General features: G+C 43.5%; 8 protein-coding genes across 8 annotated transcripts in view; 4 read left to right on the forward strand and 4 right to left on the reverse strand.

The window, feature by feature from the left end:
• Nucleotides 1-4,122, reverse strand: part of MELLADRAFT_46768 (uncharacterized protein) — a gene marked incomplete at both ends in the record, with an annotated part of 5,090 nt that extends 968 nt beyond the window's left edge. Inside the window, 5 exons of the mRNA XM_007405313.1 lie at nucleotides 31-147; nucleotides 258-1,186; nucleotides 1,274-2,089; nucleotides 2,178-2,476; nucleotides 3,206-4,122. Of these exons, the coding sequence (XP_007405375.1) occupies nucleotides 31-147; nucleotides 258-1,186; nucleotides 1,274-2,089; nucleotides 2,178-2,476; nucleotides 3,206-4,103 (3,059 nt within the window). The remainder of the gene's footprint in view (nucleotides 1-30; nucleotides 148-257; nucleotides 1,187-1,273; nucleotides 2,090-2,177; nucleotides 2,477-3,205) is intronic.
• Nucleotides 4,123-4,835: 713 nt separating this feature from the next.
• MELLADRAFT_70773 (uncharacterized protein) lies at nucleotides 4,836-6,182 on the reverse strand (the record flags this gene model as incomplete). Its single annotated transcript, XM_007405312.1, has 4 exons — nucleotides 4,836-5,275; nucleotides 5,363-5,510; nucleotides 5,584-5,721; nucleotides 5,820-6,182. The coding sequence occupies 4 exons, from the start codon at nucleotides 6,093-6,095 to the stop codon at nucleotides 5,226-5,228; spliced, it is 612 nt and encodes a 203-aa protein (XP_007405374.1).
• Nucleotides 6,183-33,315: 27,133 nt separating this feature from the next.
• MELLADRAFT_59505 (uncharacterized protein) lies at nucleotides 33,316-35,738 on the forward strand (the record flags this gene model as incomplete). Its single annotated transcript, XM_007404928.1, has 9 exons — nucleotides 33,316-33,843; nucleotides 33,920-33,975; nucleotides 34,056-34,067; nucleotides 34,109-34,164; nucleotides 34,441-34,710; nucleotides 34,890-35,003; nucleotides 35,051-35,165; nucleotides 35,240-35,318; nucleotides 35,400-35,738. The coding sequence occupies 9 exons, from the start codon at nucleotides 33,316-33,318 to the stop codon at nucleotides 35,736-35,738; spliced, it is 1,569 nt and encodes a 522-aa protein (XP_007404990.1).
• A 305-nt stretch (nucleotides 35,739-36,043) lies between these two features.
• Nucleotides 36,044-37,584, reverse strand: MELLADRAFT_90851 (uncharacterized protein; the record flags this gene model as incomplete). Its single annotated transcript, XM_007405311.1, has 6 exons — nucleotides 36,044-36,289; nucleotides 36,364-36,449; nucleotides 36,525-36,788; nucleotides 36,899-37,027; nucleotides 37,099-37,279; nucleotides 37,579-37,584. The coding sequence occupies 6 exons, from the start codon at nucleotides 37,582-37,584 to the stop codon at nucleotides 36,044-36,046; spliced, it is 912 nt and encodes a 303-aa protein (XP_007405373.1).
• Nucleotides 37,585-40,761: 3,177 nt separating this feature from the next.
• On the forward strand, nucleotides 40,762-41,506 carry MELLADRAFT_70774 (uncharacterized protein; the record flags this gene model as incomplete). The annotated part of the gene is made up of 1 exon (XM_007404929.1): nucleotides 40,762-41,506. The coding sequence occupies one exon, from the start codon at nucleotides 40,812-40,814 to the stop codon at nucleotides 41,268-41,270; it is 459 nt and encodes a 152-aa protein (XP_007404991.1).
• Nucleotides 41,507-45,090: 3,584 nt separating this feature from the next.
• Nucleotides 45,091-49,304, forward strand: MELLADRAFT_90853 (uncharacterized protein; the record flags this gene model as incomplete). Its single annotated transcript, XM_007404930.1, has 13 exons — nucleotides 45,091-45,285; nucleotides 45,368-45,694; nucleotides 45,741-46,136; nucleotides 46,241-46,366; nucleotides 46,431-46,787; nucleotides 46,870-47,318; nucleotides 47,497-47,582; nucleotides 47,628-47,658; nucleotides 47,780-47,824; nucleotides 47,962-47,979; nucleotides 48,119-48,396; nucleotides 48,465-48,901; nucleotides 48,984-49,304. 13 exons carry the CDS (start codon nucleotides 45,091-45,093, stop codon nucleotides 49,302-49,304), a joined length of 3,066 nt encoding a protein of 1,021 aa, XP_007404992.1.
• Nucleotides 49,305-50,383: 1,079 nt separating this feature from the next.
• Nucleotides 50,384-52,425, reverse strand: MELLADRAFT_90854 (uncharacterized protein; the record flags this gene model as incomplete). Its single annotated transcript, XM_007405310.1, has 5 exons — nucleotides 50,384-50,617; nucleotides 50,691-51,271; nucleotides 51,353-51,690; nucleotides 51,768-52,184; nucleotides 52,232-52,425. The coding sequence occupies 5 exons, from the start codon at nucleotides 52,423-52,425 to the stop codon at nucleotides 50,384-50,386; spliced, it is 1,764 nt and encodes a 587-aa protein (XP_007405372.1).
• Nucleotides 52,426-53,782: 1,357 nt separating this feature from the next.
• MELLADRAFT_102272 (uncharacterized protein) lies at nucleotides 53,783-54,637 on the forward strand (the record flags this gene model as incomplete). The annotated part of the gene is made up of 3 exons (XM_007404931.1): nucleotides 53,783-54,146; nucleotides 54,515-54,546; nucleotides 54,575-54,637. 3 exons carry the CDS (start codon nucleotides 53,783-53,785, stop codon nucleotides 54,635-54,637), a joined length of 459 nt encoding a protein of 152 aa, XP_007404993.1.
• Nucleotides 54,638-71,217: the final 16,580 nt, after the last annotated feature.

A 71,217-nucleotide genomic window follows, 5' to 3' on the forward strand; every position in this document is an offset into this window, starting at 1 on the left:
ACTAAACTGAATGGGTTTGAGAAAACTTACATGGCTCCAACTAATACACAATAAACTTTACCAAAGCCTTTGGATTGGAACCTAATGATCACTCTCACATTTTCTCCATACACATCTATTGTTGACCGAATGGCCATTGGGTTCACTCTACATATTCAAAAAAAGTAAAGATCAGTCTTCATGATTACATCATCTATTCCTGTTTGGTTCGATTTGGTTTTAATAAATCAAACTTGTAACCCTTCGTGACGACTTACGTATAATACTGTCCATCAATCTTTTCGATCTGTTCCACAACCCCATCCAAAGGTGAATGAAACCGATGATAATCCTGAGGGGCCAATCTAAAGATCCCAATCGTCCATTTCTCTTCTTCTTCTTCTGTCTCATTACTTGACAATTCAATCGATTCACCCAACACTTTTTTCAAACTAAAACTTTTTCCTTTAATCCAAATCGATTTACTTATTCCAAGGTTTTCAAACACCATCATTCTACAATCAGCACAACTCACTAAAACTTCTTCATTCTTTCCTCCTTCAATCTTTCGACACCCCGGTTTCAATTCTCGATAAAAAAACTCATTAAACGTTTCAAAACTTTCAATCGGTCTTAAAATCTCATCCAACTTTAATTCATGAAACTCAATAAACCCTAAAATCTCTTTTCGAGATTCAATCGAATTATACTTCATTCCTTGTTTAATCGTTAAAGACTTTAACATTTTCTTCACCTTTTCTTTTTCCATTCTTGATTTCGATCCTGAACTTCTATACATCAATCGGATCCCAACTCTCACAATCACTTGCATCTTTTCTTCTACTAATCTACCAGTGATTCGATCTTTCACAATTATATTGGCCGAATTCGCTCCTAATGAATACTTTCCATTCTGTACTTTTCCAATCACTTTTGTAAACCATTTTCGATTAGCTTGATTTGATGTGACAAAGTTTCCAGGTGATAAGATATGTCTTAAACTTGACCAATCCGTTGATGCACAAACTGCTAAATGTGTCACTATATCAATCTCCATTCTTGAATTGATTCGTTCTTTATGACAGATCGGACATCTTGAAATATTGATCACTTTTTCCACTTTTCCTTCCTCTTCCTCTTCTTCCTCTTCTTCTTCCTCTACTTCTTTGGGTGATGGGTCTTCAACTTCGATGTCTTCTATTCCTTTCTTTTCTTCACCAATGATCACTTCATTCAATTCTTCTTTTTCAACCACCGTATGAACCGGATTATGTCCAACAAATCCAAGTGGCACATCCACCTCACAAGGTAAATCCCCTTCTTCTTCTTCTTCTGTTTCCCCACCATCACTCTTCATTCCTAAATCCCTTTCTTCATCATACACCTTTCGTTTCTTAACTTTCCTTTTCTCTTCTGGTTTCTTAATCAATTCATCTTCTAAACAACAAATCACTTGATCAAAACTCAACACTTTCGATTCGATCTCAACTTCACTTAATCCCTTGGGTTTCCCATCTTCAAACCTACGAAAAAAACTTTCAATCGTTTCTGAACTCAACGTAGATCCCAACGAATCTAACATCGAGACTAATTCGATCTTCGAAATCGTACCCGATTCATCCGTATCAAACGATTCCAAATACTTTCTCCAAAACACTTGTCGTAATGCACTATAAGGAACATATTTAGCTTTGATAAACAATTTACTTGGAGTTGTGGTTGATGAAACAGTAGCGGAAGCAGGAGGACTAGGATTACTAAGATCTGATGAATTACTACTCTTCGAATTCGAATTCAAAGGACTCGTACTCGGACTCGGACTCTCGATCAAGAACTCATAATTGATCATCGAATCTCCCCACAACTTTCCATTTTCATCTACTTGATACAATCCAGTTTTCGAATCGATGTTCATCTTCTTTTGATTAGCTTCAATCAACTCGATCATCGGTAATTTCACTTCTCCAATATAATCATTTGATGACATCTTATCCCAATCAAATAAACTAAACAGAATCGTATAATTCAATTCTTCTCGTTTCACATGAAAAAATAATCTTTCATCCCAAACCGGTTCGAGTGAATGTCTGATCACTTTAGTACGAAAAATCTAAACCGTTTCAATCAATCCGATCAAGTCAGAAATTCATGAAAACATAAACCAAGATCAACTTTTAAAGGAATTCTCAAACACTCACCTTTTCACCAAAACTAATAATCACAAATGGATCCATATCAAATCCGATCCTAGTGACTGATTTCCAATAAGGTAATCCGATCGCTTTATCCAGTTCGATGAAACAAATCCCCATCACATCATCTTTGGTAAGATGTCCATCTTTAAAACTATGTTCTGATTTTTGTTTTCTCAATCTCTGATGAAACTTTCGATTAGGTTTCTTAATGATAGTAGGACTGGTAGGTTCGGTTAATCTGACCGATTTACTTGGATGAGGAGGTTCGGATGAGGAGGATAGGTTGGGTTTAGGTGCAAAGGCTTTGATTCCAGTTGGGATTTTTTTCGTTAATGCACTTGGGATCGAAAGTAACTTTTTACTTGATGAACTTGATGAACGACTCATTGCAGGAGGTACTACCAATGTAGAATTCATAGAAGAACTTGGTGGATTGTTGGCTTCAAAAGCTGGACCTAGTTCAGATTCGATTCCTGAGGTCGGATTCGGTTCATCTAGATTAAGGTTTCGAATCGATTGAGTTTCTAAATCTTCACTACTTTCATCATCAGTTGAAATGATTGAGTATAATGAATCTTCATCTGAATTCGGACTGTCTTCTCCAATCGCTTCACTCAATTCTTGTCCACTTACAATCCTACCCTTAGCTCTTGTTCCAACCCCGAGCGTCGGATTGGCACTTAGAACTGTTTGACCTCTTTCAAGTCCTTCTTCATTCATTTCTACTTCTTCTGTTTCTCCTGCTGAATTGTGATTCATAGCAGTAGTTGATTTCCGTCTGATCTTCTTGGATACAATCGATCGGAGTTTCTTGTTAGAGTTCAAGATCCGACGGATTCTCTTTTGTTTATCTTGTTCATCTGTTTCGGTTTCGATTGATCCTGAAACTAGAGCCGTTGCAGAAGCAGGAGATTGACGAGCTTGAGTGGTGGATCGAGATGGAGATTCATGATTGGTGATGATCGATTGTAATGTACCAGCGATCTCTTTCATGAATTGATCGTCATCTTGTTCTTGTGAGGATGGACTACTCTTTTCAAGATTTGAAGTTTCCAAGATGGGTGAAGATGAAAATGGTAAAGAACTTAAGACAGTAGTAGGTAAAGAACTTGTAGCAGTTTGAAAATCTAATCCAGATAGAAATCCAATCTTGACAAGTAATTGACCTGTGACTTTAGTACGAGATTTGGAACTGACCAAGGAATACCATCTGGGTGGATTTGACAAAGAATTGAAACTTAGATTCGAAAAAGTGGAGGTTGAAGTTGAATTGATTCCGATCGAATCGATCCAATCTAACAAATTAATTTCTAATTCACCTAAATAATCATTCTTTAATCTATCTTTATCTAATACGATCACTTTGACTAAATTGTTTAAAATCGATCTAGGAAAGATAATACATTCTATAGAAGCTGAACCGATATCGAGAGATAGATCAGATTGATACCAAATTGGATTTAAAGTATTGTATCTAATGTCTGAAACTAATTTTGATTGTTCTTGTAAGATGATAGGATTTACTTGATTTTGATTTGATGGATTGATTAAAGATAATTTACAAAACGGATCTGATTTACCATTTCGATCTTTTGCTAATAAATCTTGACCAGCTTCGATTCTGATTTTCAAGATGGCAGGAATCGGATGATTGACAGTGTTGTTGTTGATTGTCGAAAGATGTTTAGATTGGATTGGACTGATTGAATGAGTAGAAGAAGATGAAGATGATTTGGATCTAGATGAAGTACTTAGTGATAATCGTTTGGGTACATGGTTTTTGAGTTTGGTGACTAGGTTGGTGGTGGTGGTTGTTGGTGAAGGAGGTGTTAGGAAGGTTGAATTTGATCGGATAGGTTGAGATGGTGTGATTGATTGAGTGTTGTTGTTGTTGTTGTTATCTGGTGATGATGATGATGATGATGACATTCTTTCTGAAGAGTTGAAGTTGAGAATTGATCAGTTGCTGTGATCAGTCAGTTTCTAATTCGATTGAGACTGCTTACATGATCATTCAATTTTTCATTTCCAATCTAGATTCACCCGATCCCGCAGTCACTCTCACTCTCACTCTCACTCTCACTCTCACTCTCACTCTCACACTGTCACTGATTAGATTCCAGATTCTTATCGAGGGAAGAGGTTCGAGGTGCGGGAGTCACTTTGAACCAAAATCCTTTTGCTGCTACATAAAACGCCGGACGACCCCGGAGGGCCTGAGCGAATTGCAGTGAGAGAGAGAAACCAGAGACCCGAGGGGCGGCCTAACACTGAAAATGTAAGAATAACCGTGAGCACAATCAAAAAAATGGGAGGAACGGTGGGAAACAAATAGCAAGGTGATAATTTTCGATAGGAAAAGAGAAAAAGCTTGGTGATAATGATTTGGACGACTACAATGAATGATAGGTAATAAGATGGTAAGAGGAAAAGGAAGCAAGCACTAAAGCTGAAAACCAATCCAGTGATCCTTGAAAACCGTACAGAGTGCTCTTTACCAAACGTCATCAGAAGCTTATAGAACGAAAGCAACCTAAATCCTATAAGCCATTTTCCTTATTTCACGACTCAACCTTGCATGAGGGACTTTGTTAAGTTAAGACTCAACCTCACTCAACACCTATTATTCCCCTATGTTAAAACTCGTTCCATGGTAAACTTGAACGCTACAAATCGATTTGATAATACAAAACCAACTATCTTCTCAAACTAATCCATCCACTCTATAAACAATCAACTACTTATTTAAATCCAATCAGACCTCTCTCTTCAAAATCCCAATCAAATCAAAGAAACCCAAAAAGAAACACCATTCATGAGGATCTCTTCTACATGTATGTGGCTATAACTATAAGAGCGAGGTGGTATGTTACTTCTCATATATAAAGAGGAAAGAGAGACAAACCTAAAGAGCTTGCAAAAACAAAGATAAAGATACTTGTACAAAAAAACAAAACCATGAGATGGGAAACAAGAAATGATGCTTTGATGTGGTTTCAAAAAACGAATCACATTGATTCTCTTTTACCAGAAAAAGAAACTAGAGATTGATCAAACCATAAAACTTTCACCACATCCACATTGTTCTTTAACATTTGGATCTAACCCCCAAACCCACCAAAAAAAATTGAAACATCAATATCAAAAGTTTCAATGATTTTCAAAAAGAGAAAGAGGGTAAAGCTGACTTTGAAAGACGAATCTAGAACCAAGTGAACTTTCTTCATAATCCATTATAGAACCAATGATCGTTAATAAAGCTCTAGAATCGATAATCACTTTGACTTGTTGACCATTTTCAGTTTCACCCGTTACGATCTCATCAAACTTTCCTGGCTATCTCATCCAAATCAAGAAAAATCAGTAGAAAGCTTTGGGAATTCGATTCGCACAGCACAGATTAACTTACACTTGAAACATATGATAAATCATACGCCATGCCTGCACACCCTTTTTGTCTCACACCTACTCTTACTAGTCTTCCAGGTAATTGATTTGATTTGGTCGGATTTAAAAGTTCTTCTAGTTGTTTGATAGCTTTAGGTGTCTAACCAAACCAAAAATTATAAAAAAAGTCAACTTGGTTGTTTTTATGCTTCGATGAGTCTTTTTTGGAAGGGTATAGAGTGAATTGGGTTGATTTACGAGTGTTAGGACTTGTTTAGTTTTGGTTGATCGATGGGATAAGTTTGGTGTTGGTGTTGGTTTAGAATTTGAGGATGTTGAAGATGAAGATGAAGGGATAGGTAAACGATTGTGTTCATTTTTCGGTTCTCTTTCAGTTTCAGTATCGATTTGAAATGATCTGGTTTGTAAAAATGATGTTGAATTTGATCGTTGAAGAAAAGTAGTGCTTGGGAATGCTTTACATCTAAGAAGACATAGTTGACGATGAGTTGATGTGAGGAATCTTGATCGCATTTCGATGTGGTGAGGTAGTTGATTGGAAGTACTGATCGTTGGTTTCTTGAAAAGCAAAAGGATTGTGGTGAGGTTGATTTGATAATGAATTGCTCAGTTGAGTTGGTAAACAGTGTCAGGAGTGTATGCGCTCAAACTTTTCGACCAATCAGATCAGATCAGATCGGTTTACCAGGGGATCCATTTGCAAAATTTACTCGGGGACGGCTAGGAAACCCCCATTAACCCATGGAGTATGGGTTTATACCGCGCACCGGCTACATATGTGAATTTTAATCACATTGTTCCCTTCACAAGTTTCAATGTGCTGTTCATATCACACCAACATGCTCCAGCATCACCTCATCCCTTCAATTCACCCATCAAGTCACCACTCCGTCAGTTTGATCGTGTGGATTCCCAAAATGATGCAGGTTTTGTTGGCCTACTCGATACAAACTCATGGTTTGATGTTCTTGATTTCTTTGATTGATTTGACTGATAATCCATCTTGAAGAAATGTAATTTGTAGAACTTACAATACTCAGTATTGAAAATCCTGAAAGACAGGTGTGGTTTTGGGCAAATTCCTAGGCTAGATCAGTGAATTACTTGAAAGAACAAAAAACACCCTCTCTGACCCGCCTACAGACGTATCCATAGAGTGGTGAAGTAGGACAGGATAGAAATAAGTAAAACAGAAGAAAATTGTCAGTTTCTGAAAGTAATCAAACCAAACAATCCAAAACCTAGGCATAAAGAAGCCAAATATCACACAAGGCAAAAAAGCCATTGACCAATGATAGTAAGGCAAAGGCACAAGAGCCATTGACCAGTCTTAACACTTCATCCAAAGACTTACTTTTTTAAGAAAAACAAACCCTGGCATCAATATGAGACACATCACCAATTACATGATTTTGATTCTCCGGTAATCTTAAAGCAACGTGCCCAGAAACACATACTAAAAACGCTTCAGACAACCAGTGTCCGGCGCTCTTGATGTAGTCCATAGTATGCCCCAACTGTGCTAAAGCCACGGCACCACCAGAACACAATGAATGTCCAGAATTTATTTTGTCAAAGTGGGTGTGGGATCTTGATACAAACCAAGAACAAGATGGAAGAGAACCATTGGAGGTGACAAAAAGTTCAGGCAAAGTGATAACACAATTGTCTCAAACTCAAAGATAAGATTTGACAAGGCAGATTGGACATGCGGAAGTATTGTGGAAACCTTGAATGATAACCAGAGCACCTAAAAAGCTGGTATCTCCTTCTGAGTATGGTAAATTATATTGAATGAATTTTTTGCGGTTTGAAAATCAGAGAGTTGAGCACAGGATAACTTTTTGGAAACAACTCGGGCCACACTCAACTTTGCTACGGCCACACATCACGTGACTCGGCTAGACTTACTACATACATGTATTGACCATGCTACATGTGACCGTGGGCTTTCTTTTTTTCTCAAGATTGTTGTGGAGAAGGTTTTTTGTAAATATTTTTACTCACCTTCAAATTCATGTTTCCAAATCAATGATCAAAGGAGAACTCGCACAGCCATTACCACCACCACCACCAGCTTTGATAGAAACCACTTACGCAACCAAGGATGCAATGCAACAGAAAATCAACTCTTTTGCTGCTCAGCACGGTTACGGAGTGGTGACAAAGACATCAAAGAAGAATAATGGTTTTCAAAGAATATACTACAAATGTACACTTGGAGGGACCTACCGTAATAGACATGGTCTGACAGATAAGACATGTAAGCGGAAGGCCTCTACCTGTGTTACCAACTGCCCATTCCAGCTCATAGGAATGGAATCAAAGGCCAACACGTGGAACTTCATTGTCACGGAACCTATGCACAATCACGGACCTTCCTCTGCGGCATCTGCTCTTCCAGTTCACCTCCGACTCACTGAAACCCAGGACAAGGCAGTCAAATTGATGTTTGAAGCCAAGACTGAAATACACAATATTCAGGTTCAACTCTGCAACATAGATGGTGGTGCAAATATCCCCCGTAGAAAGTTGTATAATCTCAAGAGACAAGCAATGTGGGATAAATTAGATGGAAGAACTCCCATGGACACTTTAGTTGAAAGCTTCACCAGAAAGGGATATAAGATCAAAGTCAAGACCAATGACAAAGGCCAGGTGACACATGTTTTTTTTGCACATCCAGATTCGATTTCACTCCTGCGCATCAACTACGAGGTCTTTATCTTGGATGCTACATACAAGACAACTCGGTCAAAGTTCCCATTACTCCATATTATGGGTACAACTGCGCTTCACACAACCTTTTCAGCATGTTTCATCTTCATGAAGACAGAAAGCAAGGAGTCATACACAACTGCTCTGAAGTACTTCAAAGATCTCTTTCACAAAGGCCATCTACCCCAAGTCCTTGTCACCGATTGAGAGCTTGCCCTAATTGCGGCAATCAGGATCCATTTCGACACAGCGGAAATCTTGCTGTGTATCTGGCATATTGAGAAGAATGTAATCAAGACCTGCAAGCCTCGTTTCTCTGGAAAACCGAAAGAAGAGTGGGACACCTTTATGAAGGACTGGAGATCTGTGGGTGTTTTTCTTGCTTTGTATGATATAATACTTTACTGAAATCTCTTCTTGTAGGTCATGTATTCCACCACGGAAGAAGATTTTTTGTTGGCCTGGTCAACGTTCAAAAAATCACACTCGCCCACCAATGTAAAGTATCTGGAAGATACATGGATTGGTCCATACAAGCATAAGTTTGTCAAGGCATGGCCCAACTCTGTCTGTCATCTCGGGCACACAGTAACATCGCGAGGTGAAGGCGCTCATGGACGGATCAAGAAATACATCAAAATTAATCTCAACAACATCCTTGATTGTAGTGAGAAGATTGTACATTTGATCGAAAACTTTTTAACTGACTACCGTGCTCAGCTGGCAAAAGATCAGATGAATGTCCTCATTTTTGCTCTACCTACACCCAAAGGAGAGATCTTCCAGGATGTCAATCGGAAGGTTTCATCATTTGCGCTTTGCAAAGTACACAAACAAGTACGTCAAGTTGAATTTCATCCAGATCGATCGCCGCTGATAGCCATCATCTCACTTTGTAGCTTGAGCTCGCAAGGCGCCCATTGAGCACAGAGACTAAGCCTTGTACTGGGATATTTACAACAATATGGGGCCTTCCCTGCTCTCATCTTTTACGTTGACTTATCTCAGAGAAGAAACAGCTTTCACTTGAAAATTTTCACCGCCACTGGCATCTGTATCATCACACGCCACTTTTGCTTGACCTATCGCCCGAAGGGCCAATTGGCGCATTGCCGACTGTTCTCAACCGCCTCTCTGAGAATTTTAAGAACCTTCCGATGCGACAGCAGCAGGATATGGTAGAGCAGCTACACAAACTTTCTCACCAGGTCCCGATTGTTTTGCAAGAACCTCAGCCAATCATACCAAAAGGAAGACCCCAGTTAACTTCAAATCGTCGGGATAACGATACCTCTACGTGTTGAGATCCATCTGGTTTTGAGTATGTTGATCCACCTGCAAATGGAAAACGAGTTGAGACTTGTAAGGCCTGTGGTCTGGTGGGACATTGGCGTAACAATGCCCAATTATGCCCAAAATTCCAATCGACTTGAGTTAAAAATCAACACCAAGCTGATTTACTTATCTCGATGCTTGCTTGAGCTTCCTAACTACATGCAATTCAAAATGATCATATGATCACTTCAATCATATATAATTCCATACAATCTTCTATTCCTGAGAAACCCTTGAGTGATGCGAGAGACTCAGAGAACATATCACTGTTCTTGATCAACTGTTTGGTTCATTGCCTCGCTCCCATACCATCCAAATCGAATGAACTTTACAATGAACTTTATCAAGGTCTGTTCAGCTGTTGTTTTCTACTGCCTCGCGAGTTGCATCGCGGAAACAATTTGAGTATTGTGATGAACTTGATATGCCTTCAAGCGATCTTGATCATACTTACATCACTGTTCACCGGTCACATTCAAGTCATCCCTTTCCTATGTACCTCGCTCTTCCCACCGTTTTATCAAGCTTGGTTATTAAAAAAACGAAAGCCCACGGTTACATGTAGCGTGGTCAACGCCCAAACCAATCCAACACGATACGACTTTTCGGAGGGTTTCCATGTTGTATCGGCCAACCCATACATTCAGACCAATACCCGATACAATATGAGGACAAAAAAAAATCCAAAAATTCGGTCGGCCATATCGTGTCGCTGAAGCGATACGAGCCGATACCGTACTTAAAAATTGTTTGCAAGGCTTTTCAAGTAGGAAAAATGCAAATCGCGTCGCCGATACCCGATATGAGAAAAGGGGACTTCTCATGTCGGGTCGGGTGAAGCGATATGGAGAAATCCGACTTTTGATGTCGGATTGGCAACACAATACCAATACGATACCAACTTTTGTGTCGGATTGGTTCGGGCGTTGGCGTGGTCAATACATGTATGTAGTAAGTCTAGCCAAGTCACGTGAGGTGTGGCCGTAGCAAAGTTGAGTGTGGCCCGAGTTGTTTCCTAACTTTTCTTGCAACAAAAAACTTTTTTGAATCAGGCTTTGTCGGTTCTTCTAAACGATGAAGGCCTCCAAAACCAAACTGCAACATGGCTAAAAATAATTTGTCATCATAAGAAGAAGATGATTTCAAAACTACAGACTTGATTTGTTCCAATGGAGGAGGATTTTTCATATTAACCATCTTTGATAAATTTTCAATGCAAGTTTTCATTGTGATTTGATCATCTTAATGTAGGGCTGCGACCCGGACCCGGCCCCGCCCGGCCGACTTTGCCCGAGCAATCTCAGAACGCCCACAGTACGCGCCCCGGGGCCGCCAAGCCTAGCGTGCTGATGATCACAAGCGCGCCCTGAGGGTGCTTCGGGCGGGTCGGGCGGGTCGGGCACCAGGGCTGCTGGTCATTTTCCTTCAAAAAATCCCTTACAGTTTTGTCAAATGAAATAATGACTCTCTGAGTGGTTTTTGTGGCTAAAAACAGCCCCTGGCCCTGCCTGGCCCTGATCCATTTTGGAAGGCCTTTGGGCTTCGCCGAGGCCGGGCGGCGCCCCGGCGCCGGCCCTGAAAGTTCGGGGCCAGGTCGCAGCCCTATCTTGATGGTCTGTTGCACAAATAACTGAAGGGTAAGGGTTAGGTTTAGTTTTATCAGAACAAACTGATCTTGGGGATATTACTCTACTCATGTAAGTCACAAAGTCACAAAAACTTGTGCCTGTTAGGAGTAAAGGGTTGTATATAAAAAACAGAAAATTTAGCAAAAGTTCTAAAGGCAGATTTATATTTTTGTAAAGAGAGGGGACAAATAGTGGAAGATTGATCCTGATTGGATAGCTTTTGACAAATTGTCACCCTCTGAATTAAACTCAGCTGAGACATGTTTGACCTTCACATCAGCTCTTGCTTCCACAATTTGCATGACACAATGACAACATAAAGGCCACATGATCTTGCTAGGCGCACATATGAGAACTGAATAAGTTGATGATGTTCTGGTTATCTGCTCCTTTTTCAATACCAATGTCAATAGCCAAAATAACTCCTAACAACTCAGCCCAAAAGATATTGCAAGGAGGTGGTGCTAAAATGAAATATTCCTTAATATGAGACGCAGGCTTGCATATACCAACTCCTGTCATACACACATCTGTGAACAATTCAATGTCCACATCTTCCAGACCCCATCTTAATGATTCCAAAACCATTATGCCTGAGCTATCTCCAAAAAAGTATCATAAACCAACATAAGTCTTTCTGATTTTCCTTGTTCAATGGAACTTGAAGGAAATGATGAGAATTATTGCCCAACTTCTTATACAAGCTTTGTAAGGCATACCAACCCCATGGCATAGATTTACATGCTCAGGAAGCTTGACCTAACAGATTTTGCCAGTTGTTTAAAGAATGACAAGGGCTTGATACAAATTATTGAAAGTTTTCGACAAGAAACTTCTTTTTTATCAGGATGGAGTTGAACAATCATTTTCTCAGAATCAATGATATGGGTGATTTTCTTGAGAACTGGACTGGGTAGTTGTTTTTCCATACCCATGGAAAACTATAAACTTAACAAAGTCCCACCCTCGCGCATCCTTGCAAGGCGTCGAGCAAGGGACTTGCGCTGTAGAACTCCTACGCTGTGGAGCGTAGGCAGAGCCTCGAGGGGAAGAAACAACCCAAGTAGGATAAACCTCCAAGAGCCGTAACCAAAAAACGCCGTTAAGCTGCCCTCAAAATACAGTGAGACACTTCTCGCCAACCTTTCTACCACCAAAAGTAAGCTTCCAACCTTGATTATCCAATCTACAAGCTTTAGTTCAGCTTTAAGAAGCCCCGTAAAGGTCCTACGGTTCAAAAACAGATGTAAACAAGCTGTTTTTTACTACGTTCCCCAATGCAGTTCTCAAAAAACTTTCCCGCAGCAAGTAAAAATAATAATAAAACCTTGAAAATACCTCCAAAACCTGGATCTTCAACTTCTACAGATCCCGACAATACCCTACACACCCTATCCAACTTTAAACCCAGCAATTTTCACCTGTAACAGTGCAAAAGGTACCCTAATACCCTAGGACAAAACCCCTAGGTAGCTAAGCGAGATAAGTAAAAAAAATAAAATAATAAAAATAATGGCGATTGATAAACCACGCCGACTTCAAAACTGGTTTGACGCCGGTTTGTCTTGAACCGGATTCCTTCAGAAGATATACAGCTGCTTACTGATGAGCCGAGCTGTATGCTTCTGTAGCCTTCAGCCTGTTTCTGAAGCCGGATTTTAACAATTTACAGACTTGGTGACATCTCTTTTGAAAGCTTTTGCATCATCCTCACCGCTGGATTTTAAATCTTGTTTTTGAGAAGGTCACTCCAGAAACTGATGATCTACATACTTGGTTTTGGTAGCCGTAGGAAACATTGAGAGTTTCCTCTTGTTGAGGATGGGGGACCATTGGAGATGTAGCCGAGTGGGATGATGGATGATCAAAAAAGCCTGGACCACAAGAAATATGACATAATCTTGTTGCCATTTGCTTGACTCAATTGCTGGACAGCCAAGCGCTTGACACGAGGAGACAGATCATCACATATGGGGCTTCTCACTCAAGAGACACATAGAGTATCGGCTCAGTCATTGGCTTCCTGAAGTAGCCTTCAAAACACTTCAACAGCAAGTGCATTGGGTCAAAATCTGGCATGGTTTCTGTCTTTGACTCATTGTTTCTGTATCTTATTATTATCTCCTCTCATTCCTGCTTCTACATCTCAGTGGATGCTCTGAACATCGACTTTTTTGACGCTACAAGAAACGACTGATGCTTGGTACACACTCTCTTTTGAAGCTTGAGGAATGCTTCTTACTGCTCGCAGCTCCAAAGTCTCGAAAGTGGCCTCAAGACATTTTTATCCAAACTTCACACATCTTTACATATCAAAATCAAAAGCTGGCTTCAGAAGTGAAATAAAAACCCGGCTTCAGAAACAATCTGAAGTCTGCAGAAGCAGTACGGCAGAGTACGGCTCTACACATCAGTATGCGGCTGAATATCTTCTGACGGAATCCGGTTCAAGAAAAACCGGCGTCATACCAGGTTTGAAGTCGGCGTGGTTTATCAATCACCAAAATAATAATCCAATTTTCAAAATCCCCAGTATAAGGGTTTCAAAAAAATCTTCGATAACACTTGTCTTCAACCCTTATATTCAAAATAAAGGTAAGACCTTGATCTCCTTTCTCTTGTTCTCTCTACCAATGCGATGAAATAAGAAAACTAACACTTGATTATTATTATTTTTATTACTTCTTTATCTTAGACTCTGATCGATCAAAAAAGGAAACTTCTAACAAAAGCTCAACGCTTTGATTCCGTCCGAATCGAACGGACTCGATAATGATCAAAAGAAAAAAAGAAGACTTTCAAAAACCTCTCTCTACGATAAGACAAGCAACTTCACACTCAAACAATCAAAAACATCCTTTTATACCCAACCCTTCAAACCTAATCAAACCTATTGTAAGTTCGATTTTTTGCTTTTATCATTCCCATCTTCTAACCTCTTCTTAAGACCTATCCCGAGTTGTTTCTATGTTGTTTTTTAGGTCGGTCCAAGTCAAATCAAGCCTTGGACACTTCTCAATTGATCAAATAATCTATTACTGTTGACCTGTCACCACCCATTTCATCAATTCCCATCAAATCAAAAAATCGATTTTTTGATCCTGTGGTAAGTCCTTCTGAATGTTTCTTCTGATTCATTCATTGATCTCTTCCAACATTTCTATATAGTTTTTGTCTAGCTTCATTTGATTGTAGCCTCCTTTGGATTAAATTCGATTTTTCAATTTTAAACATAGGTGAAAGTGAACATAAATGAGAAGCCACTTGAAGATAGTGAAGTTGTTGAAGGAGAAGAAGATGATTGATTGGAAAATTCAAATGTTTGTATATAGTTTAATTTTGTTTTGAGTTATGTACTTTTGTCAAGTTTAAATGTTTTGAAATAAATTGTTTATAATTCAACAAAAGTAAATAAATACTTTAAGATAAGACAAAAACTAAAGTGGAAGAGATTAACATTGAATGATGATGAGTTGAAGTTCTATCAGTGAATTTTTAAATTGATTTAATTATAGAGTTCTTTTGTTTTTTGAGTTTGCTGTTGTTTTGTTATTTTTGGAAGAGTTTGACAGGTTCAAATAATTGAAGTAGATTGATTGAGCTGGAGAAATTGAAGATGATAATCAATTTTATTGATAGGTGGTGACCTTAAAAGACACTTGAAATGAATATTTTATTATTCTCAGTTTCTTTCTGAATTGCTTGATTGATTGATTGATTGAGTTATTTCCGAATATATCTTGGTCTTGGCGCAAACATTTGGATTACCACAACGCCAAATGTGCACACTCCATAACCTCAGAGATCTGGGTTTGGCAGGGAGCTTGCTTCAAGTCCTTATAGCTTTTTCCACACTGAGGATTTGCATATGGTCCACAGGAAGATCTTGTGCGCCTGACTCTGGCGCATAAGGTACATATTTTTTTCCCCGAGGAATGTGCTGCCCTCTTGCCTAAAATGTGCATCAAATATTGGCTCTTAACAGAGGATTACACATGTAACCTCTCTCTCAAGTCCAAATTTGCTGCTGAGGCCCATCTTTGAAGCACATTTTTGGCAAGAAGGGATTAACTTCCTTGGGAAAAAAAATTGTAGTCTAAGATATCAGCGCACAAGTTCTCTCTTTGGACTATATCCAAATCCTCGGTGAGGAAAAAGCTATAAGGACTTGAAGCAAGCTCCCTGCCAAACCCAAATCTGTGAGGTTATGGAGCGTACACATTGGGCGTAAGTCCCTTGCTCGACGCCTTGCAAGGATGCGCAAGCGTGGGACTTTGTTAAGTTTAGGAAAACCAAGAATGTTGAATAGGTTCTAAAGCTTGGCTTGAGACAAAGGTGTGAAATGATCTTTGAATTTGATAAAGTGTTTTGTCAAACACACACACGCATGCGCATATTCCACCAGCAGGTTTCGTACAGCTCGTGATCGAGAAAGGAGTTACGAGATACAATCCACGGAGTTTATAATTATAACCGAGGGACCCATTGGTGCGCGGATGTAAGCCTAATCTCCGTTGTTCGCCAACCCGCGTAGAGCGGGTCGTGGTCAGGCGGAAATTACATTTAGCGGAAACACAAAACTTTGATTACACGGAAAAAATGTCACGGAATAGAGTATTTAAAAGCGCAAACACACAAAGAGGGACCACTGCCAGCATTAAATAGGTTCCCTGGTTGGAACATGACCTAGGCTGGGAATATCATTGAGAGAAGAATGGAGAATCAAATCATCTTGCACTGCACATCTGAGCCATAAAGCATACACTACATATGTGCAAACATCTGAGTAAATCCTTAGCTATCAGCTACATACAGGTCCGCTCAGTTATCTGCTCATCTAGATAAGAAAATCATGTGTAATACATGCTGTAACTTTGTTCAGATTGAGACGCACATTTCAAAATATTGACTACATATATCACAATGGCTACTCAGGAAATATTCATGGAACTGTGTAACAGTAGCAGAATGGGAATCTGATCACTAGGACCTGTATTCCCATCTGGGAACCTCTTTAATGCTGGCAGTGGACCAAACGGAAACAGAGGAAATGATACAATTAAGAAAAGAGAAAAGTTGCCGTTACCAACAGTAAATTGAGTCAAGCACTTGGGCGAGTCTGAGGAACCGCGCAAAAACAGAAAAACGATTGGTAGCAAAGATGAGCGAGCTTGAGTTGAGTAAAAAAAAAGGAGAAATCTAGAACGAGAAATCTTGCGCAAAAACGAGCTTGAGTTGAGCAAAACATAAGGAAAAGAACGTATACAAAGTGAAATGCAGTAATTAGACTTCGCCATCTTCCCAGGTTTGTTAGGTCTCATGGCACTGAAGTTGGTAAAATCAAAGGACAAGTTGCAGAATCTGATAGACGTTTGCCGCTGGCAAGACGAGAATTGTACTCGACACTGTGAGCAACCCTCCCAGAGAGCACTCCATCAGTCGTCTGTCTTCCCTTGCCTCAATCATCCCAGCTGCGTTCCTCTACAACACCCTCCCTCATGTTTCCGATCCTCCTACAATCAGCATCAGAACATGTCATCAACAACAAATCTAGCAACAGTTAAGCCCTCACTCACTTCACAGGTTCCCTTTATTGTGATCTAGCCGTGCCACACAATCTGCACCTCGGATTGCTGTCCTTCGCCCTTTTGCAGAATCTACAGATTCCTCTGTTTCCGTTCCAATCGTCACGGCGTGCCACGGCGTTTACAGTTGATCCAGCCTAGTAACGACCACAGGCCGGCCCCAAGACCCAAATTTTCAACCCTCCAGTAATACCCAAGTAGGGTATTTTGGTAGAGGTTTTTTTGCATCTTATCGCCGCTTTTGACTCACTTGATCTCAGCTTTGTTGATGTGTACTTGGACTGTCAAAGGGACAGCTTCAAATGCAAATCCTTCCTGGACTCAAAAGCTCTCTTCGAGGACATTCACAAGTGGTGTCCACTGTCAAGGATTTAGAAGTATTTTCAAAAAGGCAATTGGCAGATGGACATCTATTGGTGAGTCTCTTATCATTCTTGTCTTCTTAACTCACTATCCATCACTGATACCTTTTCATTTTCAACACTCAAGACTTGGTATGACCGGGTACCAGCTGAAAAATTGACCAAGAGATACTGCTTGCATTGATGCATACCACAAAACACCATCATGAGATTTGGCATGATGTGTGACCCTCAAAGGGCTTTTCTTGTCTTATCTTGCTGTTTTCATCTTTTTTGCATATTCTGTCTCATTTCTTCATCTCCATGTACACAAACCACCATTGTTATGTACTTGATGAATTGCGATGAGCAGAACTTGCGCTGAGGGTTGCTTGTGCTGAGCCATGCTTGTGCTGCTCATAAGGTACTGAAGTAGGTACTTAAGTGGACACATAAATGTGTGGGCGCCTAGGCTAGGCAGTTAAGGCCTTAAGTTAAGTACTTAAGTACTTAATGTTAGGCCGGTTAGGTACCCGGACCCAAATATTGGAGTTTGGGGAAAAAAAAAGTTTTTGAAAAAAAATTGGCCAATCAGATTGACTTGCCAAGTCATTTCTAATACTTGCACCCTATTCCTAACCCAAAAATGACTTATTACATGTCATTTATTTATAGGGGTTGTGTGTATTTGTGTTTGATGTTCTATCAAGCGAGGGGGATGTGACCAGCGGATACGACGACGTTATGTGGTAGTGGGTTGTTGATCTAGGATCCACTGACACTCTCTCACCGCTCCACAGCAGCCTTTACGCAGTCACAGCTCGATCGGGCCCCTTTCTACTCTTGTAGTTTGCTGTCTTTGGAGGGTCAGTGCTCATCGTTGTCTCTCTTCACATCTACAACAATGGATGCTGTACGAAGACTCGTCGCATTCCCTCTCAACACACTATCACCCAGCGCTCAAACTCAGATGTGCTTGTTCCCTCAACTTCTTCCTCAAAAAAAATAGCACAGGGAATTTTGGTGTCTTTCACACGGAATACAAGAAGTCTACCGGTGTGGTGAACAAATTCCACTTCGAGCTCAGCATTTTTATAGCTGAAGCTCTGAAGTGGAAGCTTATGCGATTTCCGGTTATCAAAAGTTTAACTCATTATCACGAGTGTCTCGAGGCACGGCAGACTGAGAGGCAATCGAGTGAAAGAACAATATTTTTTTAATTCATATAGCAAATTGTCAAAGATCCAACTGAACGAATCAAGTTGAAAGATAATACATTAAACGATGAAAAATTTTATATAGTTGAAGTTGAAATAAAGTCAATACATGAAATCAAATATTTAAATAAACAAATTTAAATCAAAGACGAGACTAGAATTCAAGTGGAGAAAAGGATAGAGGAATAAGGAGCGGAGAATGTGAAAGTTGAGGTGATGAAAAGTATTAAGTAAAATTTGGATTTGAGAGTTGGAGATCGACCGATCGGTACCTAGAAAACAAGATCGAGGCAGTAAAATGAATGAGAGTCAGTATAAGTTTACAAGAATTGATCGAGAGAAGAACTCACACTTAAAAGTTAAAAGGTTGAAATAAGAATATACTAATCGAGATCGAGCGTTGAAGTTGGGGGGTTCATGAGGATCGAGTAAAACTAAAAGAAAACTATAAAGTTAACTCTAAGAGGTCGAATCGAGTAAAAGGGATCTCAGTAATTAGCAAAGTATAATAAATAAGAAACAAGAAAAGAAAAGAAAAGGGGGAGAATCATAACAGGGAAGAGAGAAAGGACTTAAAAGGGATGGGAAAGTCAAGAGTAGCTGATTGATGGATTCGAAAGGAAAGAGGTGGAGTGTATCGATGGATAAGGATCAAGTAGTATTAGTATTACATAACTGAAAACGAAAGTAATGAAAGCACGTACCGTTAATTGAATCACAAGTGGACCGAGGAAAGGAAGAGAGAATTTTAATAAATAAAAGAAGGTGGAACGCTGCGAGATGAATCAGAGATCGATAGCGTGATGGGGAAAGATCTAGGTGTACCTAGAAAAAGGAAGATCAGGACAGAGAACAAACAAATTAAAAAAGAAAGCGTCAGTAAAACTCTAAAAGATGAGATCGATTGGGAAAGAGTAACTTACAGTTGAGGTTAAAAGTCTAAACTGTGAAAGAGAGATAGAGATGAAGATCGAGATGATGAGGTGGAAATCAAAGATTGAAGTAAGTGGAGAAAAAAAAAAGAGTGGGTAGTTGAAGGAGATGAAGGAGAGCTGGAGGTGGAGAAAGCAATAAAGGGTCGAAATCGAAAAGTGCAGGAGGATGAGGTGATGAAGAACAATTGGGTTAGCAGATGAAATAAAAGGAGGAGCAAGAAATAATGGGGTACTTACTTGAATAAAATAGAAACCTTATCGAAAATCGAAAATCGACAAGGGAAAGACTTGATGTGATCTGAGCGAAGTTGAGGCCGATTGGAGTAAAAGATGGGGCAAAGCGATGAAGAAAAAGGAGGAGTGGATAGGGATTTGTTCGTTCGTTCGTGTGGGAAGGAGTTGTTGTTTTTTTGTTCTCTTTTTTTTGTGATTCATCTAAAAAAGAAAGAAAGGATTAGTCGTTTTAAGAATTATAAGTCTCTGAGTGATTGATTTTAAAAGTGTTAGGGAATGATCGAGAGTGTTCTTTCCTTTTAAAAAAATTCAAATTTAAATCAATAAAGTGTTCTGGTTTGAAGTGTTTTGAAGTGAAAGCTTGATCAACTTGTTGGCTCTTGATATTAACTTTTCCTAATCGCATCAGTTTGGGTGTTAGTGTTCTTTTAGTAGTTGAAAGATTGATATCGGTGGTGTTTGCTGAGCTGGGTCAAGAGGAGATTAGTTATTTTATTTTATTTTTTTATTACTATATTTCACAATACGTGAAAGGCCTTTACACAGACCTAGCCAGATCCTTGGTTCAAATCCCCTATAGGCCACAGAGATTTTCCTTATAATTTTTTTTTATTCTTTAGTATAGTTCCACTAAAATTTTAGAATTGAATTTAGCATTTTTTTATTTTTTATTTCCTTAGTTCATCTTTTTTTCTCTTTTATAAAATTATCTGGGTTAAGTTTGTTACATTCAAAATTTTATTATTACAAGTAGTAAAGACAATTACAACAATTCAAAATTCACATAACCTTGCATTAAGCATTTGAGTACAGTGGTGTAGGGTTTTGTAGGACTCAGCCAGACCTTGCGGTCCTTTAGAAATAGTAGAATAGTGTTACGTGTTAGACTTGTGAAGATATAAAATTGTTAGAGAGTTGTTTCCGTGATTTTTTTTTATTTTTTGAACTTTTTATTTGAAGGTTGAGGGCAGTCTACGACAATCATAGTTTCATCCGTGTGGTGATTCTTTCTGCGCGGTGATTCATCCCCTCTCCGGCTCAGCCTACGCCACACAGCGTAGGAGTTCTACACCGGCAATCATGGGAACTTTAGTGGCAAACAAGGTACCTGGGCCACAGCGAACAAACTTAAAACAGCTCATCAAAACACAAGATTCAAGATCCAAGATCATCCCACCAGTGTTGCCACCTCCCGATTTTATTTTAAGACTCTTCAACAATACTTATTGCAAATCTTATCTTATATCCAGTGAAGAGCTAATCTATCCTAGTACAACCTCCGATAGTTACGATAAACCTTGTAGCTGCAGCGTCTTTTGTTCTACCACGGACAACGACACGAACAAGGTCTATTTATGGACCTACGCCACATACTCAACGGCGACAAAGCTCAACAACGCGATGTTCAGCCTAATGCCAACACAACGCAGCAGAAGATCACAAACGTGTTGCAAAGATATGATCAAGAAGGAGGCAGCTCAAGGTTTAATCTCTGGGAACTATGAGAAAGGTTCTCACAGATCACGCCATACTGGGACCCTTTTTTCATTCCAAAATTCTCCGATTTTGCTTTGTCAGCTAGAGAACTCGACCTGGAAAAAGGAAGAGTGCCTTTCGCTATTGGAGGCATCATACCCCACCCGGACATACCCGTACAAAACACCCCTCCCGTGGTCTTACCCAGAGACGCGTTCAGGTTCTTCAGACCACGGTATCGACCACCACCCGGCGCGCCACCTCGCCCAGAGGGACAAAAACCTCCCCCCTGCCACTCAGACCGCAACAACAACGACAAGACCAACAACAGCAGCAACAAGAACCGTTCGGAGCAGCAGGTTACGCCGCTGCCAAGGTCCTACGCAGGGAAACCGCAGCACCGGCAGCTCAGGGAGCCAACCCTCTTGGCATTCAACAAGACGACCTTGATATACCCGGCGAAACAGCAAAGAAGCCTTCCAAGAGGGGTAAGAAACGAGATAAGAAATCATCAGGGTCACGCAGAAGCCGCCGAGCTCGCCGGGAGGATGTCGATTCATCCAACGACTCCTCGAGTTCCTCTCCGTCTGACTCCAGCAACGACGACGACACATCCATCACGGTTCCCTGTGATGAAGGCGAGGATATCAATGTCACAACCCTCTCTCCCAAAGCACAAAAATGGATCGATGAAGTCAAACACTACAGGAAAGTTGGTTACACAAAGATGGTTGAACGCATCAACCGGAACGCCCGGAGACCGGTTGGATTTTCTTTCTCTCTTGTCCAAACTCTCATATGCGGATACTACATCTGTGCCGCCAAGGTCTTCCGCCCAGACGCATACAAAGCCAAGAAGGCCCCAAAACCAACCGACAGTTTTGAGTCTATTAGACATGTCTTCGCAGCTGAACGTGACTGGCACAACACAGTCGATCTCATCGCTAAGGCCATCATCTTTGCTTTCCCGGCATCAAAACCAGACATACTGGCCTACTTCACACACATTCGGGAGATGGCGAACGTCTTTGCAGACAGAGGTGACTGGTCGCAAATCATCGACTACGACGCCAGAGTCAGGATTGTTCTTGCCACTGGGCTGAACTCACCTTTGCGGATTTCAACAACCCCGAGCTCCTATTGGCCAGATTGGCAACCACTCCCAACCCATCCCATGCCCCATCTAGGAGCCGTCCTTCTACCTTTCCTAGCATACCAAATGCACCTCCTACCAGGAGTCTCCAATCCGCTCACAAGCGGAAGGTTCCTAGCCTTTCGGGTTTGAAACCTATTTGGCAGGGTGCTATCAAGCAAAGTGAGTACCAAACGTCACAACAAACACCTCATAACAAATGAGCCCCTCCTTGATCCGCTATCGAGGCACTGATGTAGATCAATTTCTTCCGCCCAACCACAGTTGCCAAGGGTACCCCAATCAATCAGCAAATTTGCGGCAGCTGGAACAATGGCTAGTGTACAGATCCATGCAAAAACGGACGAATACACAACGTATGCGACGTCACGGGTTGCACCGAGAACCACACCAGAAGTAAGCACTCAGCTAACTTGCACCACACCAGATGTTTCACTCTGTCACAATCGTCCCCAATGTGGTGCTTACCTTTCTATTGTCTTGTCCACACCATCCAATGAAGCAACATTTCAAGGTTGCCTGAGATTTGCCCCACCTACCTCTTGGGCGAACTGGTAGATGAGAACAATTCCTCTCTGACAAACGAGGCGGAGGCAAATGCCGCCTCGAGGCGTTTCAGGAGGGGCCTGGAATGGAATTGGAGGTCTTCCCAGGGATACTCAAACGCGATCCAGTCTAGCCTAACGGCGCACCCTCTCCCTCGCCCACCCCCTCTCCAAGACGACCCCTGCGCGGCCTATGCTTTACGCCAATACCCTGAAGCGTTCAAAACAGTCTCACCCGTCGACGTAGCGATGTTCCGCCATCTCCTCGCCGACCATCCGAATCGACCTTTCGTCCAGTCCGTTATCGACGGCCCGACCAACGGTTTCTGGCCCATTTGTAACCTACCGGATTCCACCACAATAGACAACAAGAACCACTCAATCTGCAACGAGCACTCTGAAGCCCTCATCGCGACGAGGGACGAAGAAGTCGGAGCGGGGCGGTACTCCGATCCTTTCTACCATCTCTTACCAGGAATGAAGGTCTTGCCTTTGCTCCTTGCCTCGAAGGCCGGTTCCTCTAAGCTCCGTCTGTGCACAGATATGAGCTACGGCTCGCCGTCTCTGAACGACCTACTTTGGAAGGAGGAGGCCAGGGTGGCCTACAATTCACTGATATCTTTTGGTCCGTTTATGACGGAGATACTGAAAGGTCTGGGGTACTTGGTGCTCTGGAAGAGCGACGTAGCCCGCGCTTACCAAAATCTGCTGATGAGCCTACAGTGGCAAATACGGCAAATCATCAAGATTGGCAATAGATATCACGTGGACCGTTGTGCGAACTTCGGCTCGACCGCCTCTCCCAAACTCTGGTGTTCCTTCTTCTCGTTGGTCCTCTGGATTGCAGTCAACAAGATGGGGATCAGCCGTGTGAACAACCTGATGGACGACACGTGGGGCGTGTCACACTCGAGCACTCTGGTCTGTTTTTGCAACGTGTCCATGCCTCTCGACCAGGCCAGACTCCTGCTGCTTTTCGATCAGCTTTGCCTTCCATGGGAGTGGAAGAAGCAACCCTCGGGGCCCCAGCTGGAGATCATAGGGCATTACGTGGACACCAAATCTCTGTCTTTCTCGCTCTCCCCCGAGAAGAAGGCAGCTCTGTTGGAGGAGCTCCGCTCCTTTACGTCCTCGCCCTCGCATTGCCTGAAGGCTTGGCAGTCCTTGCTAGGCTGGGCCTCGTGGGGGCTTAACTCGTTCCGATCTGGACGGTTGCAGACGCGGACGCACTGTTCGTCACCAACACCAATCTCACGGGGCTCGGGATCTGGCTCCCAAACCGCCAGATCGGTTTCAAACATGTGGTGCCGGCCCCCTCCCGCTATATCTATTGGATGGAATTGAGGGCGGCCGCCCTAGCGATCGCAATGGGTATCAACACAGGGGCAAAGCGTATCTTCATATGCTTGGACTCGATGAACGTCCACGACCTCTTCCTGTCCCACTCCCCAATCCCTCTGGTCTGGTCCATCTTCAGAGAGATCACGCGGATGTTGGTCCACGCGGGCGCCGACACCAAGGTAGCTCATCTGCCAGGCGCGAAGAACAAGTACGCGGACACGTTATCTCGGGGGCTAGACAACACCCTCTACGAGGACCCCGGTATGCTCTTATAAGGGGTACAGATCCAAAAATGTGACTTTTGAGCTCGCTCGGAAACTTGTCCCTGGCTTTACCCATAGCTTTAAGACAGGTTTAGTCTTTTTAATCAGCTGTATTGGACTTAGCGACTCTGAAATTCAGGCAGAAACCGGTAAAATCCGTGAGAACGCTGTTTAATCCCATATGTCGTATCTCCGCGAGAGCTCAAAAGTCACAATTCTAGATCTGTACCCTTCATAGGAGCATACCGGGGTCCTCCTCTACGCCCTTGCACCACAGGCTTCAATTTTTCCCATTCCCAATCCTGACCGTTTCCCAGACGGCGGTTAATTCCGCTCTTGACATGCCCACCAACTCCGTCTCTAGGCGTCACTTTCTTGCCCTGCTTGCAGACTCTGACGCCGCACACAGCCTGGCCGCATCCACCAAATCCAGCTATCTCTCCGGCACCACATCCTTCTTGAAATTCTGCCTTTGCGAAAAATTACCTCCCACCCCAACAGTTGACTCCCTTTGCTCCTACGTGGCGGATGCCTGCCATACAATCTCTACCAGAATCAACCAACCATTATCCCCAACCACTATCAGAGGTTATCTAGCGGCCACCGCCGCCTCTTTCGAGCACCTATACCCCGATGTGCGCCTCGCCACAAACTCCAGCAGGGTCCGCAAGGTGCTGCGCGGGGTGCGCATCCAGTTTTCCAAACCTACTGTTCGCAAAGACCCTCTCACGTTAGATGACTTAGTGAGGGTGTCTTTTGAGTCCTTGTCCTCCTACGACGACATCCTTTTCACTGCCCTGCTGCTCACTGGCTTCCACTGGCTCCACCACTTAGGCAAGAGCATTCGCCCTGACACGGTCGCGTACTGGGATGATTGGAAAATCATCAAGCGGCGGTCTTTCTCCTTCTCACGCTGCGGCGGTTTCGCAAAGTACCTTCTGCCACACTCCAAGACTGACCCCTTTTTCAAGGGCAACACGGTCGTCCTGGCTTCCTGCGACATACCTGGCGTTTGCCCAGTCGACGCACTCTTCAGATACCTCCCTTGACGCGATGTCCGCTTCGACATGGAGGGGCCCCTTTTCCTAACCTTGGCAGGCGAACCGCCTTCACGTTTGTGGTTTTTGGCCCGCTTTCGGCTGTTTTTTGAGAGCAATAAGTCGGGGCACTTGATGAGGTCGGGAGGTGCCACAGCGTATGCACAGGCCGGTCTACCGATGGACCACATCCAGGACCTGGGTAGGTGGTCATCGGAGGCGTTCAAGATCTATGTTTGCGGCCACCCGGTCATGCGGCTGGCAACGACTGGGGCTCACCCCTTGTCTTTGAGCGGGCACTTTGGTTCTCAGGTGGTCTTCGAGTGATTTGTGAGTTGCTTTCCCTTCGCTCTCTCCCCCCTCTTTGGGTCCTTTGGCGGCGACACCCCCTTCTTTACTTTGTCTACGCCTCCCCTTCACCACTCAGATTCCTATACCCGGAGTATCACCACATTAGGCGGGATGGCGTATAGGGGGTGTCGTGTCTCTGTTCCTTGTTTGATGAAATTTGTCTATGATGCCCGAACCCGTAGTCCGGTGCGGCTTCGCCTAAAACACTACCGTGAGGTGCATGAGGGAACAGGACAGTCCCGTCGTGAGCTATGTGACACATCCCAACGTTGTGTAACTGAATTTTGTTTTTGCAGAGCGCTCGTGGTCGTGACTAGACTGGATCAACTGTAGCCCGATTCTTCAAGCCCGCGGGCCGCGTCGCCTCGGATTCGCGTTTCTCGTCCGTTTCATCTTTTCTGGAACGCTCTGTGTCCGTTTGTTACGGTGGCTGTGGAGCGCCAATTGAGTCAAAACCACCAAAAGCACAAATTCTACATGAAACCTCGGCAGAAAGCCCCGCTGAGCCTGTCCCGATCCTGAGTCCGCTGAGGTCCGCTGGCCTGGGAACAGAGATCCCCTCATTCGACTTAATTTTGTGCAATTATTCAGCTTTCTATTCTCGTTTGTTGGCAACTCATCTATACTTTTTGAGTCCTAATTTTTCAAGTATTGCCGAGCAAGCAAAGAAAATGTAACCCAGAAATGACCATTCACAAATTGTGTACTTCCCCCCCAAGACCTATGAAGATCACCTTTCATGAAAGCATCATGGGGGTCTTGTTGAGACAATGATGATTATCCAAACACATAGTAACACACTTTACCATGTTATCTGATGATTGGGATACATAATTTGTTCGATATGATGAAGGGTTTATTGATCAATCAACACAACACGGCTTTTCTAGAGCGGTCATTCAAAAAGAATCTCTTCGCATGCTCCACCTAACATATGAATTTAGGATGATCTCCTATAGCTGATATGAAGAAAGGGATGATTCACATTGATCAAGTTTGCTGCATAAGAATCGCACTGTCAAAGAGGACACCTGGGGGTGACGACGGGTAAAGTGTTGTCCGAGGCAGTGGACTCTGGGTCGGGATAGGCTCAACGGGGCTTTCTGAGGGTGTTTCATGTACATTTTTTGCTTTTTGGGGTTTTGACTCATTTGGCGCTCCACAGCCACCGTAGTTTGTGCCCTTTACGTCTTCGACATTGACGTTTTTGACTGACACGTCGTGGACGTCCACTTTTCAGCACGCAGATATTCTAGCCGCATGTTTTGTACACGTAACGTGCGACACATCATTTTCAATTCACCAATTGTAGATCCATCTGCCAAAAGGATTCTCACATGTAGTTCCCGAGGTACATCCTCGGGTTAATCCCCGACATCCCAGCTCGGGTTAATCCCCGAGCCGAGAGAGGGATTCACCGCACATCCGCATATTCGCGAATAAGAGGGATGATCCCTCGCTTGGAAGTATAATCAGTGAAATCGGGTGGATTCATTATCAAGTGAAATAATAAAGTAGTGAGACGGAGGAAAGAGATTCGTGGTTACAAGTGATTTACCATGGAAAGGAGTTGCGGAAACCAACGCGCTGCCGCCGGAGACAAACTCGTGTACAGATCGGTAGAGCCGGTCACGGTCTAATGATAAAAAGGAGTTTAAGAGATGACAAGTAGTGCTATAGAAGTGGAAGACTGTTAAACGAGTGACAATAGGAAAAAGGAGAATCTATGTTGTACGTAGGAAGATGATAGGGATATTTAATAGAACAAGCAAGGTTGAGGAACGTGGCCTCACCATCGGTGTTGTTTTTGCTGCTTACCTTTTTTGTACAAGTCGCGCAACAAGCGGTATGATGCCGTCACACTTTGCTCTGCCGCGTGTAACTGTTCTGCAGTATGTAGACCACGGAGTCGAGCCCGTTTGGCGGCGGTGTCAAATGCTACGATGCCGTGGGCGGAGCGGAACAATTGAGTGATGGAGTGGTCTTTGTTGAATGACGCGAGTTCCGGGTGTATGGCATCTTCCACTGAGTTCGGAGATTTGGCGTTGTTGTACATGGAAGGTGTTTGTGAAGGTGTAAGAGTTGTTTGCGAGTTATAACTCATTTGGATACCCTGACTGATTCCTTGCCACGATGAGTATTGGGTACTTGCGTGATGTTCAGTCTTGGGAAAGTAAACACTGATGATTGGGTCAGTAAAAAGCGCTTCAGCGTTGGCTAGTTCAGAACTCACGGTGGTGCACTGGGTCCAGCACTCGGTGTCCTTGCCACTGCAGGAGGTGGCTGATGTGGAATTGCCTGTTCTTCGTGAGCGCGCATTAAGTTGGAGACCTGTGATAGACTGTAAAACGGTTGGTTGACACCGTGGCCGACTTGAGGGGTGTATGTGTCATATCTGACCTGAACAGTGGGGGATTGAGTCCGTTGGGGGAGTGTTTGAGCGAGCGGTTGATGTTGGCGTGGAGGCTGAGGAACTGTGGGGTTCAGTGTCACGCCTGGGTCATCGTGGGCACAAAGTAAGCTGGAGAGCTGAGACAACGTGCAGAAATCGGGTGACGCGACACTGGTGTTTACCGTGTGCTGAGGGAGTAAGCGATTTGTAGGATGAGGCGAGCTCATGTAAGTATCGGCTTGATATTTGTGGTTCGTGGTGTGTTGATTAAATTGAAGTTCGGGGGGGAACACTGGGTTTACATGTGGCTGCGCCGGTGGGTTGTTAGGGTTTGGAAGCTGGCGGTTAGGTAGAGCGGGATTTAAGAGCTCTATGTAGTATGGAGGGTAGCTCAGCGAGTCCGTGGTGGATCCGTGGTGATAATAGGAAGTCGTGTTACGCATGTTTGGGATGGCAGGTGGACCCGGTGGTGGTCCCATAGTGGTGTTATACGTGTCCATTGCGTGTGAAGTCGTCGGGTAGGCTGGTGAGAATCGACCAGGTTGAAGAACGCTGTGTTGCGATAACGAGGGTGGCGAAGGGTGTGCATTGTAGTAGGGCGTAGACTGCGTAGGTGGGTCATGGTTCTGTACATGGTGGGTGTTTGGGAAAGGTTGTGGTGATGGAGGAGTGATTCCCGTTGGGGCGGTGGAGTGGCGGTAATGGTAGTCGTACGAATTAGCGCTTTTGTAATGCCTATTTTTTGAAAGCTGGCTGCCAGTTTGGTGGTAAAAGCTAGGAACGACGGGAGGTGGTGGTAACGGGGACAAGGTGATATGTCTGGAAGGGGGCCGAATGATAGGAGCCAGTGAAGTGTTGGGGAGGCCTGGTCTAGAACGGGCGTGAGGAAGGGAGGGTTGTCGAAGTGGGCTAGCGGGAGGCGTTTTGGAGTGGTTAGCCGATAAGGAATGAGATGACGTGGAATTGGAAGGCGTGAGCAAGATGGGTGGTGGAGTAGTAGCAGACTGGAGTTCCTCGTCAGGGGGCTCCAATGCACGTTGTGGCGGTAGGGGGCTGATGCCATCGTCGACTTCGGCGAGAGCCTCTTCACAAATGGTTAAGCCTTTTTGACGTGCGAGGATATACATGTGCTTACATGCAGAGTTGGTCTGCGTGAAGTGAGGACAAGTACAGTTATTGACCGATCCTGCTTGGCCGTTGGCCTTTGGAGTCGTCGTGATGGTGTAGCGGATTCGTGGTCTAGTAAGTGAACCCATGCTAAACTGTAGTGGCCGTCAGTATGTTAGGTGTTCCTTAGTTGATGGTCTGGGACTTACTTGAGAGTTGCCGACGGGTGAAATCAGGCATAGCAAGTTATCCAAATCTTCGTCGGTGTACGAGTCAGCCAAGCCTTTTGCTATGTTTTGGAATTTGTTGCAGCGTTGTGGTCGGAAACCCAAAGTTGTCGTTAGTAACTGTTGACGATAGTTGGGTTCCATGTCTTCGGTGAGGACGTGCAAAAGTTCGTCTGGCCGGCAGAGTTTCAAGCGGTCTAAGAAGTTGCATTTCAATGTGCGATGATAGGATTCGTTATAATTGTTCGTGTGAGTTCCTTGGACGGGAACGTCACGCTCGGCGACCATGCAGTGTGGAGCATTGCGGACCCATTGTTTCTCGAAGGATTGGACGAAAGCGGGATAAGAAGTTTTATTACGGCGTTGGAAGTCGATCCAGGCATCCTTCCAATACTGTGCGTAAATGATACTCATCGCTTCCTGATGAAGTTGCACAGCTGGCCCCTGCGGGGCCTGGAGTAGATTGTCAGCGAGGTCATGGTTGGGTTTGGAAGGATTGCTTACACTGATACAAGCACGGGCTCTGATGGCCCACGATACGTGGAATGTACACCAGAAATGTTTCGGGGGTTTACGGCTTTTAGCGTACGTGGTCTTGATTGCGCTTTGGAATTGTAAAGCGCAATCGGTCATGAATGCCGCGGGGAGTACGCCAACTTCGTCCTTAAGCCATGTGAGGAATCGAGTAATTGTTTCCCTGTTGGTCATATTAAGTCAACGACGTCCGGGAGTAGGTTAATGATGTGAGCTTACGTGCGTTCGTCGGATGTTAGAAACCAAGCGACAGGGACGCCACTCCCGGTAACGGGATTCCGAATGATAAGTGTAAGTAGTGTGAGGTGGACCGTAGGCCACTCCGGGATGTCGCTGCTGACGTTGTGGGTAGAGTCGAAGCATATGACGCCTTTACCGTGAAGGAGCAGCTGTTGACGCTGCCAAGGGGAGACGAGTCCGATTTGAATGCGTTTGTATGCTGGCCGGACTTCATTCATGACGGAGTAACCTCTTTCGCTCAGCCGTGCCATCCACTTCATCAAGGACGGTATGAGTATCGGGTCGAGGCGCTGGATGCCTTGAGCGGCTTTGCGAATGACATTACGGAAGTCTGAATAAGTAACTCGGAGCGCTTCTGGAATGACCGAAAGTGGTTGAACCTCATCCTGTGGAAATGCGGCATTGCTGTTAGAATCGAATGGAAATATTGGAAAAGGAAAAACGTACCGGGAAAAGGTCAGGACAACGCAAGAGACGTTGAATGGTTCGCCAAGAGACTCCTTCCAATATTCGAGTGTTCAGCCAAGATTTAACTACTTCGGGCATGCGCATGTTGCGCATGTCTTTGATAGAATAGGGATTGTGATTGGCGTGTTCCCAAAACCATTCGAATTCTATGTCGCCGGTAGCAATGGTCTTTCGAAGAATAAACTTAGCTGGGCATTGAACTTTGATAGAGCCAGAAGATTGGCGAGTGAGATCAGTCAAAGTCTTCTTGATTTGGGTACATGGGTTGCCAGAGGCGTTGCAGTTGAAGATGTGAGTCCATTCGTGTAGGCGTTTGGGGCCACGCTTGCTGGATGATGGGGGTTCTGGTGCTATGATTTCGCCGGAAGGTAAATGTAAAATGCCGTTGTTTCGGCGTCCCTTGCTGACCCATTTGGCGGAAGTGCACATGGCAAAGATCAAATCGTCTTCGATGCCTGGTGTCTTTGGTAGGGTAATCCGGAGAGGTTTTCGGTCACCAAAGTCTGGAGGGGACCGCGACACGTCGCGGACGTAGCGAAGAGACGAAGGGTTGAAATCAAAGCCTGGTGTCGGCGGCGCTAGATAGGCGAGTGGCAGTGGAACGAAGTCGTAGATATCAATGCAGCGAGGATAAATGTCAAGGCCACTGCGAATCTGATGATTATGGCGAGTCCGTGGTTTGTTAGCTAGCTGCAGGTAGTCGCCGGCAGGCCGGGACCGGGCGGTTTGGCGTGGTTTGTGAGGTTGCATCGGTTGACAAATCAGAAAGTAAGAGCAGTTCAGTGAGGCAAAGGAATGACGAAGTCAAAGTTGGGCCACTCAAGGATGCAGTCCGGCGGCAATGACTTTGTCGTAACAACGCGGCTCAGCATTTGCTTGGAAAGACGCATTTTGCAAGGATTTGCGAAGTCAATCGTCAGCATTTCATCGACGATGAGCGTGATTGCGGCTCATGGAACCGGATCCTTGCAATTTGCACATCCCCGTCGTTCATGTGGAACAATGATTGGCAGGTGGGCGCATTTGCGAGGGAATGCGAGACGCTTTCGCGGAGCGTACCGGGAAAATTTATGTTTTGTGAAAATTAGCAGTCATCAAGTCATAGATGTGAGGTATTCACCGAGAACACATCTTTCCGTTCAACAGGCGATTATCCATAATTCAACTCTGCCTCCTCGTTGAAGCGCGATGCGCCATTACAATCCGAGTATCCCTCACACGAGAGGCACCGTTTGAAGGCTGAGTGGGAGACAGGCAGCGCCGATGTCACTCCGGCAACTTGTTCATGGCACGTTCATTGGTGTCAATCAGTGTGACGCATAAGTCCCATTCTTCAGCGTTGGGAACCGAATGTGACGACCTCATTCACTCGCAATCATCCGGCTCAGCTGAGTGACTTTGCCGGTAGAGCATTTTGTAGCGCATGGCTGAACCCCCGCTCCGCGGGGCTCGCATATCGCTTCAGTCCGGTTACGTGCGGCCCCGATCCCCTGCGTTTGATTTGGCCTCGGGTTGCGGGATTTGCACTCACGCAGTCAACGTGAATTATCCGCGTCGATGCAAATTTATTCATTTCCATTCTGCCGCTTTCGGCCACAAACTCTCTTTTGGATTATTCTCTCTCGATGATCAATACAGAGATTTGCGTTAGTTGTTTTGAAACATGCGGCTAGAATAGTGTCAGGGCACTTTTCAGCTCGAAGCGTCTCATTTCCCACAGCGCTCGGCCAAAACGAATCGGGAATTTGACAACAACCTTCTGGCGGAATAAATTCAGGCCACACACACCATGACCAAACATTATCCATCATGTTTTTTACTATAAACTTGATGTTGAAGATGAATTCCGCAATGCATAAAACTAATCAAGAAAAAACCCACACCGAATATATGGTGAGGCCAAAGAATCGAAATTCAAGTGGTGGATTTGTACTTATTACAACTGTGTCCTCTGCTTTATGAAATCGAGCATCAACCTCATGGCCAACCTGCAGATAACATGGGATAGCATAGGATAAACATAGCGTCCGTTGCTGGAGAAGACTGGGAATGGACTAATGTATATTGACTGTATTTTAGTGCAAGCCTTGAGTGCAAAATCTATGCGATTGTCACATGCGAGGGCCTGACAGCCTGCTTGGCTTCGCCAGCGCCCCCCGTGAGGCTTCGTGAGGTTGACATATCATGGAACAGGGCCTCCTGTCATGAATGAAGCAAGACATCCCGGGACCAAAAGGAACAAAATCTAATGTCCAACCGTGCGGCGTGAATGTGATTTGAGGGGTTCCGCCGGAGGCAAAACTACAAAAGTCTTTCGGAGCACTCAATAAAACTCAAGCTTCACGTCCTCGTCGGCTCTCAGCTCTAGTCATCTCAAGTTAGTTGACGAAACGAAATTCGATTGCATGTACCTTGTGAGCGTTGCAGCTATATATCCTTCAGAAAACTTGAGACCCTTCGCTGATCACTGCCGTGCTCAGCACAATCCGTGACGCCCTCTCCATGACGCCCTCTGAACTTGCTGACATGAACCTGTTTCCATCTTTCACAGCACTTTGACACTTGATCTAATTTGCTGTAAACCACGGTGCTGGAAAAAAATAAAGATGGCCTCTAGTCTGGCAGTGGCAGGATCAGCAACAAATGATACCTCGCCAGAAGCGAACCCGTTTAGGACGTTACTCAAGATTGCTGTGAGTGATGCTTTGGAGCTGAGAGTTGATGACATTGGTTCCGTGTCCTCTCAACTAAATTCCTGCTGTCCGCATACAACGCAACAGAATACGGCTATCAACCCCCAATTCCCACCTTGGGCTTTAGCCATCTTGCTCTTATTCGCCATCTTGAGAGGTATACTGATACTTATATGTATAACAATCATGGTGATACCGCTAATAAAGGGTCCCGCGAGCCGAAAAAAACATCTGTGTCTTTTCCGCCGCATCTATGCACAACCGGGTGAGTCATCCACAGAAAATAGACCTTTGACTGAGACCGATTTTGACATACATCCTGATTTATCTTGGGCAGAGAGCGGCATTCCCTATGTGGTCCCCAGTCGGTCATATTTCATTGCCGTATGTGAGCTCTGCTCAAGCGTGTTATACTTGTTCGCGGCTTGTGAAAACTACACGGTAAGTGCTCAACCCCTGAAGCTGCCTCGCGTCAGGTATATAATCATTGATCTGCTCTACAATCGACGATCCAAAGACTTACAGACATTCAGGGTTACGAAAGGCCGATACTGGATGGTATCTTACTCTTTGGTCAGTTCTATCGGTAGATATAATGACAGTAGCCAGTACTTTCATCCTGACTTGTGACTGACTTACCTGATGTCTTCCAGGTACGGTTTGGCGTGAGTTTGGGTTGCCCTGCGTACAATGATGACTTTCATAGATCCCCACTGCTTACATCTGTGCAATTCTACATCGCAAAACCTTCAGATGGCTTCCGTAAGCCAGCATCAAAGCTACAGAAGATGTTTTGATACTTACTTACACTCTGCGGAACCTTGCGTTTAGGTCCTATATAGGCATTATGATGTCTGCTTTTTCTATCTGTTATTCTTGGTTGAGTTCCTCCGTAATCTTTTTTCAATTTCAGAGAAAGATCCAGTCCATTAGATTCTCTGTGCTCATAGGAACTTATTATAAACTCCTTCAACTTTCCATGTAAATCATCCCTATGTCTCTCTCACCGGTTTTATCACAGCCTCTGCGACGTAACAGGAGTCAAGAATAGCCGATTACCTCAAATTTTTACTCCAACTGTCTATAACATTGCATGGGTTTCATGGTTGACGATCACCATTGCTTCTATGGCTTACTGGGCAATTCGTATGGCAAGAGAATTGTCCCAATCGCAGATAATTTGCCTCAACGTTGTCAGTGCACTCGAGGAAGCCGTCATCTCTTGGGACACTCGTGGAACCACACACACAGCTTTGATCAATATTCTACACGATCAATCCTTGCTGGCCCGAAGAGTACAAGAAATTGGTAGGATAATTGACGGATGGGCTGCAACCTGGATAGCCTTGTCTGTGGCGATAACAGTTGTGAGTAAACTTCTGTCTCCCAGGAACTCTCGGGATCTTTGCATCAATCTATGGACCCATGTCAATAATTGTGGAACGAGGAGACTGAAACATGTTTTTCCAAGTTCTACGTATTCACAGTTCAATTATTGCTACGCATGCTCGAACACGTTTTGCGCAAGCGCGATGTAGATTCCATGGCTGTCGGTTCTGAATGGTCTTCCCCAATTTGGCAAGAATTAGAGGACGAGTTCAGTGAGTCATTCTATGAGGATTGCTCGAACGCAGATCAAAACATTCAGTTCCATCAAATCTTTTAGGGTTCCTGTGCAAATCTTCTATCCTTGTTACTCTTAGCATCGTCTCTCAGGTCTCGGAGCTGGTGTACCAGACGCATAGTGCAAGAGAACTCACCCAGTGAGTGAATTTTGATGATGTATACCTTGCCGAGTGTCATGGCCGTCTCACCAATCTTCATTTTTGATTGATAGGCTAAACTGGAGGATTGGCTCAGCCCTGATTACTCACCTACCGGGAATTTTCATGACACCAGCACTCCTGGTCCAATCGGTGGGACATTTTAGTAGATTTTCAAAATGAAATCAGACTGACTTAACCTCATCACGTCTACATGCTTCTGTGAGACCACAGTGGAGAATATTAACAGAGCGTTCAGACGAATCCAAATATCAGAAAGCGTCACTGTCGGTTGACAAAAAGAACATCCCAAAGATGACCTCCCAACTTTTGGGATGGGATACCACAGTTTTTTGGGGTAAGGAGAATGAATTTGAACTTGGAAACTTTCCTGGTCTATGTCCAGTCGAATCATCACATTCGACAATAAGAGAAGTTGAAGAAAATCCCAATAAGACAACCACTCTACACATCCCTTTCGGTGATTTAAGTGTTATGCGCTCAACTGTCGTGACGCACGAGGAGATTCAAAATTCAACTTTGAGACAAATTCAAAACTGTCCATACGAATGATATATACTACTTCAGATGTGTGTTTTTGTTTAGATAAATCAGTAACATTGCTGGAATTGAGTTTCTCAATTTGAGTTTCATGTCATCCTGTAAATTTAATTCCTCCTCCACTTACACTTGATTAGATAATCACTGCTATTCTTCTGTAATCATCATCCTTCTACTTCAGCCACTCATTGATAGCTGTTTACTAGTCTCACGCCAACAGATAATCCACAGGAACAAGCAATCAAACTGTTCTTTGTATTTCCCCTGCCAACAAAACAGAATTGATGCTTGAATAACACAAAGAAGTCCCTCTCCTCCTACAAAGATCCTAGAGCTTTCAAGCATCTTTCAGCAATCTTCCCAAACGGGTCATCTGTTCCCACTACTGGTCTTCCCATATCACCAGATTTGCATATCTGGAGTTGTAAGGGGATCTCCCCCAGCACATCAACACCCACTTTCTTTGATAATATCTCAAAGTGTGAGGCAGATCCAAAGATTGAATGTGGTGTCTGGCAATTTGGACAGACGAAGTTGGACATGTTGAGTACGGTTCCTAGAATCTGATGGGTAGGTTATGTTCGTGAAATTGTTTGATGTTCTCTTTGAAGCCGTACGAAGCTGGATGGCACTTAACTGGTATATTGACTTTCTGGAACATGCTGACACCTCTTGAGACATCAATGAGAGCGATATCTTGGGGTGTGGAAACGATGACCGCGCCTAAGGGGCAGATTGAAGCGGACGATGTTGATCAAATGACTCCGTGAGGTTATAGTTTTTCGACAAACTACTAACCATCAACTTCCACAAGCTGACCCAAACTCAAAGCCACATCACCAGTCCCAGGTGGCATATCAATGACTAATACATCCAAGTCGGAGTCGGATTGAGATTGATTCGCTGCCCGCCAGTCGACATCAAAGAGTAACTGTTGAACAGCCTTCATGACCATCATCCCTCGCCATGCGACTGGAGTTTCACCAGTACCGGTGGATGGAAGCAGGAAGCCGATCGACATACATGAGATTCCATGATTCCGAATGGGGATGAGAGCATTTTCTGTTACGCAAATGATGATAAGGCCAATGAGATACGGCTAGAACATCGTGTGTGATCGCTGTCTCGGCGCAGAAGGTGACATAAGCAAAGAGTGAAGAGTAAGACTGAACCACTCGTTAGCTCCGGTTGTAGCCCTCCTTCTAGACCCATGATTTTTGGCACACTTGGACCAAAGATGTCGAGATCGAGTAATCCGACTTTCATCGACGGCCGTCTCCCAATAGCCATTGCAATATTAGCTGAAATGTCATACAGCATGAGTAATCGGCCGGTATTGGAAAAATAATGATTGCCTTGATGCTTAGCTGACCGGAAACAGTACTCTTACCAACACCGCCCTTTCCACTGGCCACAACCAAAACCTTCTTGACGTTGGCGATACGACGTTTTGAAGGTAATGAGCGTGAAATGTTTTTGAGAGTAGGAGGTGAATTGTTTTGTGGAATCCCTTTGGGACTCGAGTCTGCTGGAGGGATTCGCCTTGGAAGTCCCTATTCGAACGAAGGTAGATAACCAAACTTTTCGAAAACGTGAGATCAGATCTGGTTGAATGATTACGAGTCAAACTCAGAATGTCCCCAAACAAGATGTACCAAAGGATTTTCATGGCTGTGGCTTTGAAAGGTCGAGAATTGCTTCAAGAGATTAACCCTCTGGCTTGCGGAAACTCGAGTGGCCAGGATTGAAGGTCGACATTGAAGATTCGATCGAAGCGGTAATGATACTATTGAAAGCATTCTGCAGCTGGTATTGGTTGGTTATTTGGGACTCAAGACGACTCACGACTCACGACCATAGCCACGGCTTTCGTTCCGACAGCCCGACCTGTCACATAGCCGGTCCGCCGGGTGCTCTCTTTTGATCTCCGAAACCCAGCCGGCTCTGGAGTCTGCTCAAATCTTCAAAACCCCTTGCTCCAACAAACCGGAACTTCGAAAATGCATGAAAAGCATTTTCTATTCTGCATGATCAAACGGCACGCGCGCAACACCCATTAGGTTTACAGATCGCCACTAACCGCTCTTGACCACACGCTGCCCAGCTTTGAGCCTCAGAAAAAAGTCTGTCTGGAGATTCATGCAAGCCAGCTGTAGAGTCGTTAGATAGCTGGCTGGGACCTCTGAGACGGACGATGGAACGACATACTGCAGACGGTCAGCCTCCCAATTAGCTCGCCATATAGCACAACCACTGCGGACATGGGACAGTCCATGGAGATGATTCACGTATTCAAAGTTGAGCAGCCAAAAACGTTCGTAACAGGGGATTCACAGGTCGAGTAGTGACACTCGGGGGCTCGAAGATGGATAGGAAAGAGCGTTGATGGACTTCAATCCTGGTAAATCATGACTTTCTACCTCATCAAGCCAACTGAAGCCATCCTTGTTCGACAAATCAAACTTGCTTACTACCCAAATTACACCTTGGTCTGAAGGCATCCAATTCAGTGTTCCAGACAGTTCCCATGGTCCTGGATCCAAGAGCCAATTTGCTGGGTGCCAACTTTCAGACCAAGAGGCTGGTCACGGACCCGCCTTGCCCGTTGTCCTTGGACTGCAAGGCCGTGGTTGTCGTTCACCGAGCTCGCACAAATCGAGTTGACTCGTCTGGCTCAAACGGCAGATAGATGTTGCCAATTGGCAAATCTGCTAGCGACTGGACCACGGTCAATGCGAAGTAAGGTCTAGGCTATGCATATGTGGGCTGAATCGCTGCAAGTTACCTGGTACCTTTAACTTTTGGGTATGCCAGCACGGATGCAAAGCAATCGCCGTCAAAGAGATCAAGTCCATAGTGCTACTATATAGGTTGCCGGACGATTCACGGAATTCCTCTCTTTCCATACTCCTCACATCCTTTACAGACATTCCCCATCACACATCTAAACAAAAACCTTTCAACACCTTCATCGGATCGCTTCATTAACAAAATCATCATGTCTCACATCATCGCATCCCCCTTGGGCTATGGACTACCATACTCTTCTCTATTTTCAGTCCCAAAGGCACAGCCTTCCAAGCGACGCGCGGCGGATCATTTTTGGGACAAGGCGATCGCCCCGCCCTTACCAGCTCCTGCCGCCCCTGAGATAGAAAACAAATTGGTACTCACTGAGACGAATTCCACTTGGCTTGATGCGGACACTGCGGCTTTCAGCGAGAGTGAGGATGAAACCCCACATCCTCGAATTCCAAATTACTATGCCAAAAAGACCAAAAACTTTTCTAGAATTCGACAAATCGCCTTCCGAGCCTTCGTACCCAAAGCTGGAAGTAACAAACATAGTACAGTCGTCGCTACAGAATTCGTCTCACAACAAAAACTCTCGAAACTTGATTCTAATGGCAAAGGTGAAAGGCGTTCTGGGTTTGCAATCTTCAACAGTTGGCGTATCAAGTCGAAAGGGGCGAATACTTATGCCAAGAAGATGGTCGCCGTCGTTCGCCTACGAATCAGTAGCAAGAGTCCTGAGGAGGAGAAACCTACAACGTGGGAAGAATATCATAGATCATATGCTGCGGTAAGTTCATTTCCTCTCAGTTCAAGGTTTTCCTCAACGTACTCATCAATCCTTAAACATCTCGACCATATATAGGAACAAATCGATGTTTTCGATCCTCCTATGCCTCCTATGGGCCTCGACGGTGATAAGCCTTCAGCTTTCGACAATCGATTCTATATGCCCCCGCGCCCTGAGAATGAGCGAACGCGCCAGCTAGTCGTCAATCGCTTAGGTCTCTATGGGCCGAGGTCATTCGACCCATCGGAGGAAGCTACGGAGAAAGCTCGTCAACGAACCGAACTTGCCGAGAAGCTCGAACAAGAAGGTAAAGAACCTGAAACCCTCAATGAAGCGTTCGTTCCTCAACCGGCACCTAGCGTTTCGGATATGGGCGTCGAAGCTACCGTTGCCATGATGGATGGTGTTCGATCTGGCAAACTTCCTCCAGAGACTCTTGAACAACATCCTGGTTTTCCGCAAAATTGTCAAACAATGTCGAGAGCTGTTTGGAACTTCCATTAGTATGTTGACCGTAAGTCATTTCCACCACATATAACCTTTACAGATTGTTTTGACTAAACACAACCTTTCAAATGTGTAGATCATGGATGAAGATCGCCAGGTACATCTCTTTTTACTTCTTGATAGATATTTGATCGTATACATTTGCTGATTAGGATTTTTGGATTACAAAGATTTTCTTGGCAGAGACAGGACTGCATGGCATGAGAGAGGTTTCCAGAGATGTGACATTCTGTTAGTTGATAAAATTCCCATTCAAGCTTCTGATCTCGATTTCGACTTCTAATTGTATCTTCTTCCTATTTTCAGGCGCACACACTGTCTTGAGTGGTCGTAAGGGGTTCACCATTTTGGACACACACAAAGATTGGCGGTTCAATAATGGACCTCTAGTACAGAACTTCAACAGCAGATTTTATTGCGGTAATTAAACTCCTTTTTCATCGATAGCCATTTTGAGATCATTCCAACTGACCATCTTTCTTTCCAAAGGTGTCCCCTTGATGGCCCCTAACTTGGATGGTACTGAGGAATCTGATATGGCAGCTTGCCCGCTAGGTACTTTATGTGTTGTGGACGACAAACCGCGCGAAGAGTTTGGGGTCGACGAACGTAAAAAACTCGTCTACATGGCAGAGTACGCCCGTCGAGAGATTGAAAAGTGGTTTTTGAATAAGATGGCGCAAAAAATGGAGACTTTAGAAGATTCACATAAGAATTTTGTTCAGGAAGCTGAAAAAGTAGGAGGCGAGGAAGATGAATCCGGTAATCAGACTGAAGCTCTCATTGATACATCTCCTGCTGAGGATTTCTCAACACCGGAACCTCGGCGAACGCCAGTCAGAAATTCGAGCTTGTCTGCGTTGATCAACTTACCGTCATCTATCATCTCTCCATCGCCTTCCTCTATTGGTGAGACTTCTTTAAATAAGGTGCCCACTTCAACGTCCCAAGGTCCGAAAATATTTGAGGATGGCAAATCAGCAATCAAACCGAAGATGCAAAAGATTTTCGACTTGGCTACTAAACTCGTGGGCGACACTCTCGATCTGTCTCTCGTATATCTAATTGCTGTCAAGCCCGCTCCAAAAGCTTCAAGTGAATCTGATCAAAGCGTCATCCTTTCAGGATATAATCTACCCTCACCTCTCCCTGTATTCGATTCTAAACTACATCTACGCGCCCTTCATGCCGCAGAAGGCGGCTTATTGTACCAAAACCCTAGTACAGCGGAATCCGCAGAAGCGGGCCTCAATTCTGTCGCACTGGAATCAAACCCATACGCCTCAGCTATGATTATACGTGTGGGAGAAGAACCCAGTGAAAATAGTGGAGGATTTCTATTGGCCGGCTTTACTAGCGATGCGAAGCGAGTGATTGGTGGTGAAGATGTGTCTTATATGAAACAATTCTCTAGCGAACTGGCTCGATATACAGCTAAATTGAAACTACAATAAAGCACGAAGTCGCCTGGCTTGGTAGGTGCTGTGTTACGGCATCAAGTTCATTCCTATGGGTTCTCTTGTTCTAGCTTATCTCCCATTTATCCATTTCAGTGGTGTTTCTTGCTGCTCGGTCCGTTGAATGGCATTTTCCTGTTGTACCTGCCGTTGTATTCCTTTTCTCTTGGTATACTCATGTTTCCTTAGCAATCTTTAATGAAAACAGAAGCATAATTTATTTGGAAAAGCCTGATCTGCTGCACTGATGTCTCAATTGCTAAGATCTCAAATTTATGTGCCACATCCCTCCTATAGAAGTTTAATTAACATACGATTTCACCGCAGGGTAAGTTGTTTTAGCACAAAGCTGTCATCCTTGTGTAAAAAGTGAGGTCTTATGTCCAGCAATGATCTGCGATCTCAATTCACCGCGGCCCGTTTTACTAGAGCTTAATGGGTATACATAGACCGCTGGAGAGCTAGGACAAAAGTAGGGAGGTATGGTTTTGTAAAGGAGGATAGCCAAAATCTTCTCAAAGATCAAAGATCAAGATCATAGAAAATATTCACTTCAACTATCAATGGTTAAGATCGGTGCAGCCAACCAAGGCACGACTTGGCCGGAGAGTAGCCGTATCGGTCTCGACGGGAGACAACGGGAGACAACGGCTGTACAGCTTTCTGTACAGCGCGTCTTGACCGATCTGAAGCCTGAAGCAGTACATAAGTACATACCCCTGCGTTTGTCCGACTCGCAGTCGAATCCCATCCAACCTCGTCGCTATCGTTTTCTTCTATCTTTTGCAATCATGCTTTTCAAAAGCATCGCCAACCGCTTGAAATCCATCCCAGCGATATGGGACAATCTGCAATTTGAAGATTTAGTCAAGTTTTGTCTGGTCAGCAGTGACCTGATCAAGCGCGCAGGACGTGGCCTCAGTCTGACCGAGAAAGAAACTCCGATGGATTACATTCACGCGGCACTTAATGAACAAATCCCACATTTTGCTCTGGCGCAGATGTGGGTCACAACATTCCCATGCTTAGAGCATTGCCATCTCAACCCAGTTAATATTATTGAGATGCGAGGATGCCTGGTCTTGGATAGGGGAGCCTATCAAGCGGGTTCTGAAGGATTGGAAAGCTTGTTGATAACTTCCACATCGTGATATTTGAGGGTCAATGAGATTTCAGTGAACTCGCTGGAAGAGTTCAACTTGAGTTGAAGAGTTCAACATTATCATAACCCCTCCATTGATTATCCATAAAAGGTGACTATCAGACTTTGCATCCCTGGGATGCATCTTACATTCTTGAGATGCATCTCTTTTGGTGCTTGTGTCTGCGGGTAGTGGTGTCTACTCGGTACTTAGTCTCTGGGTTGTCTCTCGGTCGTCTATCGTCTCCCGTGGAGACTGATACGCTTACGCTCCCGACTTGGCGGCGAGTTCCATGGCTGGGGCGCATGTTGTAACGGCTACAAGCATATGCTAATAGCACGACCAATGTGGCGTGCAGGAAATATTTTCTCTCCCACTGAAGAGGAAATCATTTCACTCCCCCACGCCATACACTCAGCAGCCACCAAACTCAGCACATCCTTTTCCACAAACTTAAATAAGTACCAGTCTGGACCTAATCACCAACTCCAGAGAGGGACTTACACGTAAAGTTGAAATCTTGGCATGGAATTGGACGGGGCATTTTGTCAAAATCTAGCTGCCTTATAAAACTTTTTTTTGCGCTTTCAACTTACAGCCATTCCAATATTTCTTGTCACTCACATTTTTGAAAAGAAAAAGTTGATGAGCTCAAAACCTAAGGGCCCGTTCGGCTGTTTTTCCCAAAAATTGTTACACAAAAACGAATTTTCATTTTGCCCTGTTTTCAAGGGGCAAAATGAAAAGCTTGAAACTTGGCTTTTTTGTTTACCAAACGGTCAACCAAAAAGGTCAACAAAAGATCATTTTGATCATTGTTGACCTTTTGATCACCGGTTGAGTGTTTGGTAACAATCATTCAAAAACCCTTTGTGACCAAAACTTTTCAAACGATTGCTCATAAAACCCATCCATCACGGTCATCAAAGACCACTATCATTCATCCTTGACTCAATACCCTCAATTGAATCATTCTTCAGTTCTCAATCCATAATCAACTTTATTGAATATTTTAATTCACATTAACACTTATACTGGTAGAAATTTTGATCACTAACTGATCAGACAGTCCTACATTTGTAGCACCATTTATATATACAAATGTAGTTGATGATATTTCATATAAAGGTTTAATGATTTTGTATTTAAATCAGACAGGGACAACATTGTTATATAAAGGTTCAATAATTTTTAATTTAAATCAGACAGCAACAACATTTTTATCTAAAGGTGTTAACACAATTCCTTGATACCAGAAAGTCAGTACTAGAGTTGTATCAGCATGTATGTATACAGATGTACTTGATGATATTCGAAGTCGATCTGGAAGGTAAATGATAGAGAGTGAAAAGATAGATTGATTGATGTGTTAAAAAACGATGTCAGAGTTGTTAAAAACAATGATAGTGTTGGCGATAGACTGGTTAAAAAAAGAGTTGTTAAAAGACAACAATAGATGAAAAAGGTGATGAAATAGTTGTTCCAGATGATGATTAAGTTGTTAAAAGATGACAAAAGAGAACATTTGCTGAAAAGATAACAAAATGGTTGTTAAAGACAATGATTGAGTTGCTGAAGAGGACAAGAGAAAAGAACAATAGGTGGTGGACAGAGGTGAGTGAAGGTGGAAGGGTGTTGAGTGGGCAAGGTTGATCGATTGAGTTGAGGGGCAAAAGCAGCTTTTGACTTCAAAAACAGCCTCAAGGCTGTTTTTGAAATTGAACAAACTTTTGATCAAAATCGGTCTTTGATTTTGATCAATCAAACTTACCAAACGCTCTTGTTTTTGACCAAAATCAAAAACTGCTTTTGGTCACAAGTGATATTTGACTTTGGTGAAGCTTTTGACCAAAAGTAGCTTTTGGGTTCCAGCCAAACGGGCCCTAAGTTTTAACCAGTTAAAACCTGAAAATTGGCCGTAATTCCTTGATTTAGGGAACAAGCGGCCTTCGGGAGAACCCTGACAGTACTGTCAGAGACTGACAGTGACCCCTTTCACAACACATTACACAAACGGTGTAATTTGGGACCTACACCTCACACACCCCATGACAGGCTCACACCAGTCACATGAAAGGCTGATGAAATGCCTACAGCTCATTCACGCCAGCTGACAGGCAGTGTTCCAGCCCCGGGGCAAAAAATTGTAATCAATGCCGGGTATGGCGCCCCCAATACCGCAAGAGCACCGCACTATGTTGCAGTTGCGGTGCGGTTGCGTAGCGCTTTTGGGCGCCGCAATAGCAACGCAATATAGTGCGGTGCCAGCGCTCCGCAATCCGGGTTCAAAAAACCCCTTGGTCAGAAACCCGCACCATAATTGTGGTCGGTTTTTGACGGTTATTTAGGGCAAATATTGCGGAAATAGGGCAATATTGCACATTTTCCACAATATTTGCCCGACCGCTCCGCAACGGCAAGTTAGAAAAAAAACACCCCATTGCGGAGTGGTTGGGTAGTGTAATAATGCGCCAACTGCGCAACGCAATGGAAATAGGTTGAAATCCATTGCGTTGCGTAGCGCTTGCGGTGTTGGCGCCCCTCCCCTCACACGACCAGCTCAGCATCAACTAAAACTATCACCACTCACTTCTCTAGCTCAGCATCGTATCATCAATCATTTTTCCTCTCATCAACGAATCCATATTAATACAACACAACAATAAAGCTACGACATGGAGATAGATCCCAACAATACTCACCGGTACATCAAGTCCACCTTTCAGCGCCTACTCCCAGGCACTGTGTTCCCCACTCCCGTATTATGGGCGTTACTCCCCCTAGCCTGCCCGGCGTGCCTGGAAGAAACCGATCCGAAGACAACACCATTGAAATATATTGTACAGTACCCATTTGGGTGGTGTGTTGCGGTTGGTGTCCCGTTGTGATTTTCAAATCATTGGTTTTGGGCCTTTGCTCACTATTTCTCACATGTATAATTTTCTTTTTCAGTGTGCAATTAAGCCAGTCGGTGTCAAAGGCCACTGGTATTGCACGTGGAGTTCCGCCCAACTGAACCACGAGATAGCGTCCATCAACATTGGCAATTGGCCCCCGAATCCTTTTCCTAAACCGCGTCCGGCCCCCGCAGCGCCTATTCCGATCACACCCAGCCAACAGTTGTTGAATCAACTTTTCAAGCCCCCCAAAAATCAACCGCGTTTGCTCGCCAGCAATGGCATACTATGCCATGGAGTGAACGGGCAGACAGGCGCCACTCACAAAGGCAAAGACACTCGGAGAGGAAACAAGGACTGTGTTTTCAGGGCTTGCGCCGCTGTAAGCTCCTCCCTCTCACTCTATACACCTCGCGTTAGTTGACCAGGTTCAATGTTGGAAACAGTGCTGTCAAACGTTGGGTGATCAAGCGTGTGGGGCCAAAGGCCACCGGAAACCTTCACCTTCCGCGCCCAGTGGACCTTCCACGGTCCACCCGTTTTTGAATCGTACAGAGAAGGATGTAACCAAGTCTGATATCAATTATGATATCAATTCCGATGGTTTGCCAGGCACGTTACGCTCTGCTCGGCCTCCCCCAGTCCCCCATTGCCGCATCCCGCTTCAAAGCGCCCAGACTGGCGGTCGCTTGGCACACAAATTTAGCCCTTCTCAGCTCGCCACTTTGTTCAATATGCGATCAGAGCGGGAGCAAAGCATCCCTCGTAACCAAAAATTTGAAGCTGACGCAGCGAAGGTGGTCACTGTAATTGCTTGGCTTAAGGTTAGTGTGATAACTGCTTGTATCATGTTACACATCACATAAGTTAACTGTCATCCTTTAGCCAAACAAGGACCCCGATTACATGACTTTTTTTGGCACCAAAGTGGCCGTCCTTCGCCTTGCATCAGTCTCAAAAGCTGGTCAACGCCGCTGCCCTCCAAGAGGGTCTGTCTGCCAACTCCTCATGGACTCGATCGCTCAGTTTGTGGGATCCGCAATTGTTGGGATGGGTGAGTACAATCCTACTTTATTTCTCATTAACTTGTTTGATTTTTTTTGTTTGTTCTTCTATAGCTCAGCACAGACATCGACCTACCGACACGCTTTCCCATCACCCCACGTCAGATTTTGGTCAAACTTGAGGGAATAGAAAGGGAAGAGTGTTTCCAGTTCGATCGCCTGTTACACACAACGTACGATTCCATGCCTGGCCCCCTTAATCCTCCTGGGTATCAACGATCATCAGCTCCCTCGACTTCTTGGCTCCAGAATGAACCCACACCGCTTTCCACCATCGCTGAAAACTCTCAAGCAACACACAATGTGACTCCTTGTCATACTCCCCCAGAAATTCTTTTGAACATAACCTCACCCGAAAACCCTGGGGCGGAGGTCGTTCAATATGATCCAGCGACTCAAGATCCCAATGTTGTGAGCTCTTTTCTCACCCAGTCTCCTCACCCATGTATGTGCCCCTTCAGTGGCTCATAGGCTTGGTTCCAACTCGGTACAGCCTACCACAGCTTCAATAGTTCTCAAAACGGCGTGGCCCGACGTTGAAGCCCCCATGAGTGACCTCTGGGAGTGGTGCAACATGATGATTACAACACAGATGGAGGTATTACCTGCGTGGGACGTCTTTTTTGCAGCCGATTTTGAACGTAAAGATAGCACTGTCTATTGCTATGCTTGGTGGCTCAATCGGATTGCCAAAATCCCGCGGGCTTGGGACAACTGGATTAAACAGCAGACAAGCCTCGGTGACCCTGTGACAATTTTCGCGGGGCGCAAACACTGGCGTGCGTTGTTCACTGCAGTGGGATGTCCTCCACCTGCCGGAGCACCAGCGGCTCCAGCAGGTGGAGCTCCTGCTGCATCTTCTCAAGCTCCCTCTGCCACTTTGTCTAATAATGCACCGGTTCGCCAGAAGAGCAAAAAAAGAAAACTCGGAAAATATGTTAGGTGAATGACTACCGAAAAGTATTTCCTATCTGTGTTGGAAACTGACCCTTCCCGTCTTTCCTATCTGTTTTGGAACTGACCCTCTCCCCAAAAACAATCTGTGCACGTATCACCTTTATCATGTACACACGATGATGTTTTAATGTTCATCACAACAACTTGTCAAATCCAAACCTAGCTTTGTAACTGCCAAAACTCAACGTGGTAGCTGTGACATCAAGTCACAAATCACACAGCCGACATTCCCTCGATCTTCCTCACGAGGTTAGTACCTCGTTTCCCTTATTGAGATATGACCTAACTCTCAAGAACGGAGGAGTGCCAATGGAGGAGTGCATTGGTTTGCCAGGGTGACCTAGCTAGCAAGGCATTCCAATCGCTCACTCACTAATCCTTTTAGTCTCCTCTCGGCTGGTTCGCGAGCTGAGAATGTAGCTAGCTAAGCAAGTATCCCTCTCAAGCTTGGACGCGAGTGAAGAGGAGACTAAGGATGTCTTTTTCTTTTTGTAAGGTAGTCATCGATCTCCCTTCCCTCGTTACTGTGTCTTTCTTCATTAATTGCTATCTTCCAATTGCTTTCCTCCACGTCTTCTATCTCCCGGAATTTCAATCAATCCCTCGAGTTTCCCGTTTGAATTCAAAGTCTGAATTATTTTTCATTGTCCGTCTTTTCAACTACACATACTGAGGATATCTCTTGAGGAAGATTTTGATTTTAACCACTCTAATCTTTTTGTTTTTTACCCTCATCTTTCCATCCCATCTTTGCTAGCAATCTATCTACTCACAAACATGGAAAGCATGCTAGATTACGATTCTGATATTGATATCAGCAATGCCGACCTTACGGTTTTGGCTGACACCAAAACCATGCCTACTCAAGGTACCGTACTTGAGGTGGAAGTCGACAGTAGTGACCCACCACGCGTCAATGCACCAATAGCCCCCGTTGAACATGGAGTTGAAAAAGATGATGCTGCGGAGGTTGTGCCTGAAGTCAAAGACAACGCTGTTGCTGAGGAGGATGACAAATTCGAGGAGATCATTCCTATCACCCTGCACTACGTGTGTGGATTTGGTATGATGATTGCTCTATCTACCTACCCGTCTTGTCCAGTGAACTGATCTGCCTTCTGCTCTTGACAGACGATCCTGTTTCTGCCCATGGACTGAACTTACTGGACTCACCACTCTTGGGCCACGGCTTGCTACCAATTGTACAACTTCCCCCCACCCCTGATACCAATGTCACAATGTTTTCCCTCCTCGGTAACCCTGGTGAGGACGTTGTAGAGTGGTCTTTCAAGGGCAAACATGCCCAAATCACTTTCACGCACAATCTCATACACCGATGGAATTTCCGCTCAACTTACAAGGCCAAAATTACATGTGGTGATCAACAGACTGTTCTGGGTGTCCGGGCGTTCGCCAATCCGGATTTCTCCCTTGAGACTTGTCTTGGAACAGCCCAGGCCTATTTCCACGTCGCTGTGTACCTCGAACAGTTCCGGTACGGCCTCGTGCCCCTCATGCCCCCTGGGAAAGGGCGTGACTTGGAGCGGGAGACTCTTATAGCTCTGCGAGTGAGTCACCCGTCTGCTCTGCTTATCGTTTCTTTGGCTGAGCTGATGTTTCTCTTTGTTTCTTTCTTTGTTTGGCGTTCAGTTCCAAGAGAAACTTGTGGGAATGATGCACGAGGCGCCTGATCTTGGTAGAGGCCTTGGTCAATTGAAAGCTTTCACCGCTGAAGAGTTGATCGTGGGTCCTTGGGAGAAGTACAGCCTGGAGACCTCTTTCTTTCCAATCAAACCCCAAACTGGTCATCACGATCTTTCTGAGATCATGCGCCACTTGCTTAACGCTTTTACTCACTGGACATATCAACGGAGTGGCCAAACCGGCTTCATTACGGGTTTCCAGGGTGTGGGGTCCGTGATCACAGAGGCAGTTATCCATGATACCACGTGCGCGTCTCCCTATCCCTAAACAACCCGATCAGGTGACTGACAAATGTTTGGTATGGTTAGTGCCCGGTGGACAAGTGGCAATCTTGGTAAATCGGCTTTGGCTGAGTTTCCAAAGGAGCGCATTTGCAACCGATTTTGTCATCTCCTTGTTGAGAATTGATGGTGAGGCGCTCGTTTTTTTTGATGTGTATCATAGGTCCACACTCAAATTTCATTGCATCGGTCTTGTTTACCAGGTCGCACACATATTCACAAAATATATACAAACCCGAAAACACTCTGCTTCTCTTCTGCTTCCCTTAATTTAAATCATGTCTACACTTAAAGATGTCTTCCTGCGATTGTTTGTTTCAATTGTCACCTATGGCCCTGATAAAGGCCAATTATTCTTTCCTTATTTGAAAAATGAACATGATTGTCTCATAATGAAAGCCATGAAGATAAACTTGAAGGCCATTGATTTTTGTTTAGGTCATTCATGAAATCCATCTTGAACCCAACCTGTGATTTGATTTGTTTGAAGTGGAAGTTGATTAATTTTGAGCATCATGTAGGAACATTACCTTATTCTTAAAAGAAATACTTTTTTTGGTCAAAATGAACAATATGCTCCAACATGCGAGAAGGCCAGTGAGAAGCGAGCCAAACTGCACCATTGAAACAAGATGATTCTTTTTGTTGTGTGAAACAACAAAACAAATTCATTAGGGAGAGTTTTAATTATCCCTCATCAAAAAAATTCAAATTCAATCTTGTTCTTTTTACATGTGTCGTGTTTATTACGGGTGAAAAATGGAATAAACAAAAGAGTTGTCGTAATTTGCACATGAGACACAAACACAACTTCACACGTCACAACTTGGTACACATTGATTTTCTTACATAACTCTAGCATTAAGCGGAAGGTTTAGCATTCAGCAGAAGGCTACCCAAAAATCGGATATTTTTCCTCTTGTTGAGCCTTTGGATCAGCCAGTCATTACGGCGGTCAACCATCTCCTCCATCATGAAGTTGAAACGTACAGGTGACATGCTTCTCGCCAAGGATGCAAAACCTTTGTACCAGAGATTAGCTAGTTCTCCGGCGGAAGCATTGAATTACCAGTCAGCACCATCATGAAGTTCGGGGAAAAGTTTGGGGTCAGTATAATACTGGCATAAGTCGTCACTTTCTTTATGTCCTCGAAAGTGGAAAGGGTCGACAGGAAACACAGTTTCTAAGGAAGGTGTGTAGTCATCACCACCATTGTAAATATGGTTGACCAACTTGCAAGCGTTATTGTAAAAGCAGACTTCAGGCATGCGTTCCGGAAACATATGTAAGATAAAATCCTGTGGAGGCAAATGCCAATCATGGTTCAAAGATTAGATATGTATATGAATTAGAGGTCAAGGGAGTACTCACCCGTACTGCACTGACACCTTCCGAGTGAAAAAACATTTCACGCGCTAAGATGATGCCACAACATCTCACAATCAGCTGGTCGTTGTGAGTGCGACTCCGAGAAAAGCACACATGATCGCCTTTCTTGCCCTTGGGGGCATCAGCTCCCTCGCGAACTTGCTCATGAGCGCGATCAGCCTCGTCGCCGTCCTGAACTTCGTCCATATCCACCAATTCTGCAGTGTTCCAGTCTTGGTGCACAGTGGGGTCGGACGGTAGACTTGAGCCTGGCCGGTTGAGCATTGACGTGAGTGAGAAGTTGGAACTGACTCGGGCTTTGAATTTGGAGTAAGACTTGATATGCTCTTCAAGCTCGCACGTCTTGGAACCATCTGCCGCGTCGTTGCGGCACGGCTGTGCCTGGCAAAGTTGACCTAGGAGCTTCTCATGGTGAGCGCAAAAACGGTCCTTCACGCATGCCAGAGGAGTGGTGCAAGGACCGTTTGGGGGGGACAATCCTTCTGCGAGGGCTAAATTGCGCAATTGTTGGGATGTTGCCAAGCACCGCCAGTGTCCAATGGTGATGCGATCGGTGACCACCGCTCAAATATCTGGTACATTCAGGTGAGATGGTTTATCAGACAATATCACCACTATTTCGAGGAGGACTGCGATGCACTTACAGCCCAACTCGGCTTTGCCATCTTCACCTGGCAGCGGGACCACTCGGAGACAGGCAGAGCACACGTGATCTTGGTGTTTGCTTCCTTTGAGTGCAATCCATTCAAGCTCGGCCTGCATTGCTGCATGGTAACGTTGGTCGGCGGGTGCAGAAGTGTCGACAATCAAAGGATTTTTCCGGCGGTCCGCTCGCTGTAGTAAGGAGTGCATGTCTAACGCGTCTCTGCATGAGATTTCGGACAAGGCTGGTAAGACCGTAGGTGCCGTGGGAAGTTCAGGTAAAGAAAGCGTATCAACATGAGACCAGTTGAACATATTGACAAGATTGAAGTTGGAAATGCTACATTCAGAAGCAAACAAGAAAGTAAGAAGGTGTTTCAGTTAGTGTATTATAGTCCGATGGGAGTTAAAGCTTACTGGGCAAGCATCTGGCCATTTCGCAGAAACTTGGCAAGTCTGTGTGTTATAAAGAAGTGACAGCTAATTTGATAGCAATCACGGCTTTGCCCTTCATCTGCGGAGTAGTACGTGCGAATCCGCTTAGCGGAGTAGTAGCTAGGCCAGTAAGCTGTTGCACATTCTGAACGGTAAGGGGTACAGAGGGGAACAGGTTGGCGAGGTGAACATCCACAGTCGGTCCAAATGATGAAGCTTACTGGGACATTTAAGTGTAACAATGCCAATGGTGTGGACACCTTCCATCTAGCCGTGAGCGGTGATGCAATTTTTGGACGGGATGACAGATCAAGCATTCGTTGACTGGGGCGATTGCGATAGATTCTGGTATATGCTTCCCGATATCGGAAGTGTAGCCATGTTTCTGAATCAAGACTCCTGGTTGTACATGAAATTGTCTCAGCATATGGAAGAGGGCGTGATACAGTTGATACGTCAAGTGAATTGGAAGCGAAAGGTTCAGCGCGGCCCCTGAGAAAGGCACGGGTGATTTGTCGCGGGTGAACCATGCTCCTCTGGTACGAGCCTCGACTTTGGCGGCAAGCACAGCAAACCAGACAAGATCACCCAGTTCAAGGGTTGAGTGAAGTTTGGGGTAGTCGTTGGCAAGAACTTCCATGAAATCGATAAGATACACTGCCGAGGTGATGGGGTGAGACTGTGCGTGAGGTGATCTTTCTTGGATGTAAGTAACTTTGGAGCAATCGGGTGAGTCACCGGTGGTGTGAGTACCGCATGTGATGGGGGGTGGTGAAATGAGAGCTTCAATGTCACCATGTGTGTCGAGGATGTGTTTGGTGTAAAGAAATGGGTACGGACAGGTTGGGATCAAGGGATTTCGCAAGTGGGTATAACCCATGAAGACATGGGGTTACGCAAGGCGTGACTGTCAGTGTCACTGTCAGCGCCTGGCAGCCGCCGCCCTCCCAAAGGCCGCGACCTCCGTTGATTTACAGCCAATTTCAAAGTTTTATTGAGTAAAAACTTAGGTTTCACTGAGTTTCACTTTTTCTTCTTTCAAAACCAAGCGACAAGAAATATTGGAATGGCTGTGCCCTTGCCCCAAAAAAGAAAAGTGTGCGCCTCAGCTGTCTCCATAAGCTTGTACTTTTGGTTTGTCAGTAAAATAATTGGTTCTGTAGATATATCAAAAAGTCTTCCAGGGCTCAAAGACAAAAATCAGGTAATTTGCACTGATTCGTGTCTAAAATGTCGGTTTTGGTGTACTATTAAAATACAATTTTTTTGCTTTACTTCAGAACCAATGAGATCATTGGGATATCACAAGCGCTGGGTTGTAGAAAAAATTAAGGCGCACAACTTTCATATTTTTTGCAAGGGTGATTTGAAAGCGTGAAAAAAAGTTTTATAAGGAGGCTAGATTTTGACAAAATGCCCCGTCCAATTCCACGCCAAGATTTAGACTTTACGTGTAAGTCCCTCTCTGGAGTTGATGGTTAGGTCCAGACTGGGACTTAGTTAAGTTTGCTTTTCCAGATCCACATTCAGTTCTTAAGGCATGGACCCGGCACCAACCAGCGGGTGAGCCTGAGCCGGGCTTGGGCTTGGGCTCAGGCTTTTTGGGCCTCAGCCTCAGAAATTTGCCCTTGGGCCCAGCGTGGGTGCTCTCGGGGAAGCCAAAAGGGCTGAAACTAAGGGTTTTGAGTGATTGTAGCAATGAAAGTGGGTCTGAGAGGCTCATAAAAGTGGCGATGGAACCCAAACAGCAAAAAATAGGGCTTCAAATGACCAATATAAAGCGCCTGAAATTGTCTATTTTATCTTATTTTTGTTATTTTTGCTGTGCAGCACGGAAATTGTTTTCACTCGGGCCAGTCCAGGCCGGGCTGGGTCCAAGCCTTAGTTCTCATTTTGTTATCTGTCATTATTAACAAAGAAATTTTGGTGCAACTAATGGTATCAACAAACTGAATACAAAATCTCACTATACAGAAGTAAACCAAGACAGATCCAAGATGGTAACCTTTTTGGAAGAACTTGCAGAATCACGGAAACAAGCTGAGGAGGCGCTATACAACAGAGAGTCGGGTCCCAGAATCAAAAGCAGGTCTAGAAACCGTAACAAGACAGACAATCAGAATACTGTCAACAAAAACAAAGGGGAAGAAGCAGAAACGGCCAGCACACCTGCAGCAGAGTCCAACATAGAGTTTGTAAGCAACCACAAACAAGTGCCAGGCACCAAATTGGCCCCTACCAACTCAGGAGGTGTAATCAAAGGCGTGGGCGCAGGATTGATATGCCCATTTGGGCAAGTGCAGATGGAGAAGGATTTGACAAAGGCCAATAGTGATCTGAGCGAAGAGGAAGTCAATGGAGGTAACACACAGGGTGGTAGCACCAATACCAGAACCGCTCCAATAAATATATTGGGAGCGGAGTGGTCTATCCACCGCTACAGTGACCAATATATGTAGCGGGGGGACCGCTCCAACATCTCAAGGCCACCCAGCTCATAGCCGCCCGACCGCTTTGATACGGGCCGGACCCGAGGTTTGTCCGATATATATTGGACAAAACTCATAGATACCCTGTACCCACATCCCTGGGTACAGGGTATGGTACATCACGTACCATACAATACCTCCTCCCTCCTCCTCCCTTGTATCAGCCACCACCTACTTTGATCTCCTAGGCGCCACCAAATCTTGATCTATTACTGACAATTCCAATACAATGGACACCAGTTGGACAATTATTCAGAAGTGGCTCACTTTTGGTTCGTCCCACTTTTGGGTTTTCAAAAGGTAAGCAAGGTCCTTCCTCCTCCTCCTGCTCCATCCAATAACTTTCACAAGTTAACTGATTGATTGTTTTGTCTTGTTCCTTCATCTTATTTTTCACAACCTGTCTAATCGAACAAATCAAATCATTTTTGTTTCTTGTTCTTTAAAGATTACACTCTTCAATCATGGCCTTGTCATCTCAAAACACTAGCTCTTTACAGGTTCCCACTCAAGCATCTGCTCAATCTTCTTAATCATCTGCTAGAGTTCTTAGACCAACCAGCCCAGCACGATCACAGCCAGGGTTTGTGGTTCCTCCAAAGGATTCACGCACTGGCCTTTTGATGCCGGACGACGACAGCCAATCATCTGGACCTCTTGCTAACCGTTCTGTGTCACCTCGACCCCCCAATCTCAGAAAGAACACTGACCATAAGAAGGCACCAGCAGCCGCTCAATCCAAGGCTAAGCCAATTGCAAAAGGGAAGGTCAGTCCTTCCATCTACATCTTGTGTATTGTAGAGTATACTGACTGACTCACTTACATTATCCATTGTATACTAGAATTGGTCATTGGCCAGTAAGCGTGCCCAATCTCCTTCACCAACGCGAAGCTCTCAAAGCACACAGGGTGGCACACCTCCACCCTCGAAGAGCAAGAGACGTAAGGAGAGATCAAAGGAGAACGCAAGTGACAGGTTTCACAAACCAAAGTTTTTTTTAATTATCTTCTAATGATGTACTTTTCAGGAGTACGAGATACCTGAAGAAATGGACATACCCCAAGATTCCGAAGTCAAGTATCTTGGTACCCACAAACCAGGGTATACCAAAGTTTGAGGGGACCGAGTGAAGGAGCTCCTCACGTATTTCCATCCCCTCAAGGTACGTTCTCTCAGTTCAACCAACAGATTTCTCTTGCTTCATTACAGACTTGTCATGATGTGGTCATCAGGCTGATGTACCTTTTTTAATGTTTATTATAGGGCTTAGAGTATAAGTGTTGTTGGTGTAAGAACACCTATGCTAAAGGTGAAGACACCTATTGGAACTTGTGGGGCCATTGAGACAGCGACTCGAAACGACCCACTTGTTCTCATCAAGCACAAGCAATTGCTCAAGGTCTTGATCTCCCACCAAGCTATGCCAAACATCAGGCTGCTTTGAAGAAGGACAAGAACTCAAAAATCACTTCACATTTCAATGCGCCTGCTTTTACTGTAGATCTTTTGAATCTGATGTTAGTGATATGGATCGTGCGCCATGCGCTGCCATGGGCTCAATTTGAAGACCCCACCCTTCGTGCCGCTTTTTCAACTGTCAACCAAAGCGCTGTGGTTCAATCTTCAACTTGGGCGGCAAAGCAATCACTGGAACTCTTTTCAGGGTTGCACAACAAGGCCATCAACAATATAATTGTAAGTCAGCGAACTAAATTGATTCAAACTGGGAATACCAGTCCACCCATCTTACCCTCAAGATGGTGGGATGGCGCCACTTTGGGGTCCTCCTTGCCCGACCAATTGGGTGTTTCCTGGTGCGACATGGCCTCCATAAAAATATGAGTGCCTTCCATCTTTATTTTTATTGTATCATCTTATTTACTTATTCATACAATTTTTTCTCTATTTGAATATTTTTTTCCTCTATGTGTTTCCTGACCTACTCACATGTTGGCTCAGACAACCGACAGCGGAGGTAACAATGTTACCATGTCTTCGGAACTTCAGAAGATGTTCTCTGACGCTGACGATCCCGTGTTTTGGGATGGACATTTGCACCATATCCGGTGCTATGCTCACAAGCTCAACCTCGTGGTTGGGCATGGGCTGAAAAGTCTTGGTCAGAAGGTAGGTCAACCCAAGCAAAGTATTCCACATGGCATTTCACTTCCTATTCCAGCTATTGAGGTCAACGGCGACAAATGCGACACTGAGGAAGAACCAGAATCAGAAGAAGATGATGATGCTGATCTACCTTCTGAGCCTGATGGAGTCCATGACGACAAACAAATTGAGGAAAGTGACAGGTTTTTTTTGTGATAAAGGAGATGTTGTTGCAAAGGCTCTCGTCAAAGTATGTTTTAGTTTTTTTAATTGCACTATCTATTCTTTGAACATTGGGCTGACACCAATACCGCAAGAGCACCGCACTATGTTGCGGTTGCGGTGCGGTTGCGTAGCGCTTTTGGGCGCGCAATAGCAACGCACTATAGTGCGGTGCCAGCACTCCGCAACCCGGGTTCAAAAAACCTGTTGCTCAGAAACCCGCACCGCAATTGCAGTTGGTTTTTGACAGTTATTTAGGGCAAATCTTGCGGAAATAGGGCAATATTGCGCATTTTCCACAATATTTGCCCGACTGCTCCACAACAGCGAGGTAGAAAAAAAACACCCCATTGCGGAGTGGTTGCGTAGCGTAATAGTGCGCCCACTGCGCAACACAATGGAAATAAGTCAAAATCCATTGTGTTGCGTAGCGCTTGTGGTGTTGCTGACACTATGTATCTATCTTTATGTAGGTTGATACAATCAGTGGCCAGATTGCTAGCAGTGCAGCCCAATGAAGTGATTTCAAGACTCGTGCTACATGATTGGGATATACTGGGACAATGGTCAAAAGACCTTGCAAGACAAGGTGGAACAGTCACTACGAAAGTAGAAAGATTGCCTGTGAGGCACAGGAGGTACGTTTGTCGTTTAACTTTCTTTCTGTCTTCTGTATTACATGACTCATGTCCCCTCCTTCTTATGTGCAGGTTATCAACTCAATGATTTCCGCTGATCACAAAGCATGTTTCTTTCAAGGCGTTACCATTTTGGCTTCAGAATGGCACACGGTCGAGTTAGTGAACAAGGTGTTAAAGGTACGTAGATGTTTCTAACATGTATACCTTCTATGTCTGGATTTTGTACTGATCAAAATTAAATCTTATTACACATTTGTCAACACCACAGCTCGAGTTGAAGGTAACGGTCCAACTGGATGCATCGTCCTTGCCAAATACAAACGGGTGATTAGCAATCTCAAGGCCCATCAAGCTGAATCGATCTTTCCAAGCCTGGACAAAGCCATCAATATCATGATCAAATGGCTTGAAAAGCATCAGGACAAGGCAATCAACTGTGAAGCCTTAGTCCTTGCAACAACTCTCAACCCGCGCTTCCGAGGAAAGTTTTTCTCCGTGCACTATCCTGAACACGAAGTCTCATCTCAAGTTGCAATTGAAGAAGCTTTCAACCATCTCTTGAAAGAAACCAGAGTAACTGATGACATCCTACCACCCGAGCAAAATATTGAAACCGAGTTAGATGAATTTGATATATTTGGATCGGGAAACGGTGGTACCAATTCAAGGGCTTCTTCCAAATTAGACACCTACTTACAGGGTGACTGCCCCATCAAAAAGGATCAGTCACCACTCCAGTGGTGGAAGGTTAGTATTTCCACTTTTAATTCAATATCAATCTGCTCAAAGTTGGCTAACATGGTTTCTTTTCACCAACAGGAACATCAATTTCAATTTCCTATCCTCTCGAAACTTGCTTAGGATTACTTAGCAATATCTGCTACCTCCTGCGCATGTGAGCGTACATTCTCGGCGGCTGCCAATGTTTGTACGCCTTCACGAGGTAGTCTCCAGCCTTGTACCGTGGAGCGCCTTGTAGGTTCTCAAGTATGGTTGAAGGAAGGAATCACACCGGATGGAGTATTTGAAGGTGCTTCAATGGCTCTTAAAGTTTATATGGAAGGACTGGCAAAAAAGAAAGGTAAAGATGGACTGGCAAAAAAGAAAGGTAAAGATGGACTGGTAAACAACAAAGGCTAGCAATTGATTGAAGTTTGCATCCACCTTCAAAAAATCAAGAATGTTTTTTTTTACTTTTTTAACTTTCACATACAAGTTATATGATATGTTTGCTTCTTGATATGTTTCCTCTAAACCTCCAGGCCTACTCTCCTACCTGGTCAAGGCCTATAGGCCTTGTCAGTGTACACATAGGCTTCTTTTTGTGAAATTGATTTTGCTACTTGGTATTGGCGCTATATATCGGTGTTGGAGCGGCAGAACGGCTCCGATGTGGTGATCAATTTAAGGCATCAATCAAGTAATTCATATTTAGTAGTTTACCAGTTTATTAGAAAAGATTAGCAGGACAGAAAATTTGAAATGGAGGTTTTTGGATCAATTGAAGCTCTTATAGGCTGATGTATTGGTCATTGGGTTAACATTACATCATTTTATTTCACATTACTTATTAAGATCATTAGAGTTCATTCACAAAGCTATTACAAGAAGAAAGAAACAAAGTACATAAGAAAAATTCGAAAATATAGGTATACAGGTTGGAAAATGGTTTTTAGGGTAGTAATAATAAAGTTATGGGTATTATGAGGTTAGAATATGAAAGAACAACATTATATTATACTATAAAAATTTTAATCTTGAAGGTTGATAAGAAGAAACAGGAATTATTAAAGAAAAGGTACTTTTTCAAAGTTGGTAAACAAGAGGTATACGTGTAGTTTGCATATGTAATGGGGGTAATAGTGAAATTTAAGGTTGCCAAGGGGATTTTCTGGGATTTTTAAGGTTATAGAGGATGATGACATATTACACAAGCAAGAAAAAGAGAGTAGCAGCTGTGAAAAGTGAAGAAAATGGGTGAATTTCATCAAAAATGAAGGCTTTCAGCTTATTACATATGTCAAATGACGTCAGATTAGGTTGGTAGATAGCTCATGCAACGCAGAAGAGTGGATTGAATAATGTACAAACCTTAACTCAATAGTAGCGGAGGTGTATGTAAAAATTTATAAGGCAAATAAGAAATTGGTGTGAATCACGAATTTACAGTCACAAGTCAACATGTAACACTGAAAACCTTAACTTCGCACCTCAATATCTTACTCATCACTCATTAGAAATAGGTCATATGGGTGTCATAAATGATCAGTAACACAAGGGCTACAAGACGCACTTTAGTAATCAAAAATTGGACCTCATCTGAAAAAATTTGTAATCTCAAAATTTGGTTTTCAGCTAGTTTACAAGAGAAAAATTCACCTGTATTCATGATAAGAAGTGCTGAACATCATATTATTGCGTCATTGATCACTTTTAGCTGTGAAAATTACATCATTTATTAGTAACAAAATCATTACATTGTGTCATCATAGGGTTTTTAGGGATTTTTGGGCAGATTTGATTGGTTTTGAGGCTGTTGACCATTGTAAAAGTTGGAATACATTGTTATATAAACTTTGAGATGATTTTGGGACTGTTGTTCCCCTTTTTTCTTTATCATTTATGCAGTTATTATTTTGTTTATCATCATAAACTTATTTTAATAGTACCTGGTCACTTAAATACGCCCTTTCACAGGGGGAAAAATAGAAGCTCACATAGATGTGAGCAGATAAAGTTTGGAGGTTTCTCCAAGATTGTTTCCAGTTTGTTGCCAATTTTCTTCCAATTTTCCTCCAGTTTTCTTTCAGCTCATCATCTGATCAAATGGTCAGCATGGCCTGAGCAGATGAGTTAGGCCTTCCTCAGGCTTTATCCCTTAGCCAAGAAATCAAATGTGATTGAGCGGTGAGAGACCAAACCAAACGTGAAAAACACAATGGGAACCATCCCTTTGGATAATTCTGATCCCAGGAATGCCACTGAGGACTAGCTGAGCAGCCCCTCAGCCAATACTCAGTGACATCCTTTGGACCCTTCTGAAGGTGATTCTGAGTATACAGTGATGTGTCAGCTGGGTCCTGAGCACTCATCCATGCTCAAGAAAGACTCACCCAAGATGAAGATGAGCATGCTTTAGCAAACTCAAGCAATACCTAAGTATTACAGGCTGAGCACGTTGGCACCACCAAAATGGTGAATTGAAAGAATCTGAAGGAAATTGGAGCATTTTTGGAGTTATCAGGAAGGTACCCTCTGCTCACATCTATGTGAGCTTTTATTTTTCCCCCTGTGTTCATTATAGCTATAAAGAGAAATTTACTTTAGTTTTATAGTGAAAAAAAAGACTTATTGGGAATAATATCACAAAGATATTGCTTATTTTCTTCAGTTATCATTTGGGAAAAACACTATAGCAGTGTTGATAGTAATAAAAATTGTGCTTTTGAAGTTAAAAGACGTGTGAAAGTTAGATTTCTCTGGTGCCTTATCTGTACTCAATACAACAGCACCTTTTCCTGATTGTGTTGTTTTAAAAGAGCAGTCTCAGACAACTTCTACTAGTCATTTTATTAGTAGATTATCCTCTTCCAGCTCTGTATAACCTCTACACCGATATCTTGTGAGTTTTTTTTATACAAAATATTGGTAGAGTATCGTTTTGGCCATAGCGGTCATTCCTCTCCAATACAAAAATGGGTCAAAATCCATATTGTATCAGAGCGGTTCTGGTATTGGTAGCACACACATGAGTGGTAAGTTGGATAAGACAACATACCCACAATTCTCCCAGAAACATACCCTTGCCAATACTTCCAATACACACACTATCTCATCATGCTTACGCTCACACCCAATGCCCTGATACCATGTGGTGCCACAGCTTCAAGTATGGCAAGGCCTAGGGCGTACGCCATGCCCTGGGCCACACCCTGGGGGCCACCAGGGCGCCTCAGGGCTATTGATCAAAAAAGAGCTGTTGACAAGATGAAACCTGAATATATTGATTTTAACAAACAAAGACATAGTCAACTTTGCAATATTCTCAATCAACTTTTGTAATCAGACAAGAAGATGGAAAATGACAAGTACACAAGTGACACATTGATTCAAGGACAAGGACAAGTTTGATAGATTGATTCAAGAACATAAACAACGGCTCAATTGAAAATATGATTGGGTAGTGGTGAAAGAAGATATGTCAAGAATGAAGATGAAAGGAACTGAAAAGAACAGAATTTGTGGAGGTTTAAGTGGAGATTGTTGGTTAAAAGAATTTGTATAAATTTATTATGTAGTTTAGTTTGATCCAATCTATTTCAAGATTTATTTGATGTAGATTGTTTTAATCAATGATTGATCAATTTTGGTCAAAATTTGAGTAAACACAAAACAAAATACCTTGCCAAATTTCCATATAACCATTTATCTTTCCCTTTCAACAGTTTCATCCAACCTTTCAAGCAAACCCGTTCCATGAGAGTATGGATCTTCATAGAACATCTGTAGTCATCCATAACATGACTTGGCAGAGAAAATCTGCTTTCGGAAGGGACACTTGTTGCTGGAATGGCAAGGGTGGCTTGTGCCAGTTTGGCATGGTCAGAATATTCTGAGCAATTGAGAAGCTAATAGCCTAGGGGTGATGATGAATGAGGCTAAAGAGGTCAAGAAAGATATGATGTGATCTTGTATTGACGCCCCTGAATAGTGTGTAAGTTTGGAGTTTCATCAATCAGGTCTGAGTCAGAGAAGAATCAAACAAGGTTCTCAATTATAACCCATTCTACCTCACTTAGGTGCGTGTTGATATTTGAGGATCATTGTCAAGCTTGTAGTTGATAACAGTTTTCATCTAAACGGCGCGCACACAGACATTAGACAGTGAGTTCCAGCAGGTGAGACATCCAGTTCAGAGACCAAGTGATTTGTTAATTCCAGGAGCCTTGGGTGCTAGCTTGTGTATGTCTTATGCAAGTTGAGGGTTATTCTTGCACTTGTTGGAAATTTCATTGAGCTTTTGAAGAAGACAAGAAATCTTTTGTGGGATGAACTGATCTGCTACATCTTCACAATTCAATGATTCAGTCATTGAATTGGGCTTTGAACTTTTGGTGAAGTATTTGAGACAGTCACACTACAAGAAAATTAAATTATTTGTATACAAAAATCTGGAGAGGTCAGAAACAGAGCAAAAAATATGAAAGAATATGCATCCTGTTCCTTGGTTTGAGATCTCCAATCTGCATATTTTTCCGTATTGTTAGGGTTCATATTGCTGAGTGTACTAACAATAAACCCTCATAATCATCAGATTACCACCTGTAACAGATGCTGGAATTTGGCTGATCAGTGCTGAGAGAAAATTTTGATTACTACAAAACCCCACAACTTTTTCAATAATTGATCTACAAGAAAGAAGCCAAGAATCAAAATTGGAATCTATGTCGCTATGAACTAACATTAAAGAAAGTCAAGAGAAAGTGGAGAAGTCAGTTTAAATGATTCAACAGAATAGAAGGAAAAAGAAACTTACAGAAATTGATTAAGAAGGCCTAGAATCAAATTCCATATTGATCAATATTAAATAACCCATACAAACTTCAAAATCGAATCCTAGATAAATAAAGAAACAATATAAGCTGTCAGTAATGTGTAAGAGAGTGGAGAAAGTAACAAAAGACTTACAAGAAAGATCAGAGCTCAAGATCAAAGTTGAATTGAAGTTTGATTGAGATTGTAGTTGAAAGGGAGTTGGGATTGAATTGATGAATCAAATAAGAGGATCGATTTTGAGGTTTAAAGTTAAATGAAGAACCAGGGTAGTGTTAGTATTGAATAAGAAGAAAAGATCAGAAGGAAGTTAATGACTTACATGGCAGGATCAAGATCAACATTGAAGGATGAGATCAAAATTGAATGAGGTACCTACAAGCAAATGAAAGGAACCAAAACAAGATAGAAGATTAAGTTAGTAGAAGAACAAACAAAAGAAAGATATTAAAACATTACTTACATAAAGACCTCAAGATCGAAAATGTTGTATGATAATAAGAATCAAGGATGAGATAGATAGATTGATGTGAAAGTTGAGGGCTGGAGGTGAAAAGGAGTTGAGATCGAAATTAAAATGAGATCATGTTTGAGGGTGTAGTTAGGAAGAGATCGAGATTGAAATTGACAAGTGTGTAGTTGGAGATTGACCAATGGGTAGTCTAGAAACAAGAATTCAATTGAACAAGGAACAAAACAAAAAGAAGATGACATCAGTATGAAAGAAAGAAATTAAATGAGAACAAACAAGGAAAAGAAAAGTAATGAAAGAACTTATCTAAATGAGGGTCCAGATCAAGATCTAAATAAGTAAAAGGAAGTAGGGAAAGTGGAGAAAATTAGAAAAGACTTGCGTGACCTGAGCTGAGAGAAGAGGGGAAGATGACAAGTGTGATTTGAACAGAGATGTCCGATTGGAGATGAAGTCAAAATTGAGAAGGAGGAGTGGAATCAAGCGTTTTGGGAGTCTAAAAATTATCTGTCTTGTGCGTGTTTGTGTCTGTGGGGAGAATCATTCTTCTTTTTTTTAGATCCATCCATGGGATCATCATTGTAGTTTTTCCTTATTTTTTTTTTTGATCTTTCAATCATATCTTGAAGTTAAAGTCCTAGAGCCATCAAATGGAATAGTTTTTTTTAGTTAGTAGTGCCTTCTTTGATAACAGAGACAAAGAAAGCTATCCTACCTGGTTTTTTTTCTGTGTTTAACCTTGATAACAGAGACAAGGAAAGATTTTGAAACATACCTTTAGTTTTATGGTTGATTGATTGATCTTATTGAGGTTGTTGTTGTCTTTTCTTTTGCTGAGCTCGGCTGTCAGTCAAAGTGCTATATTTTATTTTATTTTATTTAAAAATCAAAATTTGGGTCTCAGGGCCAGGTTTTTTTATTTTCGAGTTTTTTTCTATCAGGGCTTCCCGCCTGACCCTGGTCACAACTTCCAATCCACTTCAAATCATTTTTTTTGTTTTTTTATTACAAAGTTTGAGGAAATTATAAGAATTAGAAACTTGATTTTATTTGTCTAGAGTAGTGGTACAATTTCATACAACATACCACCAGGATTTGCCATACATTGTGCATTCATCTACCAGGATGAACAAGGTTTATGTAGAATATATTTTTGGAACGATTTTTTTTAGTTTGTTACATTAGTAGCCGTGAATGAAGAAAAAGGATCAACAAGGTTTTACACGGAAATTCACATCAAGACCTAAAGTTGTTAGGATTGCTTCATTGTTTTTTTATTTTCTGAACTTCATTTTCATAGGTTGAGGGCAGCTTCACCGCACCCAAGTTTCATCTTTATTTCATTGGTGGAATCACATCCCCTCTCCGGCTCAGCCTACGCCACACAGCGTAGGAGTTCTACAACTTACAAACGGTGCTCTCAAATTGCAATCTCACAATTCCTAAGCCCAGATCATTTTTCCAATCAGTGCAATTTACAGTCAATAATTTGTGACAAAGATATATTCTTCAAGCTATCAGATTCCAGCAGGATAAGACATATATAGATAGATAGATAAGAATGGATACATAAGGGCGTCAATATTGAAGTGATGCCTCAGATACACTACACAGATCACAGATCATCAGTCCAAACAAAAGTATGGGGAGTTAGCAGCTTGATGTGTCCAGCTTTTGAGCCAGAGGAGGAAGACTTAGATTTGCTCGCGGAAGGTTTTCTATAGACTACTCTTGGCAAAATTGAATGACATCTGTGACAACATATCAGAGTTGGAAGCGCTTAGGATCAGTAAGCTATGATCTAAGTCTTGTTCATCCATGGTGTTGGCCATAACTGAACTCGAAGTCTCCAGATTTCATCTCATCAAAATTGCCTTCAGTTGAATTTGGGATGATCAGTTTTGAATTTAAAAGAATAAAATTTAATGATTACGTTTTGAAATTTGATTTAGTATTGATTTTAAATGATTGTGATTTGAATTTGGTGGAATTGGCTTTTTATTTAGATGAACAAGACTAGTTTTAAGTTGATAAGTTTTGAAATCAAGTGAATAGAATAAAGCGAATTGATTGAAGGGAGTCGAGTCGGGATTGGTTTTCAGAGTAACAAAAAGTGAGATATGTTAGACAGGGATGATGAGTGAAAAAACCGAGCAGATTCGTGAGGTCGAGTTGATATTGATTGTTGAGGGAAAGAGAAAGATATAAAAGATGAAAAAATGGACAAGTCCAAAAAATTCATCATGATGGGTTTAGGCCCAAGTTTGATAGAGGTCGCACACTGCTGAAGTTGCATATATCAAAAAAATATACGGCTTTTGGTTGTTTCAAGAATTAAATGATTGTGATTTGAATTTGGTGGAATTGGCTATTTATTTAGATGAACAAGATTAGTTTTAAGTTGATAAGTTTTGAAATCAAGTGAATAGAATAAAGCAAATCGATTGAAGGGAGTCAAGTCGGGATTGGTTTTCAGAGTAACAAAAAGTGAGATATGTTAGACAGGGATGATGAGTGAAAAAACCAAGCAGATTTGTGAGGTCGAGTTGATATTGATTGTTGAGGGAAAGAGAGAGATATAAAAGATGAAAAAATGGACAAGTCCAAAAAATTCACCATGATGGGTTTAGGCCCAAGTTCGATAGAGGTCACACACTGCTGAAGTTGCATATATCAAAAAAAAATACGGCTTTTGGTTGTTTTCAAGAATGTGCATGATTTTTGCACATATGTGCAAAAATGCGTGTGCACATTTTGTTGCACTTTGGTTTCCTGAGTGCCGTTTCTGGGTCAAGAATGCAACTGAAAATCAGTGTGTCTTTTTGGTGGTGCACAGTCGGTCGCACACGTCACACACCGGTTGCCGAAGTGGGTGTATGCGTACATAGTTGCCGTACATAGTGTTTTTGGCGGGGAAAAAAACAAAAGAAGTATATTCAAAGTATTCTGCCCGCCAAAAAGAAACTATGGATGGCAACTATGTACGCGTACATAGTTGCTTTGAGTACCATAATTTTTATTTGCTGCATTATCTGTGGTGATACAGTATATTTTGGAGCATAATGAAAAACTCTTCAAGGATACAAAGTAGATGGTTAGCCAGATTTTGACCGGTGTGTGGTCCATGAAGTTTGTATAAGTGAAAGAAACACATTCCTCAAGTTGAAATTTTGGTCAATCCAATGGGCAGTTACTCCAAAAACAAATTTATGATTTGGTGAAGTCCAAGAGTCACATGTTAGGCTGATATGGTCGATAGAATGAAAGTAGTTGAGCAGACAATCTTGATAAAGATTGAAGGTCCCAAATATCTTGTCTTTCAATGCAGTGGGAGACATGAACAGAGATTCTGATTGTGGATTGAAAAGTAACATGATCTGTTGGAATGCATCCGAGTTGACAAATTGAAAGGGAATATTGTCTTCAATGCACATATTGACAATTGATTTTTTGAAAGAATCTGATGTCAAAGGATCCTAATAGAATTCATGATGACTCAAACTATCAGTTAACAAAATGAAAAAGGAACACAGCTAACAGAATATCATGATGACAAACCATGTCATTCAATTTGTCCTCTGAGAGCTGGCCCTTTTTCTTGTCTGACATCATTCTATGAGTTTGTTCCTGATGGCAAGAAAGTGATTCAGTTAAGCCTTTTGCATCTTCAGCAATTGATCGGTTACACAAATCACTAGCTGACTTGACACAGGGAAGCTTGCATATGAACTTAATTTTCTTGCCTACAATGCTGGGGTCAAAGAAACACCACACCCAGGAGGTATGTGTCTTGATCAATTCTTGGGTTTTTTTCTAGGCACTCTTGGAGTTCTAGTGATCTTCTTGGCAAATTTTATTGCAGAACAGGACATTGATGTTCTATGTGTCGATGTTTGTGGCATCTTATCAACTTCATGGTGTGTAACCAGAATCAAGATTGACACAGCTCAACACGTCAACCCCTATTGAGACCAGGGCGCCCTGGTAAAGCCCCTGTTCACCAGGGCTTTTCCAGGGCAGGAAACACTGGGTGTAAGGCCATGATCCCAGCCATGCCCCAGGCCCTGAAAAATAGGACAGGTGTGAGTGTGACATCACACCCATCTCCAAATGCACATTCCAAATCCACTGCACAAAGACCTTTTACAGCATATCAATCACACTGAACAAACCAAGTGTGTTCTGGAAGTGATGATTTTGCTGCTTGAATTGCTCCAAACAAGTTTAAGGTATGCTTGTACAGAAAATTGAAGTCCAAAAATGAACAGTCCGCTGTGGACAACAATATTTGACGGCACAAATGACCCTTCACAGGGGGAAAAATAGAAGTTCACATAAATGTGAGCAGAGAAAGTTTGGAGGTTTCTCCAAGATTTTTTCCACTTTGTTTCCAATTTCCTTCCAATTTTCCTCCAGTGTTCTTTCAGCTCATCATCTGATTAAATGGGCAGCATGGCCTGAGCAGATGAGTTAGGCCTTCCTCAGGCTGTATCCCTTAGCCAAGCAGCTTGAGGGAGGGCTAGCAGGACCCCGGTATGCTCTTATCAGGGGTACAGATCCAAAAATGTGACTTTTGAGCTCACTCGGAAACTTGTCCCTGGCTTTACCCATAGCTTTAAGACAGGTTTAGTCTTTTTAATCAGCTGTATTGGACTTAGCAACTCTGAAATTCAGGCAGAAACCGGTAAAATCCAAGAGAACACTGTTTAATCCCATATGTCGTATCTCCGCGCGAGCTCAAAAGTCACAATTCTAGATCTGTACCCTTCATAGGAGCATACCGGGGTCCTGGGCTAGCTCATCTGCTCAGGTCATTTCAGGCTCTCCAATGCTCAGCCTGCACAGTCAAGTGACCAAATGTGATTGAGCGGTGAGAGACCCAATCAAATGTGAAAAACACAATGGGAACCATCCCTTTGGATAATTCTGATCCCAGGAATGGCACTGAAGACTAGGTGAGAAGCTGACTTGAACTGAGCATCCCCTCAGCCAATGCTGAGTGACATCCTTAGGATACTTCTGATCCCAGGAATGACACTGAGGACTAGCTGAGCAGCCCCTCAGCCAATACTCAGTGACATCCCTTGGATCCTTCTGAAGGTGAGTCTGAGTATACAGTGATGTGTCAGCGGGGTCCCGAGCACTCATCCATGCTCAAGAGATGCTCATCCAAGATGAAGATGGGCATGCTTTAGCAAACTCAAGCAATACCTAAGTATTACAGGCTGAGCACATTGGAACCACCAAAATGGTGAATTGAAAGAGTCTGAAGGAAATTGAAACATTTTTGGAGTCATCAGGAAGGTACCCTCTGCTCACATCTATATGAGCTTCTATTTTTTCCCCTGTGCTTGCAGCCAACTATTCAAAAGTCAGACCTTTCAAATTTATGAAAAGTCCGCTGTGGATGCTCTAAGCCCCTCTGCAAGGGCTGTTATTCCCTAATCTGTCTCTCATCCTACTTTTCCTTCTGTTATCACCATGCATGCTTTTGACCCTGTTGATGTGCTTTTTGGTACTTTTCACTACTTTCCATTTCTTTTGTGTTCTACAAGCTATTGTATTCAATGGATCTGCCCCATATCTGTCCTCAACAATTACCTGATAAACACTTGTAGGCCATACCCATCTGTACTGGATCCGGCCACCACCACTACCTCACAGAACTCTTGTGTTGCAACAAGTCCTTGTCACCTATCATTGTATCACAGTTGCCTTATTTGTACTTTATAGAGAGATGGAGGGCTATATAAAGCCCCCCTCTCTCCCCCTGAAATCAAACCCCAAGTTACTTCTCTGTCACACTTACCATACCAAGATTGTGATAGAACAACAGGGCGCGGACGCGGCCGCGCAGAGAGAGCTTTGTCAAGCTGACCCCAAAACAGACCGGCCCCAAAAACCCTAAAGTTGCGGTTAATGCACTGACCCGGCCCCAACCCAATGAATTTGAGCTGTACCGGGGCCAACCTCCCCCTCAGCCCGGGCCAACCCGGTCCGCTAGTCCCAGTGATTCACACTGGGGGCGCGGCCTCTTTGTAGAAGGTGCGCCTACGCACCTTCTCTCCTAGGCGCCACTGGTGCGCCAGGCGTGATTTTTTAAATTAAAAATTGAGCCAAAATTGAGAAAGACTGGTCTTTTGATAAATTCAGATTTTAAAAGTAGCTTAAAGTACATACTGTAATAAACAAAAAATACCGGTGACAAAAACGTAAGATGACGGGAGAGATACAACTAGTCAAAATTGACATCTTTGGGGCTCTAAGCTCCAGGTGCACTGAGACCATTAGACTGGACTTGCTCAAAAGCTTGTGGTTGAAAGAAAGTCGGATCAAACTGATAAACCTGTCATCAAAAGCCATATCTAAGGCTGGGTTGACTAACATGTCCTCTTCTTGTGAGCGGTCCACACCTTGTTCAAACTCGTCAAGCTCATCTGGAGCCGAAAACAGTGGAGTATTCTCCGTTGGTGATACTTCAACAACATCAATCTCATTGTTTGATTGTTTGTTGAGACTTTTAGATCAATCAGATAATAAACCTGGGGGCATATCTGATGGTAGAATCAAACCTAACAGTCCCCCCCTCGCCGTGTTTGTTAGGTTTGGATACCCATACCCAATTTGGGCGCGCCCACCAATTTTTCGAGTTTTTGGGCGCGCCTAGGCGCGAGGCGCGTCTATTGGCGCGTTTTTTTTCTGCGCCCCCAGTGTGACCAGTGATGTGATCTGCTCAAAAAACCAAAAAAACCGTAAATATATGATAGATATATGATTTTTCAATTTTTCTTCTTGTCTTTAGCCCTTCCAAAAGATATCTAGCATCTAGTCTACAACAAAGAGACAAACAAACATGTCGTTTGTATATGATTTGATACTCTTTGCACCAAAACTTGCCCCCTACCATATGACCGGGCCAACCCGACCATACCCAGATCCTGGCCGGGACCCGCTCGAACCGGTCCCGCTCCCGGTCGGTGCATTAGTTGCGGTTCATCTGCAACGAAATGGTTGTTGCTGTGAAGCTTTCCTCGATCGCTCGGAAAAGCGAGAGCGATAAGGTCTCAGCTTTCGACAGGTCTTACACGAAGCTCGATCTATCATCAGTGTTGCGATTCGCCTCGCAATTTATACTTCTTTTGGCGTAAGAGCACTGATCTGGAGACTACCATGCAGCTTTCGGACTTGAATTCCCGCTGTTCTCTGCGCTCGTCCAGATTTCTCCTTAATTATGATTCTCATTCTAGGGCGAGAGGTGTCGTTCTGGTGGGATCCTGGGCTAAAAATCTGTCGTTTATGGCTCTCACTCGAGTAAATGAGGTGGAGAATATATACATAGATCGCTTCTCTCTGGAGGCCATGTCTCGCCTTTCTTTTTTTCCGCCCTCGTATAACTCTAGTACTTCTGAGCCCTTGCACCCTCATCAATATTTCCCTTTGCATAATCTTTTTACCTTCTAAGCCCCCTTGGGTGGTTACAACTGTGCTGCCAGCTCTTCGCGTCGCTTTTATATATCAGGCTCTCCACTCAATCGCTATTTACAAACTGGTTCTTGTTGACTGAAACCATGTCGCACGTCATCGCCACTCCATTCGGTCTCGGCCTTCCATATCCTGCTCTATTTCTCGTCCCTAAGAGAAAGAATACTAAGCGGCGTCCGGCTGACTACTTTTGGCAAAAGGCGACGGCACCCACCCTTCCCGTCTCTGATCGTCTATATGGAGACAATTCTCGGCTTAGTCCGGCGTCCCCCGCTACTTCTTGGCTCGATGAGGAAGCCGTTGCAGTCTTCAGCGATAGCGAGGACGAGCCCGTAATCCGAACGCCAGGACTTGCCCCTGCGAAGAAGAAGAAAAGCTTTGCCAAGATACGGGAAATCGCCTTTCGAGCATTCGTACCGAAGCCCGGCAGCACCAAGACCAGTACAGTCGTTGCTACCGAGATCGTCT

Source organism: Melampsora larici-populina, assembly GCF_000204055.1.
Source record: "Melampsora larici-populina 98AG31 unplaced genomic scaffold MELLAscaffold_3, whole genome shotgun sequence".
NCBI classification, from domain to species: Eukaryota; Fungi; Basidiomycota; class Pucciniomycetes; order Pucciniales; family Melampsoraceae; genus Melampsora; species Melampsora laricis-populina.